Source organism: Sebastes umbrosus, chromosome 17 (genome assembly GCF_015220745.1).
Source record: "Sebastes umbrosus isolate fSebUmb1 chromosome 17, fSebUmb1.pri, whole genome shotgun sequence".
NCBI classification, from domain to species: Eukaryota; Metazoa; Chordata; class Actinopteri; order Perciformes; family Sebastidae; genus Sebastes; species Sebastes umbrosus.
The window spans coordinates 16,500,880-16,572,968 of NC_051285.1; the positions used below are offsets into that span (position 1 = coordinate 16,500,880).

At 40.2% G+C, this 72,089-nt stretch overlaps 2 protein-coding genes across 2 annotated transcripts; one reads left to right on the plus strand and one right to left on the minus strand.

Moving 5' to 3' along the window:
- Positions 1-754: 754 nt before the first annotated feature.
- si:dkey-251i10.1 (uncharacterized protein LOC100038774 homolog) lies at positions 755-7,774 on the minus strand. The gene is given in 14 exon segments (XM_037749174.1): positions 755-1,082; positions 1,085-1,210; positions 1,380-1,392; positions 1,394-1,450; positions 1,452-1,522; positions 1,620-1,647; positions 1,649-1,738; positions 1,740-1,769; positions 1,771-2,000; positions 2,003-2,060; positions 2,062-2,109; positions 2,927-3,106; positions 7,351-7,372; positions 7,689-7,774. Coding segments are annotated over 14 exon segments (1,071 nt in total). The 3' UTR covers positions 755-1,050.
- Positions 7,775-7,862: 88 nt separating this feature from the next.
- On the plus strand, positions 7,863-34,715 carry LOC119476374 (GDNF family receptor alpha-4-like). The gene is made up of 8 exons (XM_037749817.1): positions 7,863-8,252; positions 22,110-22,394; positions 22,479-22,571; positions 22,675-23,044; positions 25,296-25,405; positions 25,949-26,083; positions 29,823-29,959; positions 32,137-34,715. The coding sequence occupies exons 1-8, from the start codon at positions 8,198-8,200 to the stop codon at positions 32,335-32,337; spliced, it is 1,386 nt and encodes a 461-aa protein (XP_037605745.1). The 5' UTR covers positions 7,863-8,197; the 3' UTR covers positions 32,338-34,715.
- Positions 34,716-72,089: the final 37,374 nt, after the last annotated feature.

The following is a 72,089-nucleotide window of genomic DNA, read 5'->3' on the forward strand; positions in this document are numbered from 1 at the left end:
GTTTCACTTTCATTTTCCCCATCAGAAAATATTCCAAATAGTTGTTATTGGATTATTGAGTTTTAGCACTCTAGTTTTTGGATTTGAGAGTTGTTTGTGTTTACTAGTATTTGTTTATGTTGTTAACAGCAAATTGTCATGAACCAGCCCATCATATTTATTATACAATATCTCATAGCATGCTAATTATTTCGGTATCGCTAACCACATCTGTGTCTAAAGGTTTTTATAATCAGTTTGGGCTATATTCCAGCTCAAGATGTTGGGCAATATTCATTCACATATTTCAGAAGTTAGCAACATGATGCACAAGCTTTTATAGTGTTCCTACGTGCCATTAAATATACAATAATTGAATAATGAACCTCTCCCAAGACTCGCCTATTTCCATGCTGTTTGCAATGAGTAACTGAAACTGCACTCCTGAAAGTAATTTAGATTTGATGTGAAAGATATCCTAGAAACAACTAAAATCTCAATAGCCGTAACTTTTTTTTTTTAATCACCACAAATTAACAAGCATAAAATGCATCATCTGCTGCTGACTATCAGGAGCCTTTCTTATAAGGAGCTAACGCTCAGGTGTTCTACCCTACAATCCCAGTAGTGACCACGGTCAAAACCAGGAAGGCTCAGGAGGAGATAAGCGTGAGTAAATATAGCAGTTGAGTGTAATCCACTTCGTGCATTTCATTATCCAGTGAGAGCTCACTCATGCAGTGGAACAGTGGAGGAAACAGTTGACATCAATTGCTTTAGTTTGTTTCCCCAGAATAAATTTATTCAAGTTGGGACAATACAAACCTAGTGAATGACAGGAGGAGGAGGTATCAGATTTCTTTAACAACAGGAATGACATTGGTAAAGAGGATGTGGAACGTTTAAAATCATAAAGATGCACAACGTACAGCCATCGCCCACAGCTAGGTGTGTGTAGCCCCTAAAGTTTGTTCCCATAACTAAGGCAGAATGCTAAGTCCATAGGAAATGGAGAGTTATACGATGGGGGAGTTATTAGCCAAATTTGGCAGTGTGTGACAATATGACAAATTACATGACTTTCTTCAGCTCATCGTACAACCCAGCACGAAGGCGCCGCCCATTGCCTCGGAGCACGTTGACCAGGCTCCCTTGAAGAAAGCCTTGCCGCCCTCAATCGCGTGCGATCTTACGCACAGCAGTCCATGGTCCGGCTGTAACATAATGTCCGCTGAGGAAGGTAAAAAACAAAACAAAACAGAAGTTAGATAATGCAGGTAAAAAAAAAAAAAGAGTTCTATGTCTACGGTGCATTTAGTCCATCAACTACGTATTCAAGCAACTTAACACAGTAATGTAGTTACAGTTGTATATGCGAGTATACAATACAAATAAACCACCTCCTTTGCGACCTGGACTGCATCATCATACGTCTACGGACAGTGTCGAAGGGGTATGAGGTCAGGCCAGCAAACAGCTGTCACACTCTGTGCAATCATCCAGCTCACCAATATGCTGGATTTCTTGGAGTCTGGAAGCATACCTTTAAATATAGAGGGGGAAAAAAAAATTACAAATCTAGAAGAGGACCACTGAGGAGGCTGGTCTGCAAGCATATGTCAATGTAAAAATCAACATACCCTTAGCTGTGTCATACACGCCGAAGTAATGCAGCCCTGTAGATGATGATGCCCTGCACTGACACGTTGAAACCCTGGTACAGACCTTTCAGGCCATCAGACTTAAAGATCTTAACCAGGCCAGTCACCGAGACCGTTGAACTCTCTGCCGGTCTCCAGCTTTTCCCACATCAGCGGCCAGACGGGTACGGGCGAAGTCGAGGGGGTACACAAAGCAGAGAGAGGTGGCTCCGGCGGCGCCACCGGAGGCCAGGTTACCGGCGAAGTACCTCCAGAACTGGGTGCGCTTGTCAACGCCATCAAGGAAGATCTTCTTGTACTTGTCCTTGAAGGCGAAGTTGAGGGCCTGGTGGGGAAAGTATCTGATGACATTGGCAAGGTACCTCTCCAGAAGGAAAGGAACCCTTGCTCCTTGGGGATACGGGTGACGCAGTCCATGATAACCCTTGTACTGCATATCCACGGTGATCTGCTTACTGGCATGCTGGACCTGGAAAAATGAATGAGAAAAGAAAAGTTGGGTTAAAATAGGGAAGCTCATTAAAGTGTAGTGCACAAGACAATCACAAGGTCTCCTTGTTGTGACCTTGGTGCATGTTAATCCTGTAAAAGTTGCAAGTGCAATCTGCACAGCATTATTGATTAGCAATCAATCATTATAGCTGCTAGTGCTGCGTCTTATCTACCAACCATTATTTTATTTGAGAATTTTTTTTAATTATTTTAACATAATTAGGTAAAAACAATCAGGAGTCAGTATACAACAGTTTAGAAATAATGACATTGTGCAGGTTAAACAGAAAATTATGTATAACTAGTTGACCCGGCTGTGAATGATGGCCTCCATTCAGTCATCTCGCTCACCGCTAGCTAAGAGGCCACCGGAAATATTTCATTGTCAATTAAAGCTCAAATATAACTGACATGATGTCTTCTTTTAACTGCCTATGAAAAAGTAGAGTTTTAAACTAAATCAGAGGTGTTGTCATCTATTTGTACACAATGTCCCCGTTATCAGTACAAGCGGTTTGTCCTTCGTTAGCTAACGCTGCGCAAGCTAAGGTTAACGTGGGAAGCTAACGTTAGCAACGTGTAGGTCATTCCACATCCCAATGGTGACCTTAAATCCTTTAACTCACCGCTCTCTAAACTTTCATCAATTCTATATTATCAGATGCTACTGAGCTGTGTGAAGCTCTGAGTGTGTGGATACGTGATGGCCAACCGGCACAGAATTACGTGTTTAACTTGTCTCAATGGCAGCTAGCAAGATCACACACCAGCTAGCCGGCTAACGCAGTCTTTACCTGAAGGAGCAGCTTCACTCTCTCGATGGGCGCGACGGCTGTCTTGGAGATGGCAGCGGAGATGCCACCAGCCAGGAAATCCTTGGCGAACGATACAGCTGTCCATTCATGGTGCGATGTTTTCTTGATGTGCCCTTTCAGATAAACCAGTAAACTCGTAGATATAACCCCCACTTCCCTCTACAGCTGATGGCCTGCACGACGAAATGGCCGATTGTATAGCCGCGTTGCAGATTATATAACACAATAGCTCGCGAGATAATGCGAGACCTGTGATTTGAGGATGTTGGCCAATCCCTCCCACGTCACGCGGGCTCTCTGCCCAATTAAACGGCAGAGATAGTGATGACGTCACTGCGTCATTTTTAGTAGCCTTGGGCGAGTAAATCCTGATATATTATAAAATACACGTGAAGTAACTAAATTTAGACGGAAAAAGCAAATGAGTTACAGCGTAGACTTGTTCTTATTTGCCTCTTTGGCTCACAGTCACGCCCACAGACAATGAGAACAGCAGCTAAGCTTCGACATGTACATGTATGTGCTCTTAATGCAGGGGGCAAAGTCACAGGGTCGTAGCCTACAGAGCTTTCAAGGACTCAAGTGAGGCCTATAGGCCTACACAGCATAATTACTAACTACATAGTAACTACTGTCAAGTTATTGTTTAAATATGTGCAGTATCCCAACTTGAGAGAGATTGAAACATCCACTCGAAGATCTTTAACTGGAATCCGCTCAATGATAAACAGCTTTTCCTTTTTCCCCTCCTTTATGTTGAAGGTTGAGTTGAAAGTTCAGTTCATTTTGGAATTATTATTATTAGCCATTAGTCATTAGGTGAAAAACCTTTGAAATAGAGAAAAATACACATTATTACAAAATAAGTATAAATAAAAATTTTTTTAAAAAATTTGAGACTTTGCAAAATTCATTAATCCTTATTTAAGTTAATACACACATTCCTACTAAATGCCTCATGTTAAATGCAAATAAGCAAGTTCCCACTGCTGCCATAGCCTTTGCCTTAATACAAAGGTAATATGTACATGTGTACTGTATTATTTTATTTAATTACTATTTTTAATTATTTATTTAAACACAAATTATTTATAATTACGTTTGAGTTCATATTAAATCATGCAGTCATTTTAAACAACATTCCCCATAAGCCCATGTACGTCTCACCACATTGTGACTGAATGTGAACCAGGATATGCCCGCACTTAACAAACAATCAACAAACAATCAACACCCTTTTAAGCGCTTTGAATCGTCACAATTCATCTCTCAACACTCAGAGAATAAATAATATTGTATGGTTGCTTTCCAGTGAGGTGCATCCCTCTGAATGAACATGTCTTATATAACCCAGCCCATTTATAGAAATGTTCTTGAGCAACATACTGTCACTTGCTTGCACCTGCTCTGCTGAAAGCTCACCTGTTGAAATACTAGCTCTGTTTTTTTTTTTTTTTTGGGTGAAAGCTAATTGGTATTAGTATGTATCATAGATGACGTAGGTGACAAGTGCTGCATATGTGCCAAAATTCCAAAATAAAAGTCTCATTCAGCCAGTTTAGGCTTGATCAAAATTGTCCACTAGAGGGCAGCAGGAGACTTAATGTCTTTCTCTTTATTTAGCTGATGAACAGAACTCCATATAGACCTACTGCATGCAGGGGGACACAAGTTTACAAATAAGCTTTCAAAAATATATCTATCTATATAAGTGTAAATGTAAATCAGCATTTATTGTCATACATTGTACACAGTACCTGGGAAATGTACTCTCTGCATTTAACCCATCTCAATGGAATTTCATTTCATTCTCACTGTGCAATATCATTTTCCACTTGTGCAATTTTGTTAATAGTCTGTTTATTGTCAAAACTGTATATACTGCTCCTATTTTTATACTTCCTTCTATTTAAATGGTTCATATGTTGTTGTACTTTGTTTAGCTCTTTTTTTACTGTGTTAGCTTATGCATCTTGTTTTTTGCACTATCCCCTTTGCTGCTGTACACTGCAAATTTTCCCCACTGCAGACTAATAAAGGAGTATCTTATCTTATCTTATCTTAGTATTAGGAGAAGTGGGCAGCTACTATATAGCTGCCTGGGGAGCAGTTGGGGGGTCCGGTGCCTTGCTCAAGGGCACCCTGGCAGTGCCCAGGAGGTGAACTGGCCCCTTTCTAGCTATCAGTCCACAGTCTGTATGGACTTGAACCGGCGACCCTCCAGTTCCCAAGCCAAGTCCCTACAGACTGAACTGCTGCCCCATCTATCTATCTATCTATCCTTCTATCCATCTGTCTATCCGTCTATCCGTCTATCCATCTATCTATCTATCTTTATATCTATCTATCTATCCATCCATCCATCCATCCATCATCCATCCATCCATCTATAAACCAACTGAATACCCCTCCGCTCACTCCTCTAATAAAGCTGCCTTGCCTATCCATCTATCTATCTGAAAAAACAAATGTGAATGTGCCATCCATTATTTCCATGATCCAAAAGGCCGATGTAGTACGACATATTGCTGACTTCCTGTTGCCCTCAAGGTCTCAATGTTGTGACATTGTGTTTTTAGGTAATCATGTGTTTCTGTGACAGTTTTAAAAACTACTTGTGTTTTATTTCAAGCTGGAACTGAAAGCAAAATATCCTCATTAAATGTCAGCGGTTGTATACAGTTGTCTTCAGGGCCTCGTTTATAAGCTTATTATACAGTATATGTTTAATGTGACCACACAAAACTCAGATAAGACTGTTGTGATTCAAACCTAGCTGTACAGTAAACACATTTTTCTCACAGTAATGAGCCAGTGCTCACATTGTTGGAGTCTGTATAACTTACAGGAACTGTATGTCTTATCTAATGCACAGGGTTGACCACATGGAGGAGCTGCTGTGATGCCGTGCAGTCAGCGTCAAACCTCCTATGAGGAATCTTGCTATAGACCAGCTACTGAAGCTGGAGTATAGGAGAAGACCAAAATCTGACTTAGCTTTACTAAAGGCAGCAAGGTTTAGTCTGAGTGCAGTGAAAGGTCTCCTTGTGCTGCCATGGTTACTGTTGATAACAGTGCCTTTTTACACGCATTGCTGTGTTCTTGTTTGGTTAGATGTGCATTTTAATGACAGTCACTGGTCACTTGTATTTCTTACTGTTGCCACTGAACAGGAGGTGTAAATTAATCCACTAATCCCTTTTAATTAGAGTGAGGACAGCAGGTCAATGGCATACACTTTTGCACGTTGCTTTTGTTTTCTTTCAGTGAGAGGCAGCGGCGGGTTCATTTAATCATATTTTGAGTGCAGTATTTTTACTGTAAATTGGGTAACTCCATAGAAATGATTCAAACAAACATCTATAAATTACCTTAAAGGGAAAAATATATCTGATCTGCAATTAATCTGATTTCTATATAGGCTACGGAGCATTAAAGGAACAGTGTGTAACATTTTGGGGGATCTATTAGCAGAAAGGGAATATAATATTTAGAACTATGTTTTCATTAGTATTATAATCACCTGAAACTAAGTTGAGTCATTTTATTAACAGTGTTCCGCCAGTCTTCGAAAGGAGGAGTGAGCGGACTGGTATTCAGTTGGTTGCAAACTGCAACCACACCACTAGATGACACCAAATCCTACACACTGTACCTTTAATATAGCAGCAAACAACTAATTACAATGTAAAGATACAGAGGAGTGATGTCTACCTGAGCAGAGAATGAAGTCACTCTCCTTTTGTGCATGTTGTAATCTCCGAGCTTCTCTGTGCTTTGTTTACATAGCCAAGCCGTTATAGTGAGTCTCTGTTCCCCACTGGCTGGCTAATCACCGCCGCTCTCTCTGTGCTCATACGGCAGTTACCGTCCCGACTATGAATGTATAAAGAGGTTAGTACCCGCGCTCCGGTTCCCCTCCAGCCCACAGGCTTTCACTGTTAGCGCTGTCAGCACTGTTGCCGTTGTTTGTAATTTCGTGCTGTTGGCTCTGCCGTCGCCATGTTGAGAGCCTGTGGGGGCATTATGCTCTGAATTTCATATTGAGCACCTTTTAACCAAAACCTTCACAAGGCGCAAGCAAATATGACAGCTGCTGTGTGATCAAAGTCCTAACTTTATTTAGTTTTGTGATTACATCCTAGGAGAGAATAGAAGCCTTTACTGTACTCTATCTGTACAATGAAACTGTTTGTTTGGATAAACAAACATAGGATGTCTCAGTGTTGCAGGTGACTGTGCATGTCATCCCTTCTGGACCAACCCTTTCCACCCACAGGTCGGCTGCAGCAGTGGAACAAGTAGAGATTTCACAGTCCCAGTCCTGCTGTAAGCTGATATGAATGAAAAAGGCTCTGGGGCTGCAGAGGAGGGAGCATATTTAATTTTACATTTAAGCTCACCTCAGCAGACACATAAATGCACCTGTGGGGGGAAAAACAAACCAATATTTATAACCAGACACATCAGATGGGTCCAAATGGGAAAAAAGGAGGCAGCTCCAAAAGCAGCTCAGTATACGGGTAAAAAAACTCAATATTATAAGTTTAGTGTGAAGGTCAAAGCTATTACTGTTCATTAATGGAGATTTGCTTTGAACACAGTCAGCCTTTAAAACCATTAAAACACAATAAAAACAGTTGGGTTAATTAAGTGGATTAGTGAGTGATAATAATTCTGTTGCTATGCTACAAATATATAATCCCCTCTAAACATAATTGACTTTTTAATGCAGTCACACCTTGTGTTGTCCATCATGTTGATCCTTGAACTAATGGCTGAAACAGCCCAGCTGTTCTCACACAGGAAATATTCTAACACCCCCATGGTCATATCCAGTCTGCTCAGGTGGCCAATCACAGTGAGTCTTTAACAGAGATGCGCCATGCAGTCTAATAAGCGCACTGATCTCAACTCCAGCTGGACAACTGTGGAGCTGCGACGCAACCACACGCACTGTATAGTCGGACTGGTGATCAGATGCGGAGAAACTTTTTTTTTGGGTGATAAATGTTTTTGCCTCCACTATTGATCAATAGCCTATATAACTGCGATCCGAAAAAATAAATGGGACTACAAAAATCGCGAGAATTTGAATCGCTCCAGCTGCGCGCACGGTTCAGTTTTAGCCAACTTTGTGCAGTAGTCCATCCGATCTGCCTCAGTCCGTGCAGAGGAGGCGGCTGGATGTGGCAGGAGACGGGTCACTGAAACTGCGAGTTTCCCCCCCAGTCCTCCAACTCTCCTCCAATGTCACCGGACAGGATGATGCTCATTGGACTCCTGCTCAATGTCTTCTCTCATGGTAAGCAGTGCATTTCTCATTTCTAACAGCTGGTATCTCTGTTTTTAAATGTAGAATATTACAGGCACATTTGAATATTGTATCACCCATATAGTCTGTTAAATCTGGAAGTATAGGGCTCAGAGTGTAGCCTATATCCTTTTTGCAAGATGTCAATAATACATGCATATATTAAATTGTTTCCCATGCAAATGTCTGATGAATATAGCAACAATTAGGCTATACAGATTGTAAGAAGCAACAGCCCAGATGCACACGAGGACACTGGCTTTCAGGTTTGCTGATAATAATGCTCAGACATTATTTAGATTCCCCCATAATCTGATAATCATGAAGTTGTAACTTTTTGTAAATTTGCATATATATTTTTGTAAATATTTGCACATATTATCTGGCAGCTGCTCATTGTTTAAAAAGGAATAAAGGGATAGAGTATAGAGAAAGACTGGAGCATGAGACAGAGATTTACTATTCCAGGTTTGAGTGAAACTTTTGAGATGACCCTGAAAAAGCATTAACGGGATCCATAAAACCAGTTTCATTACAGCAGCAGCCTACATCTGGATGACATCATGGGTTCACGTCTGTTATTTCTGCCTTGGACTCGTTCCAAAGAGAGCTCTTCATCTTCCCAAATATTGATTAGGCTGTCTCAGGTCATAGAAATATCACACATGAATTGTTAAACTAAATGATATTCTCCTTTACTTGAAGGCACTTTTGCTGCCACATCTGTAAATCATTGACATTTTACACAAGTTGTGCATTAGAAGTTGATATAGGTTTGAATATGAAAGTAAAAATTCATAACTTCATGGCAGCAGCATAATTGTAGTGTCACAGATTTATGAGTCTTTGTCTTTGGCTGGTGAACAAATGGGTAAAAGATGTTGATATTGGACATTACAGTAGATGCATTTGGATTCCTCTACTACCACACACACACACACACTCACACACACACAAGCTCCTGCAAAATGAGTTATAATCATTAAAGTCAATAATGTGTCTGTGGCTGGAAAAGAAATCTCCCAGTGGAGCATAAAGCTTGTTGATCTGTGGTTATTGATATTGATTTGTGTCATCTTGGATCATAAGTGTTCTTCAGTGCTCAAACAGGAGCAGACATCCCTTTTCATTATTTGAATGTGGTTGTCTACAGGTCATGTGTCCTGATCCATTGGTAACAAATATCATAACACAGCTCCCCCCTGTGCTCTTCACTTCAGAAATACAACACAAATACTGTAATTGTTATATTATTTCAGTAGTACAGGAGGTGCACTGCATCTAAAATCAGATAACATCAGGTGAGGCTGCCCATTAGAGATTAGTATCATCAGATGATGAATGCTTTCTTGTGAATGTCAAACCTCTCAGGCACCCAGTTTATCACCCAGTTTGTCAAACCCACCTGCCAGGCACTTAGGTGGAAACGCACTAAGAAAAGCAGCTATTTTCAAGCTCCGTTCAAGAGATCTGAGTCATTGCAGCTACCAATTAGACAGACTGTCATGATGTTGAAGTCAACCATTATACCTGATTGCAACATAAATTATTGGATTTTAATTTTGTTAATTGATATCATTAAGAAAAGGTGAAATCTGTGCAGAACTCCATAGACTTTAATCTAGGTTCTGGACAAATCTGTTGTAGAATAGGAGATTTAGTCAGTCTAATGGACTGTCCCTGTCTAGGTAATGTATAAATAGCCCCTCCAAAACTGTATTCCATTTCATACAATGTTATTTTTACCTTGTAATATATCTGGCCTTGTGCAACTCTGTGTGACATAAACAATGGCAGTGGGAACTTTAGAGGTAGACAACAGCCTTCCCAAAATGTCTGTCACCACTGGCGCTCCACAGAGCTCAGGGCTGACCGACGCTGTCATTAATGTGTCTTCACATGATTGAAACATCCAAAATGAAAGAGGAGAAATGCATCTGCTTGTTTAGATTACAGATTTTCTAACTCCCCTATGAATCTGCTTCATGGCTTCATACTTAAACTTGCAGCAGGCAGAATGTTTTTGGCATCTTTGGGCAAAAATCCCATAATAACCTTTCAGCATATTGTAATTCAACTGTTCTGAGAGATAACTAGACTTCTACACCTCCTCATGGCTCTGTAGGCTTTAAAAAATCTAGCCTGTGATGGGAGACTTTGGCCAATCACAGGTCATTTCAGAGAGAGAGCGTTCCTACTGGCTGTTCATTCAACGGAGGCAACTGTCAAACACTTGTGAACTCCAATCAAACGGTAAAACTAGGCAACGCCGATCAAATATGAATCAATATTCTGTTACTATAATGCCTATTGCTCGCCTCAAATGTTTTTTAGAAACATCTTGTAGTGTACTGTTTAGCTGTAAAATGAGAAAGTGTGCTCCGGCTGGTGGGCGGTGCTTGGTATTTCCTCAACTGATCTCAACATGGCTGCCGGGTCATAAGCTTTCTCATTTTACAGCTAAACAGTACACTACAAGATGTTTCAGTAACAGAATATTGATTAATTTTTGATCAGTGCTGCCTAGTTTGACCGTTTGATCAGAGTTCAGGAGTGATTGACAGCTGATCAGAGACGGTAGGCTCCAGCTCAGCTCTGATTGGTTGTTTTCCTCCGGTCTGTGAAATCTTGCAGCTGAACACCAGAGTACACAGAGGCACATGATTTTTTTCAGATTAACTGTCTCATGCATTACTCTCAGGATATAGTGACCGTTTTATAAAAATAACCTTTTAAAATCATATTTGCTCCAATTCTACCCACTGCAGCTTTAACAACTAAGAAAATACAAGAAGGATCCTTTGTGTAGAAAACATGTTTTATAATTCATAATGTTCCTCCTGTTATGTGTCACTGATTTGCCCTAATACTCAAATGACATAATCACTTATTCTCTATGTTTGCATTCATTGTTGCATTCACCCGTGTCTTATTCCAAATTAATAGCAGTGAAATGGCAGGGCATCTCACAAATAATGCATGAGATCACTTTGAATGCGGCCATGCAGTACCTTTGTCAGATAAATCAATGGAAAGCCGGCTATTGTTGAATGACTTTAAACCCGACTTTGACCCTTTGCTGCCAGGCCTCGGTGGATTATTACTAGTCCCAGTATAGACTGTAAATGGTGATTGAGTGCTGCTATTTTGGTTATTCATTTAGTGGATGACGCGATTGAGCCGTAACATGGTTGTCATAAATTTATTAGAGCTCATTTTCCGGTGGTGTAAAGTTACGCAGGTCTTATGTGGACTAATATCCACATGCTTGAGCTGTTTCTGTTCATGGTTTGACTATTTGATGTACACGCTGTGTTGGGGGTTGAGCGCCCTCGTGCACACAGGTTTATCCAAACCTTGGCTTCTTTATCTCTCCCACTGTGCCGTAGACTCTTCTTTTTTTTCCTCTCTTTCTGCTGAGGCATTGTCTTTATGCACTCCGTGTCTGTAATTCAGTTTCGTTTAGGACGACAGCACACAAAGATTAAATTGGCAACATGCCCATTGGACAGTTAAAAAACATAAAATACACTTTCTGAATGTGCAATTATTTCCGATATGTGATGTTTGGCTTTAAAGAAATCATTTAAATTAAAATTAAGTATAACTTTAACATCAAAATGTGGGATTCTGAATGATTTCCATTCAACTGCACTGTCACGCTCATGAATGTTAATTTGTATAATGTATGTGTCTGTTATACTTAATTTGTTAGGTGTGTGCTCTGCATTCTTGATTGTCACTTGCACACACTTGATTGCATCAAAAACAAAAACCCGATGGAAACTGTCGATATGTGTGTGTCACTCTCTGGCCAAGAAATTATTTATCACATCGTAATGTAGGACTGCACCAGGTAGCAGGAGGCAGAGGCCTGAAATATTCACAACGCTCCACACACCCTGACTGGCTGATGCAAGTATGTATTTCACCTGGAGTACAGAAGAGGGATGTAGCCTGCGTGATGTGGCTGCACAAACCAGCAGCACAGCTCATTAAACGAGGCCTTAACCATGTACCTGGATACACTGGGCAACCGTTGATTCAGAACATGAAACACCGATTCTTGTACTCACTAGTAGAGTTGTCACCTTTGGATGCTTGCTGTCAGATTATGCTGAACAGGCATAATCAAGTAATGTTATTATCTTTTACTCTGCTCTAGCTAACAACCTGTGTGGTCTTTTATTCCCTTTTGGTTGAACTGTCCCTATCTCTACTGTATGCCATAATAATGAGAACACTGTCACGGTGCAGTGAGCACTGGAACAGGGATTGGACCCTAATTCAGACAGTGGAGGAGGCAGCAGGATGAATTCAGTGATTTATTGCTGAGATAGGCTTACAGTGTCCAAATAAAGCCTTAGGTCCAGCAGGCAGGTAACAGGCACACAGGTAACACTCAACAAAACGCCATGCATCTGGTGGATGGATGGAAAATGGCAACGAACGTGCCTTGGTAATGCTCTCTGAGACAGGAGGTGAGAACGGTCACATCTTGTGGCTTATTCTTCACTGCAAGTGTGCATCTTGTTGAACGCTGCATAGTACGCTGGAGTCGTCTCTGCGGGTTGTGTGCATAGAAACCGATTAAAGCAAATGTGCTGCACTTTTCAACGCCCCAGTCACACAGATATTCAGTCTCATCGCACAAATTGAGGAGCAAACAAAGGTGTAATTTACCTGTGAATGCAAAACAGTTTTGGGGCAATTTGGGGATTAGGGCGTGTGAAACTTTGTTACATCCTATAGCTGCCTTTTTGGAAAAAAGGCAGCTATAGGCATCTTTCTCAGCCGGTGTTGTACGATTAAATGAGATTGCAGCTTTTTGTGAAGACAGGGTATCAAGTATCTTTGAAGTGGACTTTGTACAGAAAATACATTTTTATTGTGTAGCCTTGGTGTAAAAGTAAGGGATTAAAACATTCCTAATAACCCTGGGTTGAGTAAATGGAGGAAAAATAGTAGCAGTAGGTTACCAACACGCACTTTTTTTGTATATAATTTCGGTTAATTAGCTTGACCGTTAGTATTTATGTGTTTGCACATGCCTGAATTCTGTGAGTAACTGAAATCGCGTAACACTTAGCCTGGCATTTTTAACATTTTCCCGAATAACTTGTTCGAGAGAAGTTAACTTTCAGAGATTGTCTACCATAACTAGCTATTTAAATAACATTGCAACATATTTTTACATCAATATACATGCAGAACAGGTTTTTACTATATGATAGTCTGTATTATTTTCAATTAAATACAGGCAAATATACTTTACATTGCCTTTTATACCATTTACAATGTGCACTTCCATTGTTGTGTGAAGTCAGACAACTGCTTCTTCATGAAGTTGGGTTGGTTTTGAGTGGCGTTCCATTGTACTTTTTCTTATAGGAGGTTTCTTATCCGAGTTGTCTGGAACGTAGCATAAGTTTATTGCAGCAGTTTCTTTAAGTCAGCATGTGTGACTAGTAGATGGGTGAACGAGTTGAGAATGAGCTTGGACATGGCGCTGCATTCAAGGTCAGACAGACCCCATGCTGACCGGGAAAGCTGTGTTGATCCTCTGATGAAAACAGGTGTTGGCCCGGTCAGATGCTACAAGGTCAGATAACATTGATGACCGTTAAGGACTGTTGGTTTGTGCTCTGACGAACACAAACTGTTCATTCAGGACTGACCCCATCGGTGAGTCAGGGTGCTTTCACATCAGGGACCCGGGCCCGGATCCGAGTACACTTGTCCCCAAAGTCCAGTTCGATTGATAAGTGTGAACGCTCCGTACCTTACTCGGGCACGGTTCATCGACCCGTACTCGAGTCCACTTGAAAAGGTGGTCTGGAGTACGGTTCATGTGTACTCGGGTTCGCATCAGGTGTGAAAGCCAACCGTACCGAAACACAGAAGTGGACCGCTATTTAACGCGAGTAACGTTTCATCGCCGCCGGTCTCCTCCGAAATCTTTATATGCTCGCAGTATGCGCCGATCTCATCCTCGGCCGGCGAGAGGTTCCTTAAAATATAAATAGTAGGCGATGGGGTTGAGTGATGTTTGTTATTTTATTAAGCTGATTTAATGGTCTATCTGCGAAGAATGAGAGCCGCTCAGTTGCTCAGCGGGCAGAGAGGGAGACAACGTGTAGAGTCGGCCTATTTTACATCAAACTCTGTGAAATACAAGTTTATTTCAACTAAACCAGAGTTGGTGATTGTTGGAAAGACTAATGACAACAGTATTGGTGAGTTTTATTTTGTTTCTGTCAAGTTTGAATGAAGTGTTTTAAGATGCTCCACCACTAGAACAGCTGATCTCAATATAAACAAATACACGTGGGTATACTCGGGTACAGAACAACTTTACTAATGTGAAAGCTGAGTGGAGAGGAGGGGCAATCGTACTCAGGCACGGTACGGATCAATAGTACCTAATAAAAGCAACTTCTTTTTTATTTGTGTGTGTATGGGCCCACAGTGGAGTTTATTTGTTTTTTTGTTTCAATTTAAAAGGTAAAGCAGTCAGTAAACTGTTATTTATTTTCCTATACTTGTAAGGGGTCAGTTATTTAAAATAGAGCATAGTCAACTTGAATAGAGACACTATTATTAAGTTTGACAGTTTCCTTGTTTAGTTGTAGGTTATAGACGGGTTTCTGTGCAACGTCATTACAGAGATGCGCGCGCAACTAGGGGGCAGAAAGCACGCCATGTCGAGCAGAGCCAAGCTGCAAAGCAGAGATGACAAGGAGTTGTTGTGCTGTAAACTGCACCAACTGCAGAAAAGATCGATTGAAAATATTTTATATTTCGAGGGGATCACATACCTTTACTTAAAACAGAAGGATATTATTTTTATTACAACAAGCGGTTGTGGAAGCTAACGTTAGCTAACTTTCGTTTGAATTTGAATCAGACATATCTGCAATAGTGTATTGACTTTTGGCGTTATGTTTCCTACTGAGGGGCTCACCGCTAACGTTAGCTGGCGGCCATCAAGAGGTACTCGCGTAACTTCTACTCCAACCGAAGTGTCAACCAAACAGACCCTGGTCCCCTAAGTCAAATCACACTTATGTCTGATCTAACGTTACCCAATTTATAACAGGTGATATAAAAATAAACAAATCTCATACTAATATGTCATATGATAATGGTATCTGGTAGTCGGATTCTGCAGGGGTCTAGTATAGTCAACAAGAATGTACAAACAATGCAAAATCTACGTTGATTACTTCCGTCTATTATTAGTTTCACCAAAATCCTCATGTTGCTACCTTAAGAAACTGAACTCAAACACCTCATCATTTCAGTCTAAAGTTAGTTACAGCAACATGGGCATTATATTGAGTGTTGTGGTGCTACAATTGTGCTGGACCTGGTTAGTGAGTGAAACAGTACAGTTTGTGTGCTTTTCACTTGGGCATGGACATGTTATTGCTACCATCAGTGCAGTGATGTGAAGAGAGCAGCGGGAGCCACTAGTGGGACGATGTGGAATAGATACATGGGGAGATTTTGGATGATTTGGGAAAAAAATTGGAGGCAGAGAATAATGAAATTCGGGAGGTGCAGCATCATGGAGAGATTGAGGAGGAAGGAAAGTTGTAAAAAATGAGATTAACAAGACAAGAGGTCCTACAGTAGTTATGCTGAAGTAGGGAAGAAAGTTGAGACTTTGCTCAAAATATCGGAGAGAAAAACGATTTTTCTAAGATTTAAAAAATGGGGAAACATTTAAGTGAAATCCAAGTTTTATGACAAGGGAGAGCAAGTTAAGTTGGTTAATAGCAGTGATTTAATATACATGACATATTGTTTGACAGCTGAAGTATTTGGAAGCTGTTTTGTACAATAAATTACTGCTGTGTAGTTTTTCTATTCATGTGAAAATTGACTCTACGATGCCAAACGCGTCTGAAGAAAATGTCATTTTGCCTTGAAACAGCATGTAAAGAAGAGGAAAATCACTGGTAGATATTACGTACGTTTTTATAAATGAAACAGAACTCATCCTGTTTCTTTAAAAAGAGCTGCTCGAATGAGGTTGCTCAAGGCAGTGCCTGTAATTTTCCTCACAACAAAGAGAATATGTGCAAACTGTTAAGCATATGTTTGATGTTAATAGTTTAATCTTAGAGGACGATGAGCCGATTGGAGGAAAGTGCCAAATTTAGAGCTCAGCAGAAATGACTGTGTCAATGAGGGCCCACACAGGCTTCATTCAGCACTGATAACCAGCCAGTTATGATAATGATGTCCATCCTGAGGAAACACCTCCGTTCACTGGTACACAAATACAGGAGAGGAAATTTGTTCCAATACACGTTATGATTCAATCAAAACCAGGAAGCTGAAATGTCTAATACAAATACTGAGTCAGTGCAGAGATCCTCGATAAACGCTAATAGCACAAGATGATGCAGTGTTTTTAATCAAACTTTACTGTGTGAAATGATGGCATATTAAGTTTTGGATTGAGATGAGGTCAGTCATTTTTTTGAGTTTTGTGTTTTGTTTATTTTTAGACTTGGACCTAATCTACTAGTTGCTGTTGCAAATGTTTACAAAGACCTCCCTTTCATTTGCCATCTGCTCTGTCCAATTTTTAATAAATATATATATTTTGAATGTAGTAGCTTAAATCAAAATTAAAATAGGCATATTGGCAAGAAAATCATTGTTTTGACTTACAAACATGTGCTCTATTGTCCTGCATCTTACTTGCTCATATTTATTTAGTCCAATGCTTTCCAGTATAGTCTCATAAGGTTAATTAGCTTTAACATTAGCACTCCATTAACTGCATATTATATTGGTGATATTCATATATTTTGATATTTCTTTTTACCCCCTATACTCTTTCATCAATAGGCTTTGCCTTTTGCCAGGCTGCCATTGTAAATAAGAATTTGTTCTTAATTGACTTGTCTGGTCAAATAAAGGTTAAATAGAAAAAAAAGAATAATAAATGTACATGCATACACCAACCAGGACATGATTTATATATATATTAATGCTTAAATATTCTGGTTACAGGTCAGTTCTTGTATGCAAACGCTGTGCTTCTCATGGAATCATTAAAATAATCTGCCACTAATGAACCGAATAGGGTTCAAATAAGTTTAAAGTTTGTTATTCCAGCTATAAAAATACAGTTGAATTAATGGCTGCAATTAGCGATTTTTTTCATTATCAATTACCATAATATACAGGATATTTTCTTGATTAATCGATTAATTGTTGAGTCTATAAAATATAGAAAATTCTTTACTGTAAAATGCCTATGACAATTTCCCGTAACCAAGTTGACATCTTGAAACTGCTTGTGACTGAAGTCTGACCTGGATCCAAAAACGACCTGAACTATTAATTGATTATCAAAATATTTGCTGATTAATTTTCTGTCTAATCGACTGAGGGGTCACCGACTTTGACTGCAGATCAGATGAATGAGTGCAAGTAGTAACAAATGGCGGCAGCCATGGGCATGTTTCTCCAGTCTCACTTTTGCTCCATCTTGTTGCCTTGCTGCCGTTTCCTCCTTGAGCCTACAACTTCCCTCCAAGATGTCTCCTTCTGTCATGATCCCTGTGAACACATTTCACATCAGTCGCACTCTCCCGTCACAGTCTCCTCTCAAGTCAAATTACTGCCCAACAATCTGGATGCTCTGCTACCCATCCCACAAGTTTGAAAGGACAGAAGAGAAATTTCGCCAAACCAGTTCACTCCCCGTGAATGTCGGTGTGTGTGGTGTGGGGTTTGTCATTTATGGCGTTAACCTTCATCAGCTTTGCCTCACAAATTCTATTAATCACCCCAGTGAGAAATCAATAGAGTGTACTATGGCTCACATATCACAGTACTTCATCTTGCTTTTCTCTCCTTTTCTTTAAAACACACTCCATGCTTGTACCAACAATTCCCTTACCCCAGACTTTAGCAATTTGTTGCATCTCAAACAGCATAATGTGAGCACACTGCCTATTGATCATCATCATGATGTTAAATAATGTTCAAGTTATTAAAATAATTATGACCTGTCTACTAGGCAAGATTTAACAGAGCTGCTCTGTACTTTATAAAGGCTTTTGTTATCTGTGTGTGCATGTGTGTGTGTGCAAAGAAAAGCTCTCGGTAACTAAAATTGCTGATAGTCTCTCTTTATCACTGGCAAGCCAGAGGGAGCAAACACTGAGAAGGAATAATGAATAAGCTATTCCCTGCTCAAACAGGAGATTACATGAAGCCTTTTTAAATTGCAGCTAAACATGGCAGAATTTAATACTTTAGTATAATTATCAAGGTATCATGACACATAGGTAGGCAGGTAATCATCAACTTCACATACCTTGGGGTTATGTGACTGTGAGTATGACTCATTGCCCTCTTTTGTTACTAGTGTTTTTGCTTTCCCACCTCTCCCTGTGGAGTCACTGCAGTAGCCTTGGCAGGTTTCCTGCAGCGCCGATGAAGCGGAGCCTCTGTTTATGATATGTCTCATGCCAAAGTGAGACATGGACCTCATGTGGCGCCCGAGATTGCAAAACATGCAGCAGCAAAATTGGATTGCAGCCGCGTTTTGTGCCGCCAGTCAGCAGGAGCTTAATCGAAGTGTGTGACCGATCTAACACAATGCTGTGTGTGATGTATATGTTAATGTACTGAAGCATAAGTCCATGTGAGGATAAAATAGGTACTAGGGCTGTCAATCGATTAAAATATTCAATCGAGATTTATCACATGATTGTCCATTATTAATCATGATTAATTGCAAATGAATCTCACATTTTTTATCTTTTCAATATGTACCTTAAAGGAGATATGTCAAATATTTAATACTCTTTTCATCATGAGAGTGGACAAATATGCTTGCTTTATGCAAATGTATGTATATATTTATTATTGTGAATCAATTAACAACACAAAACAATGACAAATATTGTCCAGAAACCCTCACAGGTACTGCATTTAGCATAAAAAATATGCTCAAATCATAACATGGCAAACAAGCCCAACAGGCAACAACAGCTGTCAGTGTGTCAGTGTGCTGACTTGACTATGACTTGCCCCAAACTGCATGTGATCATCATCAAGTGGGCATGTCTGTAAAGGGGAGTCGTGGGTCGGATGTCGGTTAAAGTTTAACCGTTAACCGACATTAAGCATTTTAACCGATTAACGCTATCGGTTAAAACAGTTCAATAACTCAAAAGCTGAGCGGCTCGTCTCTTTAAGGAGAAAAGCTGTTCCACCTTAACAGCCCACCTTAAGAGGCAGAGCCAGAGTTGCAGGACACAGGAAGTTGGCTCCGGTCTCTCCAGCTTGCTTGAGCAGAGCAGAGGAGTTGTAGTTTCGTAGCATAACGAGGCTCGAAAAAAAAATTAGCATCCCTAGTGGGTACCCATAGAATCCATTTTCATTCACACATCTTGAGGTCAGAGGTCAAGGGACCCCTTTGAAAATGGCCATGCCAGATTTTCCTCGCCAAAAATGATTGTAAGTTTGGAGCGTTATTTAGCCTCCTTCCCTACAAGCTAGTATGACATGGTTGGTAACAATGGTTTCCTTTACTTAGGTTTTCTAGTTTCATATGATCACAGTTTCTTTACTCTAGCTTTAAAACTGAGCCCACTAAAACCTAAAAATTGCAAGTTGCGCTAATGCGTTAAAGAAATTAGTGGCATTAAAACAAATTTGCGTTAACGCGTTATTATCGCGTTAACTTTGACAGCCCTAATAGGTACATATATTTGTTAACAGGATGGTTCAAACATTCCTCCAATTCATTTCTAGAGACACAACAAATTTTTAAATGTCTTCCTTTGTGCAGTTAAAAAGTGACAGGATATAGCAAATTAGCAAGATAAAACAGAAAAAAGTGTTTGCATTTGCCTACCCAAGCTATTTTCCTTCTCCAGAATGGCTGTGTATAAAGTGTAATTTGCGGGGACAATTATGTGTCACATTTGAGAAAATTAATTTCCTGAAATGCTCCATCACAATGCATTTTTATGAAGAGGGCTTTCATTCTTTTCTCTTGTCTCCCTCAGGCTGCCTCTGGCCTTCTTGCATTGTGTTTCTCATGCAGCAACAATCAGTATTATGAAATGATTTGTAGTTTTTCACTTTCAGTCACACACACACACACACACACACACACACACACACACACACACACACACACACACTGCCAATCAAACCATTCCCAATGCTTAATCACTGTGGACCAACATGGCTGTTATACTTCTGAATAATGTATTAGTTTTAGAGGAAATGTGGTTGGTGATATGAAACACATTTTTTCTCAACAACCCTTGTATAACGTAATGGAATGAATTCTTGTAAATACATATACGGCTGATGGAGCATCAGCCGTATATGTAGCTTCTTCAAGCAGCATGTTTTGTAGGTGCAACAGACTATTTGTCTGAGGGAGCTTCAGGGGGAAAACATCCTCATAGTGGACATTTGAGTTGAGTCACAGACTGACTGTGATAGCTAGACTGATTCTCTGTCTGAAAGCAAAAATTGGAACCAAAAGTACCAGTTGGTTTGGTGGGAATAAAAAAGATGAACTGTGCTGGAAACGGTGTCTGACATTGAAAAGCTTGTTCCAAGTGCAGCGGCACCCTGCTGCATAAGGTTCGGTCCCCAGCTGTTCATGTGTCCTTCTACAATAATAACAGCAGTGCTTTTATACAACACATCCACGAGTACATGTCTCTGAAGAAGATAGTAAATATGTCACATGTAAAATGCTCAAGCACCACCAGTGTTTTTACATCTTTTAGCACATTTTATCCTGTATATTTTACATTGCTGCCAGTGATTTTGAGCAGCATGTCATAGGTTTACTACATTCCAGATAGCTATTACTTTGGATTTATGTCAGTATGGCCTTTATTTTTTATCCAAATGTTATTTTTGTCTAGGGCTGACCCTAATGCTTCAATGCATCGAAGCTTCGACAGTTGCCATGGTAATCAACCTCCAGATCAGCATTCGAATGCTTTGTTTTTTGTATATATATAAGTATGTAATAATAATGTTTAAATCCCAAAATAGGCCATGAAATAAGGAATAAGTAGAATTGTCATATGAAAACGACTCCTTTGTTGGTGGTTCAAGCACTTGCAGGAAATTCACTGTTCACAACATCCCCGTTGGGTCGTCTTTTAGATTTTATTTTCTGACTAGCTTTTGAATGCAATGCTGTTAGGCAGCTGACCCTCAAATCTTGAACAGACAAAACTAGATATTGCCAAAATCCTCATCTTAGCTCATTTGTTGTACCAAAATCAACAGTTAAATAATGTTTTAGGATAGTATAAGGATGGCAGATTTTAAACTTGACAGGAGGGCACCATCGATTCATAAAATGTCCCTAAATTTATGATAGCATGTGCTGAAATAACATGGTGCATTAATAAAAAGGCAAAGGTGTACTGTAAGACTGTGTGCATAAAAACATTAGAAGTCAACTAGGAGTCCCAACGACAAGATGAAGAAATAATTATAGCCATAACATAACCCTTTAGTGTTAAATTAAACTATCCAAGAGAATCCAAGAGAGGTACATTGAGGTTTCGCCCACGTTGCTACTCTATTACACTTGTGTGCTTTCAATTTAATCCTCCTCGTTTGATATTATAGTAACCTGTAGTGCAGTGGAGGGTCTATGGAGTGCACTCAACCTTGCTCTGTTGTCTTAATTACAGCCTATTTAGCTTAAGGAGTAATACTGGATAATATGACTATAAACCCTGCTGCTTTGCACAATACAGCAATACACACATATTAGTTGTAATGTTGGCAGCCAGCACTGACTCACAATATCCACCTCTCCTCCAGGTAGTGTGCCAGTGTCTGCATCCTTTGACTGTCTGGTGGCGGAGCAGGACTGCATCCAGGAGCAGTCCTGCATCCAGGAGCAGTCCTGCATGGTGCTCTATCGACTGCTGGAGTACTGTGCGGCTGAGGAGGCCGTGTCGCCCCTCGGCCCAGACGCCCGCCTGGAGTGCCTGGAGGCCCAGAACTCCTTGCAGCATTACCGCCCCCTTCAAGTTTGCAAGTGTCAGCGTGGCTCTCGCAGAGAGGAACACTGCCTCAGGGTCTACTGGACTGTGAGATTTGCAGGTGGGTTTAAGCATTGGCATCTGTGTGTGTGTTTGGGGTATGCTTTGTGAATTTGAAACACAATACTCTTCACTGTTGTTTCAGCATATGATGAGTATGAAGTGTCTCCATATGAAGAACTGGAGTTAAATCTGGTGAGAAACATTGAGATGTCACGTATGGCCTCCATCATGGCAGGTATACTGCTCTTATCACAAAATAATTAAAACACAAATCGCTGTATGTCATGATTTTTATTTCCTGATATACAATACACTGTTTTCTTCCTGACAACCTCCAGCTTCCTCTCTTTCCGTGGACGGCCAAAACCAGTGTCTGAAGGCAGCGCAGGACTGTGGCCTGTATGAGAAATGTGGCTCCCTGCGGTCAGAATATGTTGTAGCTTGCACCAAGCGAGCAACAGTGTCTGACAACAGCTGTAACCGCCAGAAATGCCACAAAGCCCTGCGGCGCTTCCTGGAGCGCGTGCCAGAGGAGTACAGCTTCGCCCTACTCTTCTGTCCCTGTTCTGACACTCTGTGTGGGGAGCGCCGGAGGAAAACCATCGTCCCGTCATGTTCCTATGAGGAGAACGGGAGAGGGGAGGAAAGAGTGGGCAAGCCCAACTGCCTCAGCCTGCAGAACTATTGCTCCAGAGACGAGCTGTGTAGGTAAGACGGTTGTTTGGGTGTAATAATAAAGTACAGTAAGCGCTCTTAATAAGGGTTTCAGCATGGAACCACACTGAACAGAAGAAATGCAGATTTCACAATGTGTACTACAAAGCGCCAAGGTATAAACTATCAGAAAATGTACCACAAAGAAAGACTGTAGTACGTCCTTATTCGACGCAGTCTGCAACAATGGAAGCATTAAAGGCACATTGTTGAGTTTTTGACCACTAGTTGCACTATTGAGCAATGCAAAAATAATAGTGAAATATGTCCATCACCATTTCCTAGAACCCAAAGTAACATTTTGAAATAGTTGTTATTATCCGACCAACAGTCCAAAATCCACAGATATTCAGCTTACTGTAATATAAGACACACAAAATCTGCAAATTTGCATATTTTACAAACAGGAAAACTGGAAATCAAATATTTGCTTGAAAAATGACTTAAATTATTAATTAATTATCAAGATATTGTTGAATTGATTACTTTACTAATGTTTCAGTTCTAATCGTCTACTCTAATAGCAAACGCATGCACATGTATGTGGGTTAGTGTGCTAGTAGTCTGACTCACTGGATGTAGACTTTGGATATAAGCCTGCCATTAGCATTCTTTTGCTATCTGCTATCTATCTATTTTATAAGAGCACCGTCGCTGCATCCTGCGCTTAGAGCTGGCTAGGACGATTGTGGTTTGTTTAAAGAAATGCAAACAAGCCAGATTGTTTTTTTCCCCCTATACCAGAATGATAATGTGTGGAGCCAGATCTTGCTTTAGCGTTGACACAGCACTGTGCTAGCAATGTGATACACAGGAGTGCTTGCAAGCTATATAATGTATCTTGGTGTCACGCTGTTCCGCATTTCAACAATTGGTAGCAGTAACATGCTATGACACAGACTTATGCGCCAGCAAATGCAGGGAAGAAAATCACCTTTGCAAATGTTTTATGAGGAAGAAAATACATTCAACAGGTTTGGAAGAACGCAGCTTCTTTTTGCCTGTGGTAAGTGTTCATGTAAGCACGATGATACAATCCAAGATGTCCTCAAAATAACAGACTCGGTGGAGGACGCCTGGTCATGTATTAGCCTATAACTTGCATAAATTCTTGCATTTTCTTGGTTTTCAGATCAAATATCAAAGTCTCAAAAAATGAGGACTACATTTTTATTTTTAAATTATTTATCCTTTCCCCACTGTTGGAAGTGGAATATAAGCAAGGGACAGTTTTTTGTGCACCTCAAGAAGGATTATTTTTTTCAGACAGAAAAAGAGGGATTGGGGCAATTTGCTTTGAGTGACCCAGAATACATGGCTACACCCCTGCTCATCAGTATGATTTGTAATTGCTAATTTTAGTCTGTACTCTCTCTGCGTATTGTTCATAAATGTATAGGGCCAGTCTAGTCTGTGTAAATGTTACAGAGGTTATTAATGATAAGAGGAAAAAAATACTTAAGAGTTATTTGAAACTGAGAAGGTTGTGCAAAATTCCCCCTCTGTGGTATTAGTAACAGATTTAAAACAAGAAGAGAAAGGAGCGTTAACTGCAGCTGACAGGAGGTTCTTCTGTTTCACACGTATGGCTACCATGTGTTTCTTGTGGAAAGCGTGGGAAAAGCACTAAACACTTTCATACTTCACACTATTCATATACAGTCTTCAGTTATAGCTCAGTGTTAACAGTTTTATAGATCTGCTACAAATATGTTTTAGAGTGTGTGTGTGTGTGTGTGTGAATGTTTAATAGAATCATTTTGAACTTCTACTTGTAAAATCTATAGATTGTAAACCTGTGAGATTACTGTCAGCACTGAGGATATTATCCTCACCCTCAATACCAATGGTTGCAAACCAGTACACTACTGTATGTGTGACTATACAGTACAATACAAAATAGTGTTTAGATTAACATTTCAGTGTTTTTAGAAGACAGTTGATTAGGTTTCTAAAGAAAAGTGGGTGGAGTTGGTGGGTTTCTTTAAAGTTTTACTGAAACAACACATGGTGACAATCATTATTATGGTTTTAATTCAAGTGCACAGCTGTTTTTATATTTTGTATTTTTGGGCTCTTACACTATATTGTTGTTTTTGTTAGCTCGACCCTGAATCCCAAAATGAATTTGTCGAAACACTTAAAAATATACACTCTGTTTCTCAGTGCTGACTGATGTGAAACAGTTTTCTCTTCTGGGTGTGTGTGTTTGTGTGTGTGTTGTATGTGTGTGTGCACGTTTCAGATCCCGGTTCGCTGATTTCCAACACAACTGCCAGCCCTCCCCTCTATCTGCCACTGGCTGTATGCGAGACAGCAGAGCCATGTGCCTGAAGGCCTACGCTGGACTCATAGGTGAGATGGAGGAAAAAGAAATTAAAGAGGTAGAAGAGGCTGAAAGAGAGAATAGTTCAGCAAAAAATACACTGAGAGCTGCTCAAATGACTTGATATTGGAAATCATCAGTAGGTGTCTTAACAGTGATACTTGCCTTATATCAATTTCATTTTGTTGCACAAAGCAACTCTACAGGGGTTCATAAATGGTCAACTGCAAAAAGCTGCTGCTCTGGTCATCCAGTCAGCATCACTTTGATAAACTTGATTTAAAAAATGCATTTCCAGCAGCTCTACAAAATGACCCTTGCAGGTAATATTATTTCCTTCTGTTTCCCACTATTTTTCAAAAAGTAATTTTGTGGACCTGCAATTATCAATATAGAGAGCTGAAAAACTAGTGACACTGGGCTCCCAGGGCACTAATATTGTTGTTAGACTGCATCTTACCTTCCATGGAGGTGTGTGCTGAAAATGAAAATCTTCTGCCCTAAGGGAAATATTTCGTAAAATGTTTTTAAAGTTGCACCCGTAATATGACTTGTCCTCTTTCTATAACCAGGCACCATCATGACTCCCAACTATGTGAGCAACAGCAGCACAGAAGTATCCCAGTGGTGCACATGTGATGGTAGCGGGAACGAATGGCAGGGCTGTCAGCGCATCCTGCACTTGTTCAACAACAATATATGCCTGCGTGAGTAAAATGTTATGAGGTTACGGCATGCAGAACAATATAGCTGCAGGGCTGTATGTCCATGGTGAGTCACAAACTTAAATGGGTTAAAGCTCTGGGAGATTTCTACATGAAATATGTGCAGTTTTCAGGATAGAAACTGTACGTGTTCATGTAGATACACAAGTTAACTTTCTGTTTAAATTACAACAAAGACAATGGTACATTTAGTGTCTTGCTTGTGAAGTTTTTCCATCTTGTGGTTTTTGGTCTGCAGTGAAATGAGCCCAAATATAAGTTAGATTCAATTTTAATTTATTTACATTTTATGCTTCTGCGCCGGTGACAGATGTGGCCGGAGGCATTATGTTTTTGGTTCGTCCGTCTGTACGTACATACGATTCTCATGAACACGATATTGCGATATTTTCTAGTTAACATTATGATTCCCTTATAGTATTGGGTTTAAATCCCAAGTATTGCCAAATAGGCGCTTTTGATTTTCGCTTTGACACCAAGTCTTGTCAACTTTCTCATCCCGTGTGTGTGAAATCTGACTCCTGCTGCTCTGTGCTGAGACTCCATACGGAGCAGACACTTTCACTCTCAGTTTGTAGCGTCCAACGTCCGACTATGTATTGATAACACGTCGCTGATACACAAAAATGAACTAAATGGGTTTTATTTCTATAGAACCCATTTAGTTCATCAAACAGCGGTGGGCAAGTAGGGTAATCAGTGTATGCCTGACCACCGTGTAACACCGGTAACACCGACTACCACGGCGAGCCTAGTTGTCGGATGTTATTACATAAAAATGACAGCTCTGGGCCTACAAGACGCCATAAATTCATATGAGCCAGGACCAGAGTGATGCGTTTAATCTTCCAATAGAGAAGAAACTTAAGCACCTTTCACAGTCCAATCTTCAGACCATCATTGTCAATAACAAAAGTCATGAATAAAAAATATTAACTATGTGGTACTGGAGAAATCAGAATAAATGCGAATGAAATAATCCTTCTTGCCTTCTTTTCCAGGCTTTTGAGACTTTTATCAAAATGTAACGTAATGTAATGTTCCAATTTTTGTTCATATTGGCATGGTCAGCCCACAGTTGAGACCTGACAGACATGATCAACATATTTTCAATAAATAATTAGATAATTGCATGATAATTAATAATGTTTATATATGACAAATTATATGTGATGATTTTATCTCTAAAACCTAGAAACGATTATTTAAAATAATATTTCTCACCTGAATGTTGGTCATGTAAGTAATATTCATGACTTATAAAGTGATTCGAACTTAAGGAATCAGTGCACATACTAACCTGATGTTTTGAGTAGAAGCAGGAACATTTAATGATTCTTGCAACTTAATCCAATAATTTGAGTGATAAATGTTTCCAAACTTAACTCATCTACAGTAAATGTCAGTTCTGTCGGTGTAAAGATAATGACAGAGGAAACGTTACCTTCTTAGCTGTCAGATCTGAGTATAAACTAAATGGATCTTGAGATGCTGCTCAAACTGGGCATTTTATAATGTGAATTAATGCAGAATTCAGATGAGGTGGGTCATAATTGATGATTGAGAGGGCAAACCACTGAACCATAATGTTTTCTTATGAATAATTAAATTGCAAGGGACATCCCCTCTTGTGTCTGGTTGGCTGCCAAATGTGAATGTGGTTTCCAAGTTCTGTGGAGTCAATGAATTCTTTCTCCAAATGTGAAAAACATAAAGTGGCTTCTTGTTGAATTGTTGCCAAACCAGCAGGGATGGAAAGAGAATCAAAAATATCCTACTCAAAAAGCACTGTTTAAGTATAAAAGTAGTAACTACGTTACTGTAAAATGTGCTCACAGTAACAACAACTGGATTGTAAAGATTAAAGGCCCAGACACACCAAGCCGATATGAAAGAACTGGCAAAAAGGCCACCAGTTGCGTCACCTTACGTCGCCTTTGTCTCGGCCAAAAAGTTTTACTCGAACACACCGCAAAGACTACAGCCAACGGCCAACTACCACGTACGTTCTGCGCCTGCGTGAGATGAAATAACTCTGCAGGTCACGATAGTCTGTATTTGTCATACAAAAAGGGAAACCGAGGACGGTTGTGAGCTGTTGTTATGATACGTACATGACATAAAGCTGCGTTTGTCTACCATTCTCGCACCGCTCTCACTCACCACTTTATTCTGCTTCACTCCAGATGGCTATGTCTTTATGAAAATATCCGTGTATTGGAATGATCAGATGAGATGAAGATGAAAAATGAGAAGAGCTTTCTGTGTGTGCCCTCTTGACTTTATCTGTTGGCTTGCTAGAAAAAAAACTAGGCCGATGGACGCTCACCGATGGCCCCAAACTGCCCGACGGCCGACGGGCAGCTTGGTTTCTCAAGGCATTAAGAGTCAGAGAACAGTCAGGTTGTTTTAATTGAAATTTCACAACACATCAATTGGCAAAGGAGTGGCTGTAAAATGGCGAGTGAATTTCTCTGTGTCACAAACCCCAGGAAATGACTCGTTTTATTATCAGAATGTGATCCATTCGGTCCAGTAACATTTGGAAGGTCTAGATGGCGTATGATTACATTATTTTATCCAATCCATGTGTGCGGGGAGCCAATATGAAATTACAAGTCTCTGATGCACTGACATGCTCTCAACCCAGACCAGCTGGAAGAGGACAATAGTGTGTATCTGAAACCTGCAGACACTTTTCTTGGTGTTTGCACCCAGTGAGCAACTTTCATAGAAATGAATGGGGCGCCCTCTTTGAACTTGGTATCAGTTGTCCTTAATGCATCCATGGCTCATAATGACAATGTATCAATGCATTGCAATAACATAAGACATTTTCGGACCGGAGGAACTTTTTCATAGCACTAAGATCTTAGTTCTAAGAACCCCCCTTTTTATTGTGTCTGCACTGCAAGAACTAGGAATGATCGTACTTCTTAGAACAACGTTTTCATGGACTTTTTTTTTCGCATTTGTCTTTTTTAGCTCCTATTTAAGAGTAGGTAGTCTCCCAGCTCAAGAAGAGCCGTGAGTGATGTAAGTGTACGGTGACTGGTTAAACACATGAGCCAATGCAACAACGGCCACCATCATTTTTAAAAATCCATTCCAATTCTTACATTACTAAAATGCTAAGAGAGCTTGTGAAACGTAACAAACTAGCTGCTCGCCGATCTCCCAGCTGGAGATGTGTGTGAGCAGTGCCGGCTGGCTAAAGTCACTTCAATGTTCCTATTGGCGGTGCGAATGCAAACAGAAAAAAAGCTCTTGAACATACAGTATATAGTTCTTGAGGAGCTTCCCAGCGGGCAGTTCCTCCCAAGGAGTCCTCAGAACTGTTTCGGTCCAAAAATGCTTATAAATGAAAAGTCAGAGGATCACCAAAGTTATTACAATTCATCCTGCGGGGGACATGGATGTCTGTACCAAATTTAATTGCAATCCATCCAATAGTTTTGGAGATAAATCAGCCTGGACCAAAGTGGCGGGCTGACCGACCCACCAATATTTCCATCCCTCGAGCCATGACACTCATGAGGCTTAAAAGTAATTTTCTAACCAACATATTCAAATGTATTTTGCCCAACCATGCACAGTATTTACAGATTTGGTGGCTCTAACTATATGCTTTTAAAAGTCACTGATAATATCTTGGTGATGCTTCAAGGATGAATAACGATGTGAACCGTAATGACGATGGCCCCTGCTGTTTGTGTTTCAGGCAATGGCATCAGCTCCATGGGAATCTCCGCACCTCCTCCTGTGGAAAACACTCCGGTGCCAGCTTCACAGCCCTCCCCGCGCATCTACCAGGAGAGGGTCCACGTCAGTGTTAACACTCTCCCTGAATTCAACAGTGTAAGCGCTCTCTACTTTTTCACTCTCTCACCATATGCTAGTGTTAGACACTCTTGCTACAAGCTGAATTGGAATAGTTGACTGTGTATCAGGTGGTAACACCTAAGTTATCACCAGGGACTGTAGCAGAGAGTCGGGCCCAGCAGCTCCCTCCTCCCTCCTTTACCCCTACCTCTCATTGTGGCTGAGGATTAGCCATAGGTGTTTGCAGTATTAGACTCAATCCTTACTGTTGATATTCATGTATGCACACCCATCTGCTCCATATTCCCCATTTTCTCACCATTTTAATCCTCCTCATTCCGCATTTCCTCTTCCTCCTAACCCGTCCCACAATCCCTTACAGCACTGACACCCCGTGCCACTGGTGGGGCTGAATATTACACATCCAGATGTACAATTTATTTAAAGATGATGCATTTGAGTTTCCTAGCACTGAAGTTTAGATAATGCATTCTAACGCCAGCAACAAGTGAATGTCTCCTGTTATAAAACAGTTCCTCTATGACCTTATTGAGCATAAAATTCGATTTTAGAAAAACCTCAAACTCAATTGTCCATTACTGTAAAACTTGGAAAAATGGATTGCTATAGGAAGGAGAAACAGCAAGTGCACTCTAGTTTTAATGCCAGTGCCAGTTGGATGAAATTTGAAAAATACATCTCAAGCTCAAGCAAACATCTGAGAAAAAGGCTCAGTCTGTTTCCAGCCACTACACGCTCACACCATCACCATCCTCTCCGTCTGTGTTCAAGTGGAGGCTTCACTGTGTTGAGGGTTGTCTGAAAGCAGTTAGTAGGAAGAATATGTGGACTGTAAAACCCTTCAGCAGTGAGAGGTTGCTGAATTATGATACTATCCCTAAGCCAAAAGAAAGAAGGAAACACTATAAAAAATTAAGTTATGTAACCTATTATTTTGATTATTCACATAAACCTTTGAGCCTTTCTCTCTCTTGCGCGCATGCGTTTATCCGCTCTGTGCGCCTTGCAATTTTACATACAGGAGCGCCCTAAACGTCTCGAGTTGTAAAATAATTCAAAAGCAGCCAACGTCATTAGCGTTTCTTCTCATTGTGGTGACTTTAGCTGGATATCTGGAGCTACAGTATATGACTCTACCAACCATAGTTACCATGACCTGAAGAGAGAACTGCAGGCCCGGAGGCTGTTGCTTGATACCCGGAACTGCTGCACATGAGTTGTTTTCGTTAATGTAAACTGTACTATTAACTATTAGATGGCGTACAGTTCATGTTTTGTGTGAAGCTTACGTTAGCACTCATTTGGTGGTTGCCTAACAACAATAAAAAAAAGACGCAGCTAACTGCAAAACAACGCTCTGTCTAATCGGGCAGCAAAAAGGCAGTGCGGTGCGCTTCCTGTTTTCCACCTGCAAAACACGCTATCTGCTGTTAGTATTTCCTGAGGAAAAATTTGTATGATATTCAGGGGTGAAAGTAGATTGAAGTTCTTGCCGGTACTACTAGCTAGCCTACCCCAACCCTCATTGCTTGATATTGTTCACCTCCCACCCCCAGCTTTATGCATCCCTGAACACACGACTCAATGCCTGTGTGGTGTAGAAAGAAATTAGAAACACTTGACATCATTTATAGCAAATTATTATTTAGACTTAAGGGGGCTTTCACGTGAATTTTACCAGTCGGGAAAACCAGTCGGTTTGCATTGTTCAAACCACACTTTGTCAATTTAGACCACACCAAATCAGATGCCACTCCTGTTTCATACACACTGGAAATATCTTTATACTTTGTTCTGTCAGCAGCAAACTTCAGACACTTCCTTTGGTGGACAGATTGGTTTTGAGCCAAGTAATCATCAAATAGACTTTGGTGTTGATCTAGATCTGGGATTTCTGCCAGTACATGGTTATTGTTTTCTTAGCCACAATGATACAGGATTTCTTTGTATAGATGCCTCCGAAGCAGGCTCACTGTATGATGGTATATAAGAAATGTAAGTAAGGCACCATCTTGCTGCATTTGCAGTGATATTACCATATTAACATACAGTAATAGCTTCCTGGTTGTTTTGGCTGCAGCAGATATTTTCATATATGGTTTTAAATCCTGTGTTGATGTGGATTTTCTCCTCCCTCCACGCTCCACCACTTCTCTTAATTGGAAGAATCACTCTTTTCCCCCTTTTTCCAGATGGAGGACAGCGAGGAAGAAGAGAGGGAGGATGAAGAAAGCGAGGAATTCAACATCATCCCACCTTACTCTGAGAAGGACTCTAACACTGAATCGGGGGCTAGAGGGAGTAAACGTGGAGCAGCTAGCCGAGCGCTGCCCGTGTTAACATTACTGCTGCTGCCTACGCTCATCCTGGACTTGGAGTGTTGGAGCTACTGAAGCCTCCATCTCATTTCTCCGCTCAGATTTTACACTCGCTACCACTTTCAAATCCATCACCGCACTTGGAATGAGCCACAGAGGACATTTGCGAGGAAGAAATGCTGCATTTCTTTCTTTCTTTTTTTTCCATTTTTAAAACACCCCGACTTTATATTATTATTCTGTTTCTGCTATCACTGCCTCCTCAAGAGTTAAAAGATATCAGTAGTCCTGCAGTATCTGCCACGTCTTCGCTCGAGTCCTCTCCTATGAAACGCAGCGAACAACGTGAGCAGATATACGAGTGCACGGGTGAATTTAGAAATGCTGTCTGGGCAAATACTCTATCTGGAGTCTGCTTTACACTCAAAGTACATCCCCTCTTTTAACAAGAAGCACATCGCCCAAGGCCACATCCACTATACACACTCCCAAAAAACCATAACCAGCCTGCCCCTCTGCAACCAGGCAGGAGCACGGCTTTTGATTTCTATTTCATGACTCATGTCACATCCGTTTCTTTGTCGGCCCCTTTGGCTCTTCCTCTCCCCGCTTCATGCTATGGTTGAGTAAGGTAATCCACTTTACAACAAGCTAATCAGAAACCGCACCACACTTAAACTGCTTTGTACCATTGAAGGAGAAAAAACTTTTTGAAAAGTGCAGCGTTTAAAAAGAGATAAGACACGAACCGAATGTGTTGTCGCATTATGTATGACACATCTTATGCCTTTGTGCAGAGTGCAACAGTCGCTCTGCTCTGCTTCTTTTGTTAACATGCCACTTAGTATTATTCCTACCAGGGCGAGCGACTGAGAATTCAACCATGGGCAAAAGTAATGAGATCAAATTCTATTGTAGAAATGACGAGCATGAGAAAAGCGACATGAGCAATTACAGCACAATTCAAATTGCTCAGCATGCAGGGAAAGTCTGGAGTAAGGCTCAGGGGAGGAAATAGCCAATTTGCTGCTGTCACACCCTCTCACCTTTTTCTTCTTCCTTGGGAGGTGTGTTTTTAGTGCTCCTTGCCCATCGTGTGCTTTAGATGTTGTGAGAGCAGGATGCGGAGAAAGGGATGGACACATGAGGCTGTAAAGCCTGCTGGCTGCTCCCATCATTGAGCAGCACATTGAGCCATTCTCCCTCTGCCTGAAATAGCTTTTGCTGATGTTAATGATTTTTTTTTCTCTTATGGCCCATTTTCTTGTGAAATTACGCAGCTGCAGGGATGTAGGTAAAGAAAAGTATAGTGAAGTTTTTGTAGCGGGATAGACTCTTCTAATTTGAGGATGAGTTTGCAAGAAATAACCTGCCTGAGCTCTGTAAGAAAAATTTCTTGTATCGCTTCATGTTGTCTCTAATGATGCAAACTACCATCAAATCATTGTGGTTATACATTTATTTCGTTCATTAAAACGGACACATCAAAAAAAAAACATTCTTGGATGTCACTTGAGGAGGCAGTATGGCCCCACTACTGGACTTGTTTACATGATGGTTTATTGACATGAAGACTGAACTTTTACGGTATAAAGGCAGGAACGCACTGGAAGTGTATGAGCTATGCTTTTGCAAATGCAGTTCTGTAACCACTTCAAAGTTGGGTTTGATTTTTAGAAGTCAAAGTAGAACTTCAATGGACGTTTTAAGGTTAGTAGATCTGTAGTGGCTGTTACCCACCTTGGGGCAAAATGACATCATGCAGGTTTTGTTGAGAGTTTGGCTACAGGAAGCTAAGAAGTGGAAGAGGAAAAGGCCAGTTAAAAGCTCTGAAGTGTGACTGCAGGCTTAGTGGGCACAGAAAATATTGGGACAGAATATTTGAAATAGAAATTCAGGTTGGACAACCAGCTGGTATCCACATATATGAACCAGACCATAGAAGAGACATGTTGATGGATAAACATGCTAAATAAACAGTGCAGTGTCAATGATGCTTCTCATTCATAAAGCATCAAATGAACAGCTTCTAGCAACAAGTGTCAATTGCATCCAGTATGCTCTGGCCTTAATGACGGAATTTGAGTTTACATGTATTTTCACATTTCAATAGGTTTGTTTATATTTGTAAACTATGTAAAGTAAACATGTGCATTATAAACATGGCTTGTATTTTTTGATGAGTTAAAATTAAAAGCTTATTCTCCATCCATAAAGCAAAATTCTGTAAGAAAATATGTGAATAATCCCCAAATTAGACAATTTTTAGACTGTATCTTGAACATCCACCTGAGAGACTATGTACAGTACTATGTTTCACATGCTAACCTTCTTTTAAAGACATATCAAACATGCCAAATAATTCTGACTGTAATGTGTTATAACTGTGTGATTTTGTGACAGAACAGTGTGCCGATTTGGTAGAAGAAGAATAAAAGTCACATTGGAAATTTCCACGTCTGACAGAACAAATTGCCTTTAAATGACAAAGAAATAACTGCTATGCTTGAACATCTAACGTTTTAAAATTGTATTTATCTGAACACGTTTTACAAGTGGTACAGGACAAGACTGATACACTCTGATAGGATTGGGAGTGTTGTTGACAGGTTTATTGTCAATTTCAGTGCAAATTGGTGAGTTAATCTCGATACTATTTGGACTTTAATTTGCTTTAATTAAAAACTGAATGGTCTAGAAACTAAATAAATGATAAGTCAGTGGTTTTCCCTGGCTCACAGCCGCTTTGGACAAACTGAGCCGGTACTCTCGTGTTTATATTTTACTGCTGACTGATGGAGGTGATTACAGGGTCTTGGGGCTTTTATATCCAAAATGACACTAGTGTGGCAGGAACAAGCTACAGTGGAATGACTCTGAGAAGAAAAAAAAGAGTCTGTAATGGAAACTGGCATCAGCTTTCACTTTAATTATAAAATATACAGCATGAGGCCACTGGGCCTTTGTTTTTTATGTCCAAATTCAGCCAACTGTCTACAAAGTTAAGTTCCGCTTTATTAATCCCCCTGAGGAGAAATTATCTTCTGCATTTTATCCATCCTAAGTGGGACGAAGTTCTGAGGCCAAAGCCTAAAAGAAACACATCCCTGGTTTGCATGTTTTAGCCAATTTACTATTAATCATAGCTACATTAAATCCCCGCTTAAGATTTTGCAAACAATGGTGCTATACAGTAGCTACTGTCAGAAAGAGTTTTTTATTCATAACTCCAGGTATCGTTGTTTCTATTCATTTCTCTGTTTGAAAATCAATGTTATTTATTTACTTATTATTTAAGTTTCCAGAGCTAAATGATATGCTAATGCAGCGTGGCTTTAGGGCAATAATTCCCAACTTTTTAAAACCATGGCACCCCTTTTATAACTTAATTTGTTTTATCTTGAGGTGTCTTTTGTACTTGTTGAGCACCATTGATGCATCTGACAGTTTTTCCAACAGATTCAGGTGTGGGACAGATCTCCATTAAACCAAGTAGTTTTCGCTGTTAAAGTCTTATTTTAGACTTTTAGAGATATTTGAGCATTTTGAGCTTTGTTTAGAGTGACAAATCTTTCCACCCTTGCTGTGACAGTCATTAATTCTCACTGCTGATTTTTTGTCAAAGTTAAATTATTGTAATTAATGCGGTTTCATGACCGTGCTAATTGAATTTCAAACTTTGCTGAAATAAATGGAAACCATATGCTGTCTGGAATAACAAATATATTAAAAAGTCCAAAACTATATTGCATGCATTTTAAATTTATCAGCAAAAATGCAAAGTACACACATTTATTGGGCTGAAACTTGCAAACACACTGATATGATCTTAAGGGCAGCAGCAGCAGCCGCAGTAGCCTACGACTGGCTGATCATTTTAAATTTGGATTGTGAGGGGAAAAAGGAGCAAACACAGGAGAGAACAACACTTGAAGTGCAGCTCTGTTTGGGTTCAAACTCAGGGCCTTCTTTCTGCGAGGCGACAGTAATCACAACTGAGCCACTGCGCCACCCCAGGGGGCTCTTGAGCTGCCTAATATCCCAGCGCCGTCCCCATAATATATATAAAAGATAAGCAGTTATGTTAATGCGGTTATTAATTAAGTAAATCAGCGCACTCATTTACAGATAATCCTATGTCAACATACAGTACTTGTCCTCACATTTTACATGGACTGTATTAATATGAACTCAGCCATGAACTCAGAATCTTAAAGCACTGAGATAAATTAGGTTTTCTTATTAATATGATAATTTGTGCAGCAAGAAACTGCACAGTCTAATCAGATCACCCACTTAGTTTCTCCAGTTTCTAATGTTGTGTGCTGTTCTCGTGTTTTCCCAAGAATTTGTCCCCACACAGATACACAGTCGTGTGCCACTGAGTAAACATAAACAAGATTTACATAAAAAGTTAACAAATCTTAAAGACATCTTTTGGTGAATCTAGATCCAATAATTTGAACTTGCTTGCTAAAATGATGCTGTGAAGACTGTGAGTGGAAGGTATATTGACAAAGTTGGTCCAGAAAAGTTTCTAGGGGATATATTTACACACAGACAGACACACAAACAGTGAACTGCCATATAATGATCTCAGAGCATCTAATGAGGAAGTCCCAATGCATCAGCTACACAAAAACAAAACGATTCAGGTAAAATCAAAGGGTGATACCTGATTGTACTGCCTCATTGATTCAGGCTGTGATAGAGTCCACACATAGGTAAAGAAACACGCAAGCAGCTGGAGAAGTTTTGGGGAGGAAACTAATTCAGTTCTGTCTACAAGCTAAAAAGACTCCCAGACGGCAACAGTGTGCTCTTATGATATTTTTTAGGCATGATAGGATTTTCAAAATATTTTTATTGATTTTACATATTTGTCTTTGGGACAGTGCTGTCTACAACTCTTCAACTATAAAGAGGCACATCTGTCCTGTAGCAATGCCAGGGTGGTGTAAATTCTGCACACATTTGCAATTTCACATTGCAAATAGGACTACCTTATGTGGCAATGACCAACGTTGACGTGACATACGTATATCATTTGGAGCTGAGTGCTGAAACAGAAAGGAATATGAAGGTAGCTGTATGGCTATTCTCTATAAACAGATTCTGCATTCACATGAAGAATGTGTGTGCACCGAGACAAGATTTCGGTACCGGTTCTGGTTTCCCTTTGTTGTCCGAGTAGTATTGGCAGAGAACGTACATTGTATTTTTTTTTTCTCCATACTTTATTTTGAAAGTTCAATACATTAGCTACATAAACATGTTCAGATTTTTCATTACCAAAAAAATCTGCAAATATACTTCACAGTATAAAAATAATATAAAAATAAAATAAATCATACAACAAATAAAATGTAAGGAAAGGAAAAGATTAATAAAAAGAAGAAGAAAAAAAACATTGGGGTCTGTTAAACAATTGGAATAAATTTGAAATGTCTAAATAATCTAATCGTTTTTGCCAATTCTATCTTTAAAAGTATAAAAGGAAGGTATTCGTTTTATTAATATTTTGCTAAGATATTAATCAAATTCATTATGTAAATTTCATCTGCCGAAAAACTGGGATTGTTAAAAATGAGTAATATCTCAATCTTTGTTAGTATGAGTTTCAACATCAGCACTCATCAGCAAAGCTACGCTTCCGCCATTTTGGACTGAATGTGACTACTGGATGCCAATAAAACGTCCGCCAAAAAAGTGCCGTATAAAAGTAAAACAACATTTTTTCTATTCTATTGTCATATTTTACAGAAATGGCCTGTGTTGAATGATACAATATTACAAATATAACAAGTCTTTTCACTCCAAAATGGCGCCAGCGGCTGTTGTCAAAAAAACACCGGAGTTTCATCTCTTTGCTTCTATACTCTTTGGTAGTAGGACCAATCACGTTCGAGCAGGCTTTTTTCTAAACAGTCCGTGTGGAGAGCAAAAGAGGCGGAACACATTAGCTGAAAAGCAATCTGGGAACCCACCGGCTATCGTCTGGCAATGATTCAGCTTTTTTTTTTTTTAAATTAGCTTGTGAACTATGAAACAATCTGGTCGTACAGTACACATCGGCTCTCGACTCCAACTCCAATTCAACTCAAGTTTCTAATCGGACTCTAAACAGTGAGCACCGCACCGCAAAGGAAGTGTCAGCCCGGATATCCGCTCCGCTACACCTGTTCCCTGATTGCTGCATTCTGGACGTCGATCTCACGGCGACTGGAAATCTCTTACAGTGGAAAATGTTTTCATTGCTGAAGTGAGTATTTATAATTTCCCTGAAAATAATTATTGAGACCTCCATTTACCATTTTTTACTGCAACCTTCTTCTAAAGGTGTTTCTAACTAGTTGTGACCTAGAGGCAGCAACAGCACTTCAGCTCAGGTTGGAAAAGATTGTGGTTTGGGTTCAATGTTAATAAAGACATTGTGCCCTCAAATAGCTGTGGACCTTTTCCTGTATTAAACCAGACCATGATCTTTCTCTAACCTGAGCTGAGTTCTGTGAGAGCCTAAACAACAACATGAAAAGGTTTCTTTGTTGTGAATGGAAGCTCAGAAATAAAGCAAGCAAGCTATCTCACTGCTTTGTTGAAATGACAGTAATGGCTACAATTAGTCTGCTCAATTTAGTAACTAAACCTTGTGTTAACTAGATTTAATTCTGTTTTACAGCCAAAAAAAATAACTTTAATTTAGCTTTTGCAAATAGCACTGGCAACAAAATCAAATAAAAATCCATCTTACAGACAGAGATTGGTGTGGTGAAAAGCCTATAATATAAACTCTATGTGTTTCTGCAGTGTTGTGGTTAACTGAACTTGTCCCCTTACTTTGTCAGCAAGTGAAGGTGTCCTAACCTGTCTAATCAGAAAGTAGGGATGCACCGATCTGACTTTTTCAGTCCCAATACCGATAGCGATACCTGGACTTTGGGTATCGGTCGATACCGAGTGCCGATCCGATAGCAGTGTTTAATTGAATTAATAAGCTGTATGCCTCACTGTGCTTGAAGTGACTGGGATAAATACATAGATATAAATTTACTGTATTGTTCTTTATTATTAAAATAATAAATTGTACACCAGAAACTTGGTAAAAAAATCTTACAAATTAATAGGATTATAATTCAAGTGTAAACCTCTTTGATTAGATTAGATCGAATAGATCGGCCCCATTGTCACCGATACCGGATCCAGCTATTTGAGTATCAACCCGATATCCGATCCGGTATCGGTTCATCCCTATCAGACAGTTTATAAGACGTTGTGTCTCAGTTTTTTGACGCAGGTTGGAGACGGGCATTGTGTTGTTTAGACTAGAACAGTGGTTCTCAAACTTTTTCTTGTCAAGGACCCCTAAACTAACACAAATTAAACCACAGACCCACATTTGATAAGATTTTGCTTTTTGATGTTTTCTTACATAAAGTGTATACAACCCATGACCAAAATAATCATAGATTCTGTCGTTGTGTTACTTATGGATGGAATTATAGTGAAAATAAATTATTCCCCTTTTTGCTGGTGCCCCCTCAAGAACCCCTGGGGGTCCCCGGACCCCACTTTGAAAGTTAGTTCACTAGATAATTAAGAAGAAGCACACACCTCCGTCTGTGACCTTGTTTCTTGGGTATAATTGAAGTTGGAAAGATTTGTTTCTTGAAGCAAACTCCATGCCACCACTGTTGTGTGGGGGTCTGTTTCCTGGTGAGATAAGATAATCCTTTATTAGTCCCACAGCAGGGAAATTAGCAACAGCGGGGCACCAGTATTGTAAAATGCATTCATTGTATGAAAACGGAGACTAATGATGAGTGTTTTTCATTCAACAAAATAGAGACTGACCTGAGAGTACAATTTTTATTCATCAATTGGATTAAGAAAATCTTTCTCAACTAACTGGACAGATTTCAAACATGTATTTTAAAGTGAAAAAAACAACAACAATTAATTAATTGTGTTTAGATCTGAAGCAGGGGCGGACAATGTGCCCTGGCCTTGTCAAGTGTCTGCAGGCTTTCATCATCATAAAACACAACAGAGGATTATTTCACTGATTAGCACACCTCGAACCACAATAGGTAAACTAATCAGTGAAGTGTGCACTGAATTTCTCGATAAATTACCTCATTACAGCTATATTTTTGTAGCTCTTGTATTTTGGCATGTTTTTAACTGTGATAGAACAGACTGTGCTTTAAAAGTTGTGGCTCTTCCTTTGTGGGCATGTTGGACATTTTCTGTGATTTGCTGCAAATGGGCTTCAGACTTCAGTGATGTTTGCTTCAGGGGTATTGCATTGCTTTTACATTGAGGTGGATGTTGTGGTAGTGGTCTGAGGGCAACAGCGGACTATTGTTTTGTTTTTTGCTTCTTTTTTGATAGTGCCTCCTTAGGTTATTTAAAACCTCTTGAACCTTAGGCCTCTGGCTCAGGCCCCTGCTCGAAAATGACATGCCCTAAAAGAATAGAGTGTATCTCTGCAACTACAAGGTCTATTTGAATAATCTTGGTTTCATAATAAAGGTAATGCTTGTGAGCATTCTGCAGGTGTGTACGCATCAGTATATATGTTACTGGCTATATGTAAATGAAGATGGAACACAGAATAAACTAGAAAGGTGCACTCAATAGAGTGCAGATCTCCGCCAGGTGTGTCTGCAATGACCACTGCTGTAATGTTTGATTGAATGAATACAACCCCAGATTGGCTAACCCCCGTCTAGACTGCAAGTGTATCAGACGTGTTTTTCATTCGCGTGTCTCACACAACAGATACCCTGTCATTGTAATCGATACAGATGTCTGCACCTGCTCTGTGCAGGCGTGCCTCTCAGCTCCATCATCGGTGTAACTGTGACTTGAAGTGTTTATTTAGGCTTCAAGTCTAATGAGTAAAGTCTTTTCCCCCACTTTGTCTCTGGTCGCAGAGTAGCGTCTGAGAGGCGCTCGGCTGTGTGATTGCTTGTGCCCCCCTACTGGCCGGAGGCCGGTCAAGAGTAGTGAGTGGGGAGTCAGCAGGCAGTCAATGGCAGTATCAAACAGGCAATAAAAGGTGTTTTGAGAAAGTGTGAGTCACTTCAACCACGAGAGGCCTTTTAAACATGCAGCCATAAATGAGCACCCAAAATATTATGCAGATTGCTGCAGTATAATGTTGTCACGATACTGGAATTACTAACTACTACGGGTATGACTATTCACTCAGCTCACGATACGATACACAATATTGGGTTCACGATCTCGATACGATACGATATTATAACAATAATTTTAACATAACTTGAATGAGGAAAATATATGACTGAAAAAATAGCCTTTTATTCAAAAGACATAAAATGCAAAACAATGCTGTTGTTTGCCTTTTAGTTCAATTTTTTATGGTATCAATCCTTCCTCCTGTCCTCCATCAGCCAGTATCAGTCCTTCCTCCTGTCCTCTGCTGATTTCACTCACTGCTGCAGGTAACGTTAGGGCTGGGTGGGGAGGGGGGTGCGGGTGTTGCCGAGGGTTACGCTGCTCCTATACTTTATGAAGATCATAAATGAATAACATGGAGGCTCTGTAGTCTGCAGCGCACCACTGCTTCACGTCTTCCGTTCCTTCACATTAAACTCCCCGGACACATGCACTGAAACACGGCTTAATAGAGGGAACTAAAGTCATTCAAAACTCAACTGAATAACTTACAAGTGTTTACAGTTCGCTGTTAGCTGCATAGCTAACGCGCTCTGCTTGTGTAAACATAGTGGCGGAGGATGAGAGACAGCAGACAGAGCAGATTGAAACGTTGCTTTCCTACATGTTTAACCGTTTCATCGTCTTTATGCTTGTGGAACAGGTATAATGACGTAATTGCTTTACACTTGCAGCAACGGACATAATTGTCAACTTGTCTCCACCGCGGCCTCTCTGATCAGCTTATTCACTGACTGCGCTGTGTGTGTGGGCTTATGAAAGGAGGTTGGGTCACGGGCGGACATGGCTCTCGGGGTATGACACATGCGCAGTGTAACTAAAGCTGCGACCGTGCGTTGCGATTGGTTCAATTTTGGCGAGGGCAGACCAGATTTTACTGCGCATGTGTTGTACCCCAAAGATATGACACGTACTCAGCCTCCTTCCATAAGCTTTGCAGAGCAGCAGGAAGAGGCTGCAGCTTTGCTTTAGCCCCGGAGCCTATATGTACGTAGTACCTATTATGCCCTGATATCGCGATTCAGTTTTTTGTCTCGACGATGCATATCGTCACGTTTTTATATTGCGATATTTCGTGGCACGATATTTCGTCACACCCCTACTAACTACGATACAATACTTTAAAAAAATAGATATTCAATACCATTTTTCGATAACACAGCGAAAAATTTACACAACATTGAGGGAATCAAATTTTAGATTTTTATTAAAAGATAAATAGCGATGTGTGTGTGTCAGCTTGCTGTCTTAGAGAAGAGAGAGCAGAAAGCGCAGCTGGTACCCGTGTTTAACTGTGGAAAATTAGTATTGTAACCGGTTCACGATACTTAGATATTTTTGACAACACTACTGTGCAGCAGTATGCAAGATTAGCCATGGACAGACACAGAGATGCTCACGGACACAAGCGACGATCTTATGATCCTCCTGGCGGAGATAATGAAAGATTTAATTTCCGCCTAACAAAACTGTACACTTTTAGAGTGAATATCCCTTTGGAATGATGCAGTTGCAGCCCAAAACCTCTAACAAACCATATAACAACATCTGAACATTTCTTGTGCACAGACTGATGCTAATCAAGTGAAACGGAGCAAAGTTGGAGAGGTTTTAGTAGAGGCATGTTAAGTCGGGATCTTCAAATTGGCCATTTTGGTACATTTGGGTACCATCTGTGCCTCTTGAAATTTTTTTAGGTAACTTTACATGTCAGTATAGGTATTAATTCCATCTAAATACAACTGTTTTTAGCTTTGTTTTGAAAGATCCTATACATGTTCCCATTCAAAGAAAACCATAACTCATTGGTCTATGTGGACATTTCAGGCTTGTATTGAAGACCAATGCCTGAAGGAGGAGTGCAGTTCCATAATTCCTCCACCAGATGACGGCACAGACCGTTTACACGGAAGGCTGAGGATAGGCTGTTTGATGCTGGAGGAAGGCAGACTGCAAATGATACTTGATGCCATGCAAATTAATACAGACGGCTGAACACAACTTTGCAAAGGTATGACATAATTTATGGTTGTGGCTGTATTAAGGGAAGTTTATTTTTTCTGTTCTTCGGCTGCTGAGTTTTGGCCGTAGAGTGATGAGACCTAAACTGTTGGATTCTGTTGAGTCTTAGCTTTCATAATGAAATATCTTTTGTGCAGGTAGCATGAAGTAGCAAACTCGCTAGCACCACTATGCGCGCTAGCACCACTATGCGCACTAGCACCACTATAAGCGCTAGCACCACTTTGCGTGCTAGCACCACTATGTGCGCTAGCACCACTATGCGTGCTAGCACCGTTAGCATGTTTTGCTGTGTGCCCATTTAGTTGCTTGGTGTTGGAATTGAGTTTCATTTAGGTAAAAATGGTTATAATGAGCTTTTAGCTTGCTAGCTTCGTGCGGGTATTCAGGATGAATATGTTGCTCGGTTTAACATGCCCTTATCTGGTGTTTGTTGTGATGTTCGCAACTGCCCCCCGGTACTGTGTGCGCTTGCGTTCAAGAGGAATAGTTCGTCATTTTTGGGAATATGCTTTTTCTCTCTCTTGCCCAGAGTTAGACAAGAAAATGTATCCCACTATGTCTGCATGCTCAATATGAAGCGAACGGCAGCAGCTGGTTAACTTAGCTTAGCACAAAGACTGGAGTGTCTGCTGGTTGACGACAAGAATCCTAAACTGAGTGTTTGCTTCTCTGCTGCATTTGGGGAATGATTTGCTCTGCTGCATAACAAAGATATTTGTAGATATGATAAAATCAAATCAGAATTCATATTGTTGAGTTCTGTTTCCTCTGTTATCTCAAGCTTCAGATTGGAAAATAGTCTTGTGGGCATTGAATTAGTTTAGAGTGGCAGCCATACCTGCATGTTTTTTTTTCTGTGTCCATCATGATTTTCCCTTCAAAATTGCTTCATGAGTCACTATTGTGGTCATTTTTTGAACTAGAACGTCTAGCCACTAGCCACTGGCTGCTGATATAAGAGAGTCCAACTCCTCTTTGGTGACTCAGGAAAAATAGATATGTGAGGAAATCATAACATAACATTAATAGGATTTTCAAGAACACTGTGATGTTGGATTTGGATAATTATTCACAATAGCATAATCAAATACTCAATCCTTACTTCGAAAAAGAGTGCATTGACATTTTGTGGCCTCAGAACTTTCTGCAGAAATAACAACAGTCACAACACCTGTACACATAGTACCTGTGAACAGATTTCTGTCAGACAAATTAAGAATCATGGCGCTCAATTATTTTCATCCATGTGTGGGAGACCTTGATTGTAATGTGCTCTGACATTTTGCAAAGGAAATAGGCCTACTTACAGTTTATGGTGATTGCATGTGAGGAAGAGGGAAGGTCTTCTTGATGTCAATCCGTAACAGGAGGTGATCAAACACTGTTAGGTGAGAAATAACCATCACTTATTGATAAGTGTTAACGTGAATAATCTGCAGGCGCCCGCATAGCTTCCTGCAATTACTTTAATGCATTGAGCTTCAAATTCTATATTATTTGATTCCCTGTAGTCTATCAGTTATGAGCAGACTGTCACGTCACCAGGAAACGTGGAAAAGTGTGCACATGTGTGTGGTTCAAGAGCTGAGGTATCCCTTATTTCAGTGCATATATTCTATCAGAGTTAAACCCAATTGAAAAGACATCATAAACAATCTAAATGTAGATAGAAGCAAACAAAAAAGTCAATGGTACGTATGCAAGGAAGTATAGTGAGTGAATAATTCATATATTATAAATACTAAGAAATACTTCCAAAGTAATTTTAAGTATTTATTGTAAGTTAAATTGAGTGGGAATATAAATCCCCCCATTCAACAATAACATAGTTTTACTGTCCTTCACTGCCTGCTGTATAATATATCTTAAAAAAGAGATACATTTTAATCATCTGCATTTTTAAAATTTCTTTTGTAGGCTTTCACTGTCAGAATGTCAGTATGACGAGGATTTGTACTTCCATGGTTCTGCTGGCCTATTGTTTAGAAATGACATTGTTCAATAAAGCATTTCAAAAACTGCAGTAAAATGAAAAAAACAATTATGTAGAGGAAACAAAGCAAAACAAATTTGTATTGTTACAATTTTGTGTTTCCAAAAACAGTGTCAATTCTCTACTTACTGCAGGTCCACATCTACTTTTACCTCCGACGTAACAAGAAAACAGCTATTGTTCTACTAATCTAATGTTTCAGCTCCACACAGTCCGTATTTTCCATTAGGGTCGTCCTCATCTTTGTCAACAAAATGTGTTCATTTCATCCCTTCCTTTCATTACCCAGACGTCTCCCCAGTCTCACTGACTGAGTTGTTACAGAGCACTTTATCTTATTACACCAGTGAATGAAGCCTCAGAGGCGGCGGTTGAACAGGGCTGTTATGGCAGCCATGTAATGTCCAAATCATCAATCTAAGGCTTTTGTTGTGTGATGATTTCAGGCTGATGAGCTCAATTAATTGTTGAAAGAAATTGTTGTTTGGCACTGATACATCACTCCTCCATTTTTAGTGTGTCTTGATATGATAAAGTCTTGTGCTACCAAGTGTCTTTCAGTCTCACTGTTTCCCTTTTGAATTGTGCACTAGTATCTGTGTGTGTGATGGTCATTACGTTGTTGGTCCGGTGGGAATTTCCTCCATTCAAACTAGGGGTGGGCAATACATCGAATATAGTCGATGTATCGCGGCTTGTCCCACGCGCGGTGTATAAAATGACTATATTGCGAACATCGATTACAAATTGTTTTTAAGCCACCCCGCCGGCATGAGACCTGCTTTGGCATTTCCTTCTCTCCCTCTGGCAGTCCGGCTCCCTCTCACAGACACAGATACATACGTCACAGACTCCGCCCCCATCCAGACCGCTCTCCTGGGCGAGTGTGTGACGTATTCGACAGGCGTGTTTTTGTTTATGGAGGGAAGCAGTGGAGAGAGAAGGAGTCCGGCGAAAGCGAAAGAACTGAAGAACACGACCAAAGCAACCAGAACCAGCCCAGAGGCAAATGACTCTGGCTTCCTCGCTTTCCAAAGCAATGCCATATGACAAAAAAAGTGCAAAATGGAAGGAAACCACGGCCGCTGTAAACACCTACATCACAACGCGTAGTTGAAAAGCCCGGATTCAAAAGACTCATTAAGAGGGCGATATGGCCTTAAAAATAATATCGCAATATTTTTAGGCAATATCGCAATATAATTTTTAGGCCATATCGCCCAGCCCTAATTCAAACCATTATTTCAGGGTTCAGGCTTGGTTTTAGGCTACGGTGATGACTAGGTTAAAGGTTAAAGGGGTTGGGGTCAGGGATGAAATGATAATGATTGTGAGTAAAGGCCCTGGCGCACCAAGCTGACGGACGGCCGTCGGCCAGTTTAGGGCTGTTGGTGAGCGTCTGTTGCCCTAGTTTTTGCGGTGTATCCCGCACTGTCGGCTCTAGTCTGCCCGTCTCTGAGGTTTTATGGCTGATTCAGCATGTTGAATCAGGGCTGGGCGATATCGCTTATAAATAATATCTTGATATTTTTAGGCTACAGTATATTGTGATATACTATATCCGATCAGATATTGGGCCGATACTGACTCAAATAGCTGGACCGGTGACAATGGGTCCGATCTATTCAATTTAGTTATATTTTTATATACTATAGACTTGTCTTTTCAGGCTTCAGTTGGTTGCAATCTCCTCAGATAGATAGATACCGCGAAACATTTTGGGAAATACGCTTACTTGCTTTCTTGCTGAGAGTTAGATGAGAAGATCGATTTCACTCTTATGTCTGTACGGTAAATATGAAGACCCTTTAAAGCTCAAATTTAATCTGTACAAAAAAATAAATTAAAAAATTAAAAAAAACAGCAACTTGTGGTTATGCGAGGGTTTATATTTTGGCCAAGGAATAGTCCTGTACAACCCCCCCTCCATAAATCCACAAGCTTTTGTCTATACACTTTGGTTTTTGTTGTCGTCTTCTAAAATGACTTTTCATCTAGGTGTGTCTTTGCAGTTTCAGTTTATTTTATATAAATGCTTTATCAGCATCCTAGCTGTGTTGTGTTGACTATAGAGCTGTCAGTTATGTCTGAAACTCTTGGACTTAGATATTTATTTGACAAACACTGCTTCTGGAATTGCCACTGTTTGCAAAGATGACATCTAGCAAACATCTCTCTCTGCAAACAAACATATGTGAATGCTCACAATCGCAATGCCTCATTGAATGCACCTCAGACTGCTGATTTCCTAAATGTTTGAAAAACTGACAGTTTACACACTTTGTTCCATATGGACAGTTGTAACCCTCACTCTATGCATATAAACACTGCCCTACAGTGCTAAATATCCAGTATGACGATGCCAACTCTAGATATACTGCTGCGAACACATTTTGCGAAATGAGTTTTCCCGAGAACTCTGAAATGAAGATCTTGTTTTGTGCATACAAATTTATGCGAACATTGTGTTCATCTACCATGGACAGATTATGTGACAATGTCATAAATCGGACTTTGTGATAACAGTGCGTTTATAAGCTGAGGGCCAATCTGATTTTATTGACCATATAGGCTGTAGCTGCAATGACACGGGTCATTGAATCGATGCTGTACTGGATAGTTTTCAGTGATGTCAGCATGAAGTTGGCTGCTGTGTGTGGAAGGACTTGGCAAAGGATCCGAGATGTTTTGATGTCTCTCTATGGGGAAATAACAGAGTGACTATTAGGTTTTGAGCAGATTTAATGATGGTAGCTGAACACATGAAGTGCTTTCAGCGCTTTCATGGGAAGATGTTAAAGCAATTCTAAAAAGACTGACCTGAGAACAGGTTTGGTTTGATCCAGATATATCCGTTCCCCACAGCTCCATCCAGCTGAGTTTCTTCATGTCCTCACAGTTCAGCCTCTGACCCTGCTTTGCTTAAGAGTTTCCCTTGACAAGCCTCTCTGCCTCCTCCTGTATTTGTTCCATAACCATCTCTTTCCCCTTGTGGCCCTGTTGCCCATGTTGCACCTGCCCTACAATATCCCATCATGTCTGTCTGAGCCCGTGGGCTGTGTCTCGTCGGTTTCATTTGCATCCTGCTGAAACAGTCCTGCAGCTCTGGCTATTAATTCTTTATAACGCTGTCAGTTTCATTTTACATTTTACCTTTGTACACTTAAACTTTTCAATTAGTTTGGATAGGTTTATCTCCCCTGCCAATACGAGGCCACACTGTGGAAGGCTTGAACCTCTGAATCTGCTGTTTAGCATTTAAGGTTGCACTTTATAATCTCCCTAAACTCTTGCTGGGCTTGTGCAGTGAAGAAACGCCTGATAGTGGCAATCTAAATCTATTTAGGCCTCCTAGGTTAGAAACTTAATTTATAGACTGAGTGAGCATGCAGTAAACCTAACATTTGATTGTATTAATTGATTTTGAATATGCAATTTAGTTCCCTTTGTGCTGAGTGTGCTCCTCTTTATCACAAGAGACCAAACTAACCCACAGAAACATTTGGCTGTAGAAGTATTGGAGCTTTCTTGATACTTTAAATACTTTTCCCTCCATATTTAAGCTGAGTGAAATGTTTTAGTATTTGTCTACTTTAGGTGCAGAGGTTGACATAAATACTGTAGATAATACGACAGGTTCTTTTTAGAAATGTACCCCCAGGTATATTTGTATGAACTATAGACCATGCTCTGGATTGGTCACCTCAGCAGCACAAGCACATTTGACAGACTTAACACCATTTCCCCGTACTATTACAAACACAGAGATAAGGGTGAAAAACAGCTGAGCATTCCTTTAATGAGAATCGCACTATATGAGGACCAAACCTGTCCACAACACATCTATCAAACCTGATATCTCAGGTGACATTTCAGACACCACTGCTCTGATTTTGATGAGGGATGATGTGTCATTATATTCTGTTGTGTCCTTGTCAGGCCACTATAATTAAAGGAAGTGGCCTCCAACCCCCTGACACACACACACACACACGCAAAACGCACACACACGCACACACACTCAACCCTGACATGGCCCCTTATTCTCCTCTGTTGTTTTTATATAGTTCAGCTGCTTTAACACAAAGGCTTTACAAAAAATAAATTACATTATTATTTCATTTTTATGTAAAATGTAGAGCTCTTGCTCCTACCGGAGTTGCATAAACAGTTTTGAATTAATACGGTAGCATTTCATGTTGAAGAATCTATCTTGAACTAACAATACAAAAGGGAAAAATAATTGAAATTCTAAAGATTGGTCTGATTTGAATAAACTATAATAAAACCTAAGTGTTGCCATTGAAAGAGTGTCTGGAGAGTGATTATAAATAATGAGGAAAACACATTTAACTTAAGTCAAAGAAAACATTTTCAAATCTATTGTAATACTATATAAAATTATGGATTTCCTAAATCAATATTCATTACATGATATGTTTTGTTCACTTATACTTCCATAATTACATACTGTGTGGAATATGGTGTTACGGTCTCAGAAGTGACCGTTCGTTATTGTTTATATTGTTGTATGTTGCTGTGCTCTTTTCTTTTGGTGCGCTCTGCCGTCCCGTCGCTCCAAGACGACGTCATGTCTAGGGGATTCCCTTCGGGGCCACGCCTCCGGCACGCCCTCAGGTGGATGCCCTTCGTTTCCCGCCGTTTGTGGTCCCGCCTCTGACACGTCACATGTGATTAGCCAATCACCAGCAGGCTGTGCCGCGTGGAAAGAATTAAAGGCCAGCTGTGACTAGACCAAGGCGGGCAGTGATTATCATTGATCTGTTCCCCGTGCCTCTCGATTGTTGTTAAGAATTGTTAACCAGAGTGTTGTATATAAGTCCTACTGGAGTCAGTGGACTTTAGATTGATAGTGTATGTTAACTAGTTGAGGTACTCGTTTTGTTTATATTAGGTTGTGATTAGAACAGTTGTATAATTTGTCTGATGGTTAGGATCGTTCAGGGCTAGGGTGTGTGCCTTTGTTGCCTCCTTTTTCGGCCACCTGAAACCCTTGTTTTCAGTTGTTATAATTCAATCCAGTGTATGTTTATGTTGCTTTAATTTCAATCACCAGCAATAAACAAGTGATTGCCTGATAACATCGGCTCAATGTTACTCCCTTTACCCCTACACCAACTCCGGGTTGTAACATATGGGTTAAAGCAATTCCAAATCCAATATTTTATACTTTTAAAGCGAGCTACATATATGAACAAAACAACTTAAACAACAGTATTAAGAACATTTCACCCACTAAATAAATTCAATAAAAGGCTCTAAAATTCAGATAATTGGTAGATATTAAAACAGCACAAATCATGTGTAAGATCAAAACCAATTTACAACCTGAAAAATACAGAAATAACACCTGAAAGTATCCGAAAGACGTTAAAATGAGAGAAAGTCTACATGGTTTGACGAGCATGCATGTTTGAGTTGTTGTTAAGAGACTGAAAATGTGTGACACACTTTATACGTTTAAAACATGTTTAAGAATAACTTCATGGACAAACATAATATGGTTTTGTTGTCTGTTGTTTTTTTCTAGTCTTCAATTGGCTTTAAAATGCACTTTTTCTGGGGTATTAGATATGACTTTTCATTCTTTACACAAATGAACGTATGAGCTCAGTGCAGAGTGGCGGTGATTAGATAGCCCACACACACAAAACGCCATTACTCCACTATATCTTTATATAGCAAATAGTTGTTTGCTGCTATATTAATGTTGTAAATATCAAATTTAGTACCTTTTTAAAGATTAAGTAGGCGAGATTGGAGCAAATATGATTAAAAGAAGTTTTTATAAAACGGTCGCTATATCGTGACAGTAGTACTTGAAACAGGTAACCTGGAAAAAATCATGTGCCTCTGTGTCCTCCGGTGTCCTCTGGTGCTCCTAACGGCATCTGCAAGATTTCGCATACTGGAGGAAAACAAGCAGTCAGAGCTGATCTGAGGTCTGCTGTCCAACTGCCGTCTATGAGAGCCGGCTGTCAATCACTCGCGAACTCCGACCAAAAGGTCAAACTAGGCCGCGCTGATCAAATATGAATCAATATTATGTTACGGTAATGCTTATTTCTCGCCTCAAATGTTTTCAGAATCATCTTGTAGTGCACGGTTTAGCTGTAAAATGAGATAGTTTGTGACGCCGCCGCCATTGTGAAATCTGGTGAAGGAACGCCAAGTTTGGGTCACATGACCGGAGCACAGCCAATAGGAACGCTCTCTCAATGAAATGACCTGTGATTAGTCAAAGTCTCCCGTCACAGGCTAGATTTTCTCAAGCCTGAAAACAGAGCCGTGATGAGGTGCAGAAGTGTAGTTATCTCTCAGAACACTTGGAAGTACAATATGCTGAAAGGTTATTATGGAATTTTTTCCCAATGATGCCAAAAATATACTGCCTACTGCCACTTTAACATTATCTAGTCAAGTTTTATCAGGTCGAAACCAGTGGGTCTGAGAGGTGAAGCTAATGCTAAAGTGCTTTAAACTTGCATTCTTTCTAATAGCCCGCAGGGGGCGACTCCTCTGGTTGCAAAAAGAAGTCTGATTGTATAGAAGTCTATGAGAAAATGAGCCTACTTCTCACTTGATTTATTACCTCAGTAAACACTGTAAACATGAGTTTATGATCTCTGTCGCTAGTTTCAAGTCTTCTTCAATACAGCATGATGTTCATTTAGTAAATTATGGTCCTATTTAGACTCAAATAGACCATAAAGCAAGGTATGATTTAGGTCGGGGCTACCTTGTGATTGAAAGGTCGCTACCACGGCGTTGTCTGGTCTTGGAGTTGTCCGTGTTCTCGTCTTACAACTTTAACACTTTCACAGAGTGTTTTCTGTTTACACAAGTCAATTTTAATATTTTGGTCGCCTAAAAATGTCTTATTCAGCGTTCGGTTGTACTTAGCTCTACCCTCTCATGTCACTTCTGGTTACAAAAAGCCAAAATGACGACGACCAAAAACCAAGATCGTGACGCCCAAAATGCCAATACAGTCTATAGTTCACAGGTAATTCAAATGATCATTTCATGAAAGTTAATTGTAACATTTTGGTCACCTAAAAATGTCTTATTGAGCATTCAGTTGTGCTTAGATCCACCCTCTCGTGTGACTTCTGGTTGCAAAATCCAAGATGGCAAAGGCAAAAATGCCAAACTCAAGGCTTCAAAACAACAGTCCACAAACCAATGGGTGACGTCACGGTGATAACGTCCACTTCTTATATACAGTCTATGGTTGAAACAATTCCACGTTATAACCTATTTTCCTTGTTCTGGGATATATATCATTATTATTATTATCATGTCACTCTTTCAGTAAAGGGAATCATAAATTGTTATAAGAAAGAGCTTGGGCAGCACATGTAAACGCTCAGTTGGCACATTACAAAACTGGTGCAAATAATTGGTCGAAGACTGAAAAGTAATCTAAGCTTTTGAATTTTGACCAGCTGCACTGACCACATAGAAATGTTTGGATGCAGATATGTAATAGATAGGAGTATAAAGCCCAGGATGTAACAGAGGCATGGAGAGAAAGGCAGCGAGGGGGAGATGAGCCTCAGCCAAAACACAGCTGCTGGCTGAATAAGTAAAGCCACCTAGAGGAGGAACACAATGATGAGAGGAAGCAATTCCCATAGACTATCAAACACAAAAATGGGCGCATGTGTGAAAGCTGCAGACACTTTATTTTTGCGAAAGTGAGAAGCACAAAGAACTATAAGGCACTGTGTGTAAAGAGGGAGTGAAAAGGACAAGGAGAAACTAATGCCTTAGTTTGTTTTTCGACACATGCAGGCCAGCAATTTTGCAGATCTTGTAATCGGCAAAAAGCAGGAAGGAGAGGGATTTCGGAAGGGGGTGCTGGTCGATGGGGCGGTGGCGGAAATGTTTCCGTGAGAGAGCACATAGTGAGAGACGCGAGGCAACAGATGGAGAGAAGAGGCCCAGAGAGGCAGGCAGCAGTGATACTCCAGAGAGAGAAGGCGGTGGGGAGGGAGGAGGCCCTGCGTCCACTGAATAACTATCACAACCTTATTAGAAGCAATAATGTGCTTCAAAATTAGCACTGAGACAAAGTATTGGTATGTATGAGTCCATTAAGCTTGAGGTGGTGATTTTGTGTGTGCGCTGATAAAAAAGAATGTCAGTTTTGATTTAATATTTAAACAGTAATGGTTATTCTTTACCTATGATTGCATTTGTATTTAGTGCCGAGCGACTGTAAGGTATGTCATTATGCCTCATCATCCGCCAAATTGCACACTCCACAACACTGTACAGGCATAACGTGTCTGCTTGAAGAGAGGGGAGATAGAAAGAGCGAGGGAGGAGGAGGAAAATGAAGATGAAGTGTTTGATGTATGTCTTGAGAACAAGAATGGCCTTAATGATAAAACACTGCCGATGAATAAGTCTGCCAGTGGACAGGGCAGGCCTGTCAGCGTAAGCATAAAAGGTGATGAGTGAGAGCTTTGCACTGTTAAACCTTCATGCTCCAGGATGCACAGTGTTGAAGCCTCAGAGGAGGCCTGGGAATATAAAACACAGCCATAATTAAGTGCTGGCATAAAAGTGGCAGCACCCACTCTGCTTAGCCACTAATATAATAAGAAAACAGCATCAGAAAACTCAATTTCAGTAAATTGTTTAGAGCACGCAGAATGTGACCAGAATCAAACCCTTGTTTACATTTTCATCCAATGAAACTCGGCGTGTTTAATCTCCTGTTCATTATTTTATCAAATGTATGAAATAGCAATTATTTTTTTCAGGAAAACAGCCTCAGGTGCAACAGAAATAACTCAGTTGTAACTGAATCACTTAGCTGTATGAAAGCAGACAGGGAAAACTGCTGATTTATTCAGTGTACACGGCGGGTTTTCAACATGTCTTCTGTGAACAACTTTATATGACAGGCCTTAAAAGCAGAGGTGGCTGATTTGAAGTGTTGTGTGTTGCGTGTATTAACTCCATTATGGAGACAAAAGCCTCTTCACGCTGTCACATTGTGGGGACTCAACTCCCTTCTGAGGACATAGCAGTTAAAGGGGAATTGCACCAATTCTACACATCAATCTGTTTACATGTCTTGGAGAGTACTACTTGTGTAAATATGTAATAACAAGCCTGGCCGCACGAAAAGGCGTATGAATGACACGATAATGCGCAAGACAAAAGCTTGCAATAAGAACGCCATTCTTGCTTTTGGCGTGTCATTTGTATGCCATGTAGTCTGTGCTGAGTCCAGTGTATATGCATCCGCGTAAATATGCCACACTCAGAGCTAGTGACGTAGAATAAATAGTGAGACAGACTGCTAATGGCGGGCGAGAGGGGAGGTAGATGGGTCCAACAAACACAGGACTTTCAACCAGGAGACCGGTATGCGAGGCTGGTGATTTGTAAGTTACGTTAGTGACATTTGTCATGTGTTTTTTTAGTGACATTTGTGATGTGTGTTCCGTACTTATGTTACATTGTTTCTGTACGTATTGTACTTAGGGCTGTCGCAGTGAATGCGATAATAATGCATTAATGCAAATCCGTTTTAACACTACAAATTTCTTTCAATCTTTTGGAGGTTGTAGTTGGCTCAGTTTTAAAGCTAGAGTGAAGATACTGGTATCATATGAAACTAGAAAACCTAAGGAAAGGAATCCATTGTTACCAACCATGTCATACTAGCTTGTCGTGAAGGAGGTTAAATAACTCTCCAAAATTGTGCTAAATTTTGGAGAAGAAAAACTGTCATGTTCATTTTCAGCGGGGTTCCTTGACCTCTGACCTCAAGATATGTGAATGAAAATGGATTCTATGGGTCTCCCACAAGTCTCCCCTTTACAGACTTGCCCACTTTATAATAATCACATACAGTTTGGGGCAAGTCATAGTCAAGTCAGCACACTGACACACTGACAGCTGTTGTTGCCTGTTGGGCTTGAGTTTATCATGTTATGATTTGAGCATATTTTTTTATGCTAAATGCAGGACAATATTTGTCATTGTTTTGTGTTGACCGCGGTAGGAGGAAACAGGGAAGACACCGGCACCCGGTTGGAGACGATAACGTTTCTCGCTGCGGAGCCCCGTCACTCCACTAGATACGGAAAACCTCTGTTGGTCTTGAGGAGCTGCAGCAGTTATTTCTGCACAAACGTCCACTGTACATTCACTAGATATTTTCAGAGCTACTAACTCTTCTGAAGTATGTAGTGTGCGTGCATGCACGTGAGGTGGAGCGAGCTGAGTGAAGGCAAGCAGGCAGCCAGAGGAGCAGAGGAGCAGAGACTCCGGCCCTGGAGACCAAAGCTACGCTCTCCCCCGCGTCCTCCGACCGCGTCCAACACTGTTTAGCGAGACGGGCTTCACTAGATAGAACTTTGTGGTTTTGGTGCTTCCGTGTAGTTTGTGTTGGAGTCTTGTCTGAACAGCGTAGCCACACGCGAGCGCGCATATGCAAGCGCACAAGGGACACCGATCCGGGTGATTTATACGTGTAAGAAGTTACAAACAGTCCCTTTAAGGTATATTTTGAACAGATAAAAAATGTGCGATTAATTATGATTAATCATGGACAATCATGCGATTAATCGCGATTAAATATTTTAATCAATTACTTATTTACTTATTTTCAGGCCAACCATGACGTTTTTCCTAAACGTAATTAAGTGGTTTTGTTGCCCCCTGCTGGTAGGCTACTGCACCTTCATACACACGTAATGTTCACGCCTCGGCGAGGCAAAATGTGACACTGACACGCTATCCTCTGGTGGACAGGCGGGTCTATTACACGCTTTGGTGTGATACTGGTTGTATAAAGCCTTTTATTGCTCCAGAGGGAGCTGTGTGAAGTCTGATGAATTGCCTCAAGTGAGATCACTTGCTAGCTTGAGGCTACATTAGCTGTTAGTAGCACACCCTAATCTCTGACTGAACTGTCGGTGGTTGAGTTGCATTGTGGGTAATGTGGGCTTTTTCAATGAAGAAGAATGGATGGTATTAAAAAACACAATACCTCTGGTTTTGCAGGATCTATTTTTTGTATTTTGAAAAAAAACGGTCCATCATGAGTCCAACAATGTTATAGGAATTTAATTCCAGATCGTTGGCAAGTAGGAAATTACAGTTCAGGTTGGTGGAATGAATGAAAGGTCAATTTAATGTCCAGAGTGTTTGGGTGGTATGTAATAGGTTCAGTAATTTACAATTTACATTACTCCAGTTTTCATATTCCTTTCCACCACAGTCCAATTGACATTAGCCATTCTGAATATTGCTTGAAGGCTCAATGTCATAAACAGTTAAAATCAGAAGCTGAACCACTGATGATGAGTGTGGAGTTTTATCCAGTAATTTTGTAGGCCAACAGAATCTCAGACTGAAATGATTTTTATTCTGCATCGCTGTTGCCATATCTGCAAGTTACACAAACATGTTCTCCCTTTAGCCAACAGCTACTTTTATCAGATACTTGAAAACCTGCTCCGAATATATTACCATGCATGATGAAGTCGGTGTTTTAAAAGTCTTGATTTGCATTTGGCTTTGAATTTATTTTCACTGCCTGGTAAACACCTGTTGGCTAAGAAACTCCAAAATGAGTACATTAATATTTTCATATATTGCTTATGTGTGATCACAGTACTTTCGAATAAAATAAAACTCTGCAGAGCCGTTTTAACGACTGTCCAAAGAGCTCATTGAAGCGAATACATTTGATATAACTTATTAATCCTTGTCAGTGTGTCTCCTTTAATTGTGTTTTTAGCCATCCTAGTGGCATGGCTCTAGGTGTAGCAAAGTCTGTCTGTAAATCTGTTGGTTGGTTGGTTCACCACTTTGGTCCAGGTTGAAATGTCTCGCTACTGACTTTAGTGATCCCCTGACTTTTCCTCTAGCGCCACCATGAGGTTTACATTTGTGGTTTTGAGTGAAATGTCCTGACATCTATTGGCTGGATTGCCATAAAAGTATCACATTCATGTCCCACCAGGATGAACTGTAATCACTTTGGTGATCTCTGACCAGGCGCTGGCAGCTGAGGGTAGTGTGAGGGAATGGACTGGTATTGAACAGCATGGTGAGAGAGGGTCATATCACTGCTAAGTTCGATTTCAAGAAGACTTTCAGCAACCTCCTACTGGGGGTGGCCTAACGCAGGAAACAGCAAAGAAAGCAAGGACAAAGGATGAAGGAAAAAAAGGAAAACAAACAAACAAAACAAAATACAATATGTAATGCAAATGGATTGATAAATAAATACATTTCTAGCCTGACTAGGGATGTTAATAATTAACCGTTTAACCGTTAACCGACATTAAGCATTTTAGCCGATTAACGCTATCGGTTAAAACGGTAAGAAATATTAATAATTAATTAAAAAGCTGAGCGGCTCAGAGAAACGGCTCATCACTTTAAGGAGAAAAGCTGGTCCACCTTAACAGATACAGAAAGTCGGCTCAGGTCTCTCCGGCTCGCTTGAGCGGAGCGAAAGAATTGTAGTTTCGTAGCATTTATTCACTGACAAATAAACTGTGCACACACTGCTACACCTACGTTCACAGCTATAACGCCACCAACAACCTCACACTCACCGCCAGACTACATGTGTGGCAGCGGCGAGCACGAAGCCTCCGGCAATGCTAGAGCTGCTAATGTAGCACAAATACACACACTGTTTGTTAGTCACTCGCTAAAGTTATGCCGGGTCAGACAAAGTATGGTTACGCCGGGCAGACACACAGCTGACAACCTGCTAAACTAAACTAAATGTGCAGTGGAGACTTTTTCTGGGAAAGTAGCTGCATGTCCGCGACACTACACGCAACACCGTGGCTGCTAAGTTAACGCTCCTGGACGGGTGAACTGGGGACTCCCGTCAGCGAATATCTGTTGTGCTCCTGCAGCTGGCGCACCGCTGTATGCGAGGCACAAATCTTGACGGTTAAAGGTTAATAATTGGTTAATGAGGGTCGGTTAACGGTTAATAATCGGTTAATGAGGGTCGGTTATCGGTTAAGAATCCATTAAAATTAGCATCCCTAAGCCTGACCCAGCTCTACTGACCCGTCCAGGTTCCACTCCAACACCTCTTCGTCTTCAAGGTCCGACCAGAGATGCTCCTTATTAGTTTGGTTCTTTAGCAATGCTCTTATTGTTTCTTTTGCATTACTAAATAATGTTTTTTAAAATATGTATTATTTTAAAAAGAATAAATTCAGAACAGGATCAGGATGTATTTATATTTTGAATATAACTAAATGTTTGTAGAGCAACAACAGTAATGTTTACAACAGCAAAGTCACTATATAAACTCAATAATATCTCACTGGAAACTAATCTAAAATGTCAATAAAGTAAATAATGTTCCTGACATCACAATACTGAGTGAAGTTGATAAAGAATGAAGAACACAGACATCAGTTATTCATCTTGTCCTCTGTCCTCCTCCCTCTGTGATTCACTGCCTGCAGGTACCGCTGGTAGAGAGGAGGAGGGACTGCTTTGTCACAGCCGGCAGATCAGTTTACAAGAATATAAAAGATATGTGGCAAACTAAGCTAAACAGACATACAGACAGCTTTTGTTTTAGCTTGTTTGTAACAATTCGCTATTAGCCGAGCTAGCACGCTGTGCTTGTGTAAAACATAGCAGCGGTGGATGAGAGACTGCAGACAGAGCAGATTAAAATGACGCTTTTCTACATGTTACATGTTTATGCTTGTTGACCAGATGTATTGATAAAGTATTAGCTTTTTACTTGCAACGGTTTTATTGCACTTACAGTAACCAGCGTAGTTGGAGGATAGGGATTAGGGATGCACTGATCCGACTTTTTCAGTCCTGATACTGATAACGATATGTGGGCTTTGGGTATCGGCTGATACCGAGTACTGATCCGATACCAGTCTTTAATTAATAAGCTGTATGCCTCACTGTGTGGAAGTGACTGGGCTCATTCTTTTATGTGTAAGTCAACGTCAGGCTTAACTAAAACGTTGCTTTCTTAACTTTATAAAACAAAATATAACAAATAAATACATAGATATAAACTTACTGAATTATTTATTATTAAAATAATAGTACACCAGCAACTGTAAACCTTTTTAATGCAGCAACAGCAGCAAATACAACTTTTGTACATAGTATATAAGCATAGAATTGAATTGAATAGATCGGCCCCATTGTCACGATACCCGATCCAGCTATTTGAGTCGGTATCGAGTCAGTATCTTTATCGGTGCATCCCTAAATGCTACGTCGTTTTAATAAAATAATTATAATTTTTTACCCCTAATGCTAACACGCTAAACTAAAATGCTGAACATGGTGAATATTTTACCGGCTAAACATGAGCATGTTAGCATTGTTATTATGAGTGTGTTAGCATGCTGATGTGAGTATTTAGCTCAAAGCACCGCTGTACCTGAGTACAGCCTCACAGAGCTGCCAACATGGCTGTAAAGTCTCTTTTAAAACAGCCGACTCTCTCTTGGTTGTATTTCACCTTGAGGTTTAAAATCCACCTTGAAATTTAAAGTGCTCATATTCATACAGCCCAAACATGCACACACATAAATGGACATAAACACACTACACAGTTAGCCTCACATACACACAAAATAACTGTTATGACGTTATAAATGCCACCCAGAGTGTGTCTATGATGATGTCACTGCACTTACTTCTGTTAGACCGACATGACAGGTCTTTGTTCTTCCAAATATATTGGCACACTCACCTACAGATCCACAATATTATACTGTAAATAGCCATAAACCAAGACACTTACCAACACACCCATAAGAAAATCTTACCAGAAAGATACATTTTGGAGCTTAAATGCATTTTTATGTGTAGTTGGGATTTTAGTTTTTCATGTAATATGAATAAAAGTCATCTCAAGGCTGATGTCAGCTGATACCCGACTATTTTAGCCCTTTGAGTACATCAGGGCCAGTGGTCAGTCCTTAAAAGCCTACAGTCTGGTAGGGTGAGGTTTACACAAAAGCACTTCCTCTCCATTGAAACGCGCACAATGGCCGAGGCTTTTGCTTTGCGGGTAAATTATGCAACTTAATGGATTCATCTCTGGTCCGCTCTGCTGAGATAGATAGGCTGGAGAGAACACAGCGAAACGTCTGGGAATGTGGAGAATTACGGGGGGATGAAGGGATATAAGAATAGGAGTGAGGGAGAAGGGGAGATGGGATATCTCAGAGGTAAAGATATCGCCGAGGGCTTTAAAGCTGTAAATCCTACTTTCTTGAAGAGATGTGGTTTTTTTCTCCTTCCTCCCGCTCTTACTCTCCTCCCTCCCTCCTCCTGATCACAGAAACTAACATAAATGAACAAACACACTCCAACTCTCCATAACATCCAGCCATCTACAGTATATGGTATAGCCTGAATTATAAGAAGATAAGTAAATATGCTTTCATGTTGAAGACAAGGAAACGGTGTACAGGGAACTCTGCTTTAATACCATGAAATTATCATTTTAATTACCTGTGAACTATAGACTGTATATAAGAAGAGGACATAGTCACCGTGACATCACCCATTGGTTTGTGGACTGTCGTTTTGAAGCCTTGAGTTCGTCATTTTGGCCGTCACCATCTTGGTTTTTGGTCGTTGCCATCTTGGCTTTTTGCAACCAGAAGTAACACGAGAGAGTGGAGCTAAGTACAACCGAACGCTGAATAAGACATTTTTTGGCGACCAAAATGTTAAAATTGACTTTTGTAAACAGAAAACACACTGTGAAAGTGTTAAAGTTGTAAGATGAAAACACGGACAACTCCCAGACCGGACAATGCCGTGGTAGCGAACTTTCAATCACAAGGTAGCCACGCCCTAAAGCATACCCTGCTTTATGGTCTATTTGACTCCAAATGGGACCATAATTTACTAAATGAATATGATGCTGTATTGAAGAAGACTTGAAACTAGCAATTGAGACCATAAACTCATGTTTACAATGTTTACTGAGATAATAAATCAAGTGAGAAGTAGGCTCATTTTCTCATAGACTTCTATACAATCAGACTTCTTTTTGCAAATAGGAGTCGCCCCCTGCTGGCTATTACAAAGAATGCAAGTTTAAGGCACTTCTGCATTCACTTCACTTTATTGAGCTCTTACAGGAAAAATTTACAAGAGGAAACTAACATTAATTTCCCCTAACTTGCATAAATATTTTCACATGTACAGCAACACTCTCTTAACTTCTCTTTACTGTACCAATGTATCTCAAATTTTCTATTTAATCTCACTTGAAAAATAAGATGTTCACACTTTGACTGCTGAAACAACCCAATGCAGTGTGAAGATATCAGTGTAAGGCATTTGTATTTATAATATTAATATAATGTTTACTAATTTTTAATAGTGTAATTTGTTTGTCAACTTTTCAGTTACCTGTGTATCAGTTTTGAAGGTTTATGAGCCATTTACAAAACACACAAAAAGTAGTTTTTATGATATTTATCTTTGGTATCTTTACTACATCTTTAGTCTGAAACCAAACAAATACCGCCTTACCGACTTTCATGTACTTTGAGAAAATTTGGCCCCCTATTTGTCAACCTAGCATTAGGTTCAGTGATTTCCTTTCTCTTAAATTCTTACTTTGTATGTAAATAAATGTGATGATGTCCAGTTGGCGAGTAGCAGCTAATAGCTTATTTCCTTGGACAACAGCTGACAACACTGTGACTAACAGTTGTCTCGACTGTCAAGATGACCAAACAAGTCTTGGCAGAAGTCATAACTTATGTAAAACAAAACAGCTAATTAAGTCAAGACCAGTAATCAAATCTAATGGAAGTAACAGTGATGTTAGAATATTAGACAAATTGATGTGCATGTAAATTAAGTGACATAGTGACAGAGCAGTTTTATTTATACAGTATATGTGTATTATAAAATTTACTATGAACAAGTCTAGACTAAGAGTGTGTAAAGAATGTATTGGTGGCAGTGTGATATTTACTAGTTGTAGCACAGGAAAACCTATATCTTTCTTTTAAGGGTCAAAATGGCAAGCAAATCACAGCAAAAGTGTAATTTCAGTTGACTAACTAAACTACGTCTGCAGACAGTGTTTGAGAGACTGAAGGACATATGCTGAAGCCTTTGTGGGATGTGAAGAAAAATACAGGTCAGCCAAATGTCAGCGATGTGTCGTGAAAATGAAACGCCTACAGAGCAGAGGTGAGGGAAGTGGATGTCTGTGCTTGTGCGATAGAAAGAGACAAGCCACAGCAAAGATGATGGAAGAGTGAGTGGTCAACCTATCTTCTGTTTATTAAATGAAACCAGCCTGAATCAAGACACTGAAGACTTTGGGTGAGAGCAGATAGAGGGAGTTGGAGAGGAGTGTGTACAGATTAAGAGTGGTATTAATTCTGACCCGTAATCTCTCCGCCTCTGTAATTGAGATCGCACACCAGGGGAGGCTGAGTTTGGAGGGAGACTGGCTTTCTGCTTTACTAAGCTCTAAGGAGCAGGCAAACAGACACAGGAATGAACTGAGGGGATGCAATCCTCCCCAGACCTTCTGACTGTAGAGTTTGTGTTTAGAGACAAAGTGAAGGGGGACAGCCAGGACGACGAGTAAAGTCCTACAGACGTAAAGTCTAGTTAAAGGTGCTCTATACAACATTCAGAGCATTAATATAGCAGCAAACTATTGTCTATGTAAAGATATGAAGGAGTAGTGTCTACCTAAGAAGAGAAGTCACTCTCTATCTGTGTGTGTTGTAATTTGAGCTTCTATGTGCTTTGTTGACATAGCCGGGCCGGCAGAGTGTGCATGTGAGCGTGCCCCACTGGCTAGCTCACGACCGCCGCTCTACACTGCTCTGCACTGCTATCATAAGGTGATTACAGCTGATCGTGGAAGCGTACCATCCAGCATCCGGTTCCCCCTCAGGTAAACAATGTTAGCTCTGTCAGCACTGTCGCCGTTGTTTTCACTGTTAGCGCTGTAAGCTACGAGCCGCCGACTCAGCCGTCGCCATGTTGAGAGCCATGAGGAGACAATAGAAATGTGCCCAATCTCGCATTTAGCACCTTTAAATTAAACACTACACTAAAGGGAGATTTGGTCAGAGTGAAGTCTTACTTGAGACCAACTGTTTTGAAAACGTGATGGTCATGTAATTCAGCAGTGTTTCTCAAAATAGTGTACAGAAATATCAACAAAGAAAGTGCTTTTCTGTGTAATGGGAGATGAACACAACACTGCGTGCGGCCAGTCACTCAGCAGGTGTTGAAATAACATTAATAAAAAGTACGTCTAGTGGGAATCAGTGCTAACATGTGCTAGGTAAACTGACTAGCTTCCCCCTTCTGGGTGGAATACAAATTTAATAGCATTAAATTTGATGTCTTACAGTAAGTGACTAATGCTATAAGCAATGTTTTGTTGCAGTTTTGCTTTTTTTCAATGTAATTTTAAGCCAAACAATGATTTTTTTTTTTTTTTTTACTAAAACTAACTAAGTAGTTTTGTTGCGTTTTTTTCTTTTGTTTTGTTTCAATTTACAACGTCAACCACGTGTTCAAAACTATTTAAAACTGCGACTGTAATCCGGAAGAATGTATGGTAACTAGGGGTGGAACGATTCACAAAATTCACGGTTTGGTTCATATCATGGTTTTGGGGTCACGGTTTTCGGTTCGGTTTGGTACATTTATGTTACAGCAAGGAGGTCATGTTCTGATTTCAACATGCTTTTCATTTATTTGGCAAAAATAAGTTAACAAATGTTTGCCTTCACAAAAGTATGGCTTACATAAGGAACATAAACACAATTGTCAAATCTTAATTGAAAGAATAGCTTTAATTAGTGCAAACAAAAAATGCATCTTTGTTATTTTCATATAAATATGATGTAATTATAGACTAAAGCCATCAACATAAATTGAAGCATAAGTTCAACCAAAACTATACTAAAAAAAAAAAAAGAACTGTGAAAAGAACTGTATAACATATATCTCAATTCCCTGATTATCAGCACTTAATTGAAAGATTAGTTTTTCCACTCAAAAAGTGCAGTATTTGGAAAGGAATACGGTTGGATTTCTGTGCCACTGTGCTATTTAATAATAATTACTAATTATAAAACACATTACAGGGATTGTGCTGCTGGAATTACTGTGTTGCTTAAGTGTATAGTGCTGCTCAAGTAACATTAAGTTAATCATATGCTGTCTTCCAGCGTCCACCACGACTGCATAAGGCTGCATATCTTTCACTATAAACCTCCCCGATGCTTTAGTTGTGTTTTTTGCCCTGTCTGAGTCTGCATGTAGAGGCTGTTTAAATGCTGCGGGGAGAAGTTGGTCTTTCCTACCTGAAGGGGGCTGGGTCATGCTTCATCTACACATGCGCAGTAAAATGTGGTCTGCACTCACCGAAATTGAGCCAATAGCCACGCACGACCGCAGCTTCAGTTACACTGCGCATGTGTTATACCCCATACCTCAAGACCCATGTTCGTCCGTGTCCTAGCCTCCTTCGATAGCCCTTGATTTCTAACTCCACATGAAAAAAATACACAATCGGTCTCATAACTTCAAATGAACCGAACAATTCATACACGTCCCGAACTGTGACTAGTGAACCGAACAGTTCAGATTTTTTACCTGAACCGTTCCATCCCTAATGGTAACGGAATTTTTTTAGGAGACAGGGTTGGTGCTTGTTGGGAAAGGGGAAAAAAACACTTCAATGTTATTGGGCTGTACATGCTTGTAGCGCACCACAGTAGTTGATGGCACGTCTCCAACTCAGATGTCAGTCAACCGCTGCCATGAAAAATGCCAACCCAGTGGGCTGTAGCTTAGACACTGTTTCCACAATGTCCAAAAAAGGTTTTATTCTCCTTTAAAAAATGGGAAAATGTGCACAATAGCAGCAGTATTATTCCAGTTTATATGCCCTTAGACAAAAAGTGAGTAGATTTTAAATTAAGTTCCACTTTAACACAGCTCAAAACTTATAAACATAAAAGAAAAAATCGAAGACAGCACCAAAAACAACATTTCACAACACTTCCTGGACTGGAAAAAGCTGGTCTTGTGAAAAAGTCTTAGATCCAGAGGCTGCAAACATAAAAACACACTTCTCTTCTGTGGAGAAAGCTGCACTTTGCAGTAACTCCTCCTGGCGTGTCATCTCCCATAATGAAGACTTCAAAACACATCTCAGGATACTTAAACTGTCTACCTCTCTTGCAGCAATACCAAACTCAGCTTAGTGGGCTCATATGTGGTCCCAACCCATCGATTCCCCATCGCTGCCTCTCTGCTCTTAGTTTCTTTCTTCGCTCCTCCATTCTCCCCGTTCTTCCGCGTCTGTCTGAGATCAATATTGTAATAACTGGAGAGGAGAAAGCCTCATCATAATCAATAAGAGCAACGTATAGCTAGACAGAGAGAAATCATTCTGCCCAACAGCAGAGCTGAATGTTTCTGACGCCTCATTCATTACACTATTGAATAATCCATCGGCTCTGTCACAGCCACAGAAGAACAGAATAAGCTCCAGTGTGAGCTCGTCTGCAGGCGCTCGCAGCGGGAGGAAGACCTACAGAGGGCTTCATATTTCCTTTGATAACACTGAAGATTCACATTAATGTATCCACAGGAGTCTAGAACAAGTCTTAGTCAAGTCTCAAGACTGTCGGAGAAAAGTCTCAAGTCACAAGTCTTAAATGTTTCTCAGGTTGCACTGCTCAGCTGCACTTCAACGTTGGCCTTCAAAAGCATTTAAGAATGTTTATATACAGTGGAGGAAATAAGTATTTGATCCCTTGCCGATTTTGTAAGTTTGCCCACTTACAAAGAAAAGAACGATCTATAATTTTAATGGTAGGTTTACTTTAACAGTGAGAGACAGAATATAAAAAAAAAAATCCAGAAAATCACATCATATAAAAGTTAAAAATTGATTTGCATTTGATTGTGGGAAATAAGTATTTGATCCCCTAGCAAAACATGACTCAGTACTTGGTGGAGAAACGTTGTTGGCAAGCACAGAGGTCAGACGTTTCTTGTAGTTGGTCACCAGGTTTGCGCACATCTCAGGAGGGATTTTGGTCCACTCCTCTTTGCAGATCATCTCCAAATCATTAAGGTTTCGAGGCTGTTGCTTGGCAACTCGAAGCTTCAGCTCCCTCCACAGATTTTCTATGGAATTAAGGTCCGGAGACTGGCTAGGCCACTCCTTAACCTTAATGTGTTTCTTCTTGAGCCACTCCTTTGTTGCCTTGGCCGTATGTTTTGGGTCATTGTCGTGCTGGAAGACCCATCCATGACCCATTTTCAGTGTCCTGGCTGAGGGAAGGAGGTTGTCGCCCAACATTTCACGGTACATGTCCCCGTCCATCCTCCCTTCGATACGGTGAAGTCGTCCTGTCCCCGTAGCAGAGAAACACCCCCAAAACATAATGTTTCCACCTCCATGCTTGACGGTGGGGATGGTGTTCTTGGGGTTATAGTCAGCATTTCTCTTCCTCCAAACACGGCGAGTTGAGTTGATGCCAGAGAGCTCGATTTTGGTCTCATCTGACCACATCACCTTCTCCCAAGCCTTCTCTGAATCATTCAGGTGTTCATTTGCAAACAGACGGGCCTGTACATGTTCCTTCTTGAGCAGAGGGACATTGCGGGCGCTGCAGGATTTTAATCCATTACGGAGTAGTGTGTTACCAATGGTTTTGTTGGTGATTGTGGTCCCAGCTGTCTTGCGATCATTAAGAAGTTCCTGCCGTGTAGTTCTGGGCTGATCCCTCACCTTTCTCATGATCATTGATACCCCACGAGACGAGATCTTGCGTGGAGCCCCAGACCGAGGCCGATTGATGGTCATTTTGTGTTTTTTCCATTTCCGAATAATGGCACCAACAGTTGTCTCCTTCTCACAAAGCTGCTTGCTGATGGTCTTGTAGCCGATTCCAGTCTTGTGCAGGTCTGCAATCTTGTCCCTGACGTCCTTAGACAGCCCTTTGGTCTTGCCCATGGTGGAGAGGTTGGAATCTGATTGTGGACAGGTGTCTTTTATACAGGTAATGAGTTGAGATTCGGAGTACTTTCTTAAAGCGAGAGGACTAATCTAACCGGTCTGCGGGGGACAGAATTCTTGCTGGTTGCTAGGGGATCAAATACTTATTTCCCACAATAAAATACAAATCAATTTATAACTTTTATATGATGTGATTTTCTGGATTTTTATATTCTGTCTCTCACTGTTAAAATAAACCTACCATTAAAATTATAGACCGTTCTTTTCTTTGTAAGTGGGCAAACTTACAAAATTGGCAAGGGATCAAATACTTATTTCCTACACTGTATATACATTATTGAGACACATTAAATTACTGTGCTGTCTTATATATTATTTATTGTTTGGGATTTTAACTCTTGAGACTTGAATGTTTCAATGCCTTCAAGTTTCAACACAAGTTAAATTATAAAGTTGTCATGTCCAGGTCAAGTCTCACTTTAAAATCTCTAAAAGTCTACAGCTCAGCAAAACAATAATATAAACAAATGACAAAACATGTCCAGAATACTAGAATTTAAGTATATATCTATATATCTATACCTATATACTGTATATCTATTTCTATATCTATATTGCACATTTCCCCACTGTGGGTAGCTTATCTTAGCTTATCTTATATATATATATATATATACTGTATATATTTGTTGTTTTAATATATATTTTATTAAAAATGCTCTATACATACAAACTTTAATATAACAACAAACAACTATTAGCTATGTAAAGATATAGAGGAGTCATTTCTACCTGAGCAGAGAATGAAGTCACTCTCCCTCTGTATGTGTCGTAATCTGAGCTTCTCCTTGCCTTTTGGTGCCTTTTAGTGCATGTTTGTGCATGTGAGCGTGCCCCACTGGCTAACTCACAGCTGCCGCTCTACACTGCTCTCATACGGTGGTTACAGCTGATAACAGCATCCTGACCAGCGGTGTCATTGCTGAAGCATAGCATCCACCCTCCGGTTCCCCCTCAGGTTAATGCTGTTATCTCTGTCAGCACTGTTGATGTTATTACTGTCAGTGCTGTTAGCACTGTTAGCTGCGAGCTGACGGCTCAGTTTTTGCCATGTTGAGAGCCTTGTGGAGGCAATAAAAATGCTCCCAATCTCACATTTAGCACCTTAAATATATATATACATTTTGCTGTTGGCTTGTTGGGTCAAAACTGTGATGGTTACAATACCAAGTAATTTCAAAATATAGAGAAGGCACTGATGATAGCACTATATGTCCATGACATCCATTATTAGCTCATTAGTATATTTTAATATCTCTTTCCACAGTAGAGCACTCCAGCTGACCCATCTTTGAGGTATTTTTCAGTAATGAGGACCCCCTAAAAAGCGAGATGGTGCATCTCAAGGGGCTTATCCTCAAAGTTAAGTTGTTTATATTAAAAATAAACAAGCTTCTATAAAATCTCCCACAACAACTCTGCAGATATTTGCTGTAGTTCATCATTTCAGTCACCTCTCACAGCTCTACTTATCTTACAAAAAGTTATTCCTCATTTTTCACGTGTTTTCCTACAAATGTCCAGCAACACATGACGCTGGTGTAAATTTCTGCTTCAGTCTTTTCAAAATAAACTTCCGTTTAGGCAACAAAACTACTTAGAGGTTTAGGAAAAGATCGTGGTTTGGCTTAAAATAACACCAGAAGCGGTGTAACTTAAGTACGGAAGTTACGTGACAAATAAATCAACATTGACTTCTGCATTCACACGGGGTACGAACACAGGTCTCCTGGGCGAAAGTCTGGTGTTTTTTGACCCACCCATCCACCCCGACCTCCTCGCTATGCGGCTCTGTATACTTCCTGGTTCACAAATACGTGGATTACATATGAATTGATTTTGTGGGATATATATGAATTACAGTGCATTACTTTTCATAGGTATAGCTACAAACGGTGTATGAGAACAGCCTGCACAGCTTGGGATGGCGACAACATGCAGGAGTTTCAAAGTTTGGGGTTTCAGCTTTCAAAAGAGCTTTTCCATTCTTTACGAGTTTATCCATTGACAGCAACATCAGTTCACTACACCCTGAGGTATGGAAAAAAATCCATGGCCCTTAGTGGCTTATCGCTTGCCTCCAAAAACTGAAATCTGGTTTTAGTTTTCTGGGGAAGTAGGACACATACCAATGATGTTGAAATGTTATCAAAGTGACTCTGGGAACATTTGGTGCTTGATCTTCAGTTCGGATCAAGTTTGGCCTTGCTTGGGTCAAAATTATTGCAGCTGCTCTACATGCAGCTGTCTCCCACCTCCACCGAAATCATTAACACCCGTAACACAGACGCAGAGGTGGGAGGAGAGGGACTCAGACATGAGATGCACAGTCATCAGCTCAGATCCACATGTGTCTGACAGAGAGAATGAAACGCTTTTGCGGGGTCTGGAGGGCCTGTCAGTTGACTTTGGTGCGCTTTAGACTCGGGGCTAATAAGGATGTGCTGTTGGGAATTTATGTGCATGACAGCTAAGCAGAAAGAGAGGCTTTGATTAGCTACGGGGCCCGTGCAAAGGGAAGCATATGGCACAGAGACCAGTTGTAAACTTGAACCGAAAAAAGGTTCAAATGCTGCACAGGTTCACAACGGAATTAGAGCATACAAGCACCATCTTCTCTGACTAGACGCAGTGCATTAAAAGGTCAAATAGGCAAAAAATCTCAAGGTCAAAGACTTCTCACCACTGACAAAAACAACAGAAATGTTTTGGTTGACCGTAAGTCATCCTGAGATAATGCAGACATTACTCATGCATTGCTAACATGTCCGTGACAGCTGCAGAAAACGCATCAGCAGTGTGATCGTGTGGCATTTCAGTCAATCACAACATGTAAAATTGAGGGTCGTGATGTAGAACAAAGAGCAAGTGGTTATTGCCAAGGTAACATAGAGTCAGCTTGTACTCCTGTCTGTAAACAAGCTGTGGCAGTACAGAAAACATCCTCGCTTATGAACGACCTTAACACATGGGTTGTGACAGAGAATGATTAGAAAACATCAGGAGGCTCCATATGTGTCCCGGTCTAGTCCGGGGGATGTTGTTTTCACTCTATTTCACACTAAGGGACTCATTAAGATGTTGAGATTCATTTTGATTGAGGGTTGGAAAAATTATAACGTGACCACTTTGGGAAATAACAAGAAAATTATATCAAAACAGCAGCAGTTCATCTACCAGCAACCCATTCAGACCTGCACACCAGCAGTTTAAGACAGAGTATTGATACACAAACAATATTCATCTCATGGAAATTACCTATTCATTTGCACTCTGTCACCTCTCTGCATATTAGTGTTGAATTATGTACCCATAATCTTTAATCTGTTTGATGCTACTAGCACAACAGAGAGTAGTAATGAAGAAACCAATGTAAAGACTCAGTTATCTCTTTGTGTCTTCCTGAGCATGATAATATGCTCTCAGTATGTCTCACTTGAATTATTACATTTTTGTCAATTTCTTTCTTTTTGTCATCATTGCAAATTCCTACATTGGATTATAGACCCTTTTATAGCCATTGTCAGCAAATATATGCGCATGCATGTTGACAGCGTAAGTGGCGTTTTGCCCAGCCACCCCGACAAGTTAGAGAGCTTTAAACATTGAATTATACCTGTTACCAGCATCAAAATGTCTGGTTGTTGCCTGTTCGGTTGTCATTATCGATATTCCAACAGCGGACTCAAGTTCTACAGAATTCTGACAGAATTCTGACAGAATTCTGACAGGATTATGACCGTTTCAGAGCAACAGGGTGTTTCCGTATAATGAGTGGCCCTGTTAACTGGTGACTTTCAACTGAATGCGTCCATGGTTGCTCGTAATGACAAAAATTGATTGAAGGTTTTTACGAGGACACCTACATGTTCTGTTTGTGTTTTCAACAGCTGCCGTTACTACGAGCAACCACAACACATTTGGCTGTTAACACGCTCACTCGTTAAACTAAAACACCGACACAATATGGCTGCAAGCTATTATACCTGTAGACTACCACTTTAAGCTCAGTAAACACAAAACTGAGTCTGTCATGGTATTTGACATTCTGTACACAACCAAAGATAACATAGTTGTAAGCATCTAGTGGCTTGTATGCTCGTAATTTCTCGCTGATGTAACGTTACACGCTAGGTTTCTCCACCAAATATATGTATATATCTGGCCACTGATCTGGGCCACGTGATAATGTCTTCTACATACTCACTAATAGCACATGGATCTGGAAAGTCAATTTGTTTAGCTTGCACTTGCGATCTTGTGGTGGATAATGCCTTTGCATAGCTTGACAAGCTATTGCACTCCGCCATACTTCCGTTGCCAAAATGCGTGCCCACTTTACCTACGTAATCATTGTTTGCCAACTGTAAAAGGGTCTATAGCTGAAGTAGACGTGATAGCGTTGCACGTCCATTGAGTAGCTGAAGTTGTTATTGTTTGTTGCAAAAGCTATTTTCCAGTTGTTTATTGAAGTGGTTCCCTTTAAAA

Bases quoted from the DNA above. Each gene is read 5' to 3' on its own strand.
- LOC119476374 (XM_037749817.1), top strand. From the start codon at position 8,198: ATGTCACCGGACAGGATGATGCTCATTGGACTCCTGCTCAATGTCTTC. The intron at 22,395-22,478 runs GTGGGTTTAAGC...CTGTTGTTTCAG, and splicing joins CTGGACTGTGAGATTTGCAG to CATATGATGAGTATGAAGTG. The intron at 26,084-29,822 runs GTGAGTAAAATG...TTTGTGTTTCAG, and splicing joins CAACAACAATATATGCCTGC to GCAATGGCATCAGCTCCATG.